Source organism: Mus musculus, chromosome 10, assembly GCF_000001635.26.
Source record: "Mus musculus strain C57BL/6J chromosome 10, GRCm38.p6 C57BL/6J".
NCBI lineage: Eukaryota > Metazoa > Chordata > Mammalia > Rodentia > Muridae > Mus > Mus musculus.
This window is the reverse complement of record NC_000076.6, coordinates 113,026,250-113,098,338: the sequence shown is the minus strand read 5'-3', so window position 1 is coordinate 113,098,338 and position 72,089 is coordinate 113,026,250.

Here is a 72,089-nt window from a genome sequence, read left to right as displayed (position 1 = left end):
GAAATTCAAGTACTATGTTGAATAAATAAAGAGAGAGTGGGCAGCCTTGTCTAGTCTCTGATTTTAGTGGGATTGCTTCAAGTTACTTTCCATTCAGTTTGATGTTGGCTACTGGTTTGCTGCATATTGCCTTTACTATGTTTAGGCATGGGCCTTGAATTCCTGATCTGTCCAAGACTTTTAACATAAAGGGATGCTGAATTTTGTCAAATGCTTTTTCAGCATCTAATGAAATGATAATGTAGTTTTTGTCTTTGAGTTTGTTTATGTAATTGATTATGTTACTGGATTTCCATATATTGAATCATCCCTGCATCCCTGGCATGAAGCCTACTTGATCAAGGTGAATGATGGTTTTGATGTGTTCTTGGATTCAGCTGGCAAGAATTTTATTGAGTGTTTTTGCATAAGTGTTCATAAGGGAGATTGGTCTGAAGTTCTCTTTCTTTGTTTAGTCTTTGTGTGGTTTAGGTATAAGTGTAACTGTGGCTTCCTAGAATGAATTGGGTAGTGTGCCTTCTGTTTTTTATTAGATATTGTCTTTATTTATATTTTAAATGTTATCCTCTTTCCTAGTTTCCCCTCTGAAAATCCCCTATCCTCCTTCCCCTTCCCACTGCTCCCCAACCCACCCATTCCCATTCCTGGCCCTGGCATTTCTCTATTGTTTAAATTTTGTGGAATAGTTTAAAGAGTATTTGGTATTAGGTCTTCTTTACAGTCTGATAGAATTCTCCACTAAACCCATCTGGGCCCGGGCCTTTTCTGGCTGGGAGACTATTAATGACTGCTTCTATGATGGGTTATGGGATGGTTTATATGATCCTGTTATAACTTTGGCACCTTGTATGTGTTTAGAAAATTGTCCATATCATCCATATTTTCCAGTGTAGTTACATATAAACATTTTGGCTTATTCTGTAAGATCAAGAAGAGACAAATGGGACCTCATAAAATTGCAAAGCTTCTGTAAGGCAAAGGACACTGAAATAAGACAAAAAAATGCAACCCACAGATTGGGAAAGGATCTTTACCAATCCTACATCCAATTGAGGGTTAATATCCAATATATGCAAAGAACTCAAGAAGTTAGACTCCAGAGAACCAAATAACCCTATCCCGCAATACCTCTTCTGGGCATATATCCAGAAGATGTTCCAACTGGTAAGAAGGGCACATGCTCCACTATGTTCATAGCAGCCTTATTTATAATAGTCAGAAGCTGGAAAGAACCCAGATGCCCCTCAACAGAGGAATGGATACAAAAAATGTGGTACATTTACACAATGGAGTGCTACTCAGCTATTAAAGGGAATTAATTTATGAAATTCCTAGGAAAATGGTTGGACCTGGAGGGCATCATCCTGAGTGAGGTAACACAATCACAAAAGAACTCAAATGATATGTACTCACTGATAAGTGGATATTAGCCCAGAAACTTAGTATACCCGAGATATAAGATACAATTAGCAAAACATATGAAACTGAAGAAGAACGAAGACCAAAGTGTGGACACTTTGCCCCTTCTTAGAATTGGGAACAATCACCCATGGAAGGAGTTACACAGACAAAGTTTGGAGCTGAGACAAAAGGATGGACCATCTAGAGACTGCCATATCCAGGATCCATCCCATAATCAGCCTCCAAATGATGGCACCATTGCCTATACTAGCAAGACTTTGCTGAAAGGACCCTGATATAGCTGTCTCTTGTGAGACTAGGCCGGGGCCTAGCAAACACAGAAGTGGATGCTCACAGTCATCTATTGGATGGATCACAGGGCCCCCAATGGAGGAGCTAGAGAAAGTATCCAAAGAGCTAAAGAGATCTGCAACCCTGTAGGTGCAACAACATTATGAACTAACCAGTACCCCGGAGCTCTTGACTCTAGCTGCATATGTATCAAAAGATGGCCTAGTCGGCCATCACTGGAAAGAGAGGCCCATTGGACATGCAAACTTTATATGACCCAGTACAGTGGAACGCCAGTGCCAAAAAGTGGGAATGGGTGGGAAGGGTAGTGGGGATGGGGAGGGTATGGGGGACTTTTGGGATAGCATTGGAAATGTAATTGAGGAAAAAACGTAATAAAAAATATTTAAAATTAAAAAAACTGCCAAAGGCAGTTTTTTCTCAAAAAAAAAAAAAATGGCATACAGAGCTTAACAAGGAATTCTCAACTGAGGGACATAGAATGGACAAAAAGCACCTAATGAAATGTTCAACATCCTTAGTCACTTACAAGATAATGCAAATCAAAACAACCCTGAGATTCCACCTCACACCAGTCAGAATGGATAAAAACAAAAACTCAGGTGACAGGAGTTTCTGTCGAGAATGTGGAGAAAGAGGAGCACTCCTCCATTGTTGGTGTAATTGCAAGCTGGTACAACCACTCTGGAAATCAGTTTGGCACTTCCTCAGAAAATTGGACATAGTACCATCTGAGGACCCAGCAATACCACTCCTCGGCATATACCCAGAAGATGCTCCAACATGTAATAAGGACACATGCTCCAGTATGTTCATAGCATCCTTATTTATAATAGCCAGGAGGTGGGAAGAACCCAGATGTCCTTCAACAGAGGAATGGATACAGAAAATGTGGTACATTTACACAATGGAGTACTATACAGCTATTAACAACAATGAATTTATGAAATTCTTAGGCAAATGGATGGATCTAGAGGAAATGATCCTGAGTGAGGTAACCCAATCACAAAAGAATGCGCATGATATGAACTGTCTGATAAGAAGATATTAGCCCAGAGACTCAGAATATCCAAGATATAATTCACAAACCACATGAAACTCAAGAACAGGGAAGACCAAATTTGGATACTTCAAACCTTCTTAGAAAAGGGAACAAAACACCCATGGAAGGGGTTACAGAGACAAAGTGTGAAGCAGAGATTTAAGGAATGACCATCCAGAGACTGCCCCACCTGGGGATCCATTCCATCACTCAGACACTGACACTCACTGTTGTGGATTCCACCAAGTGCTTTCTAACAGGATCCTAATATAGCTGTCTGCTGAGAGGCTCTGCCAGAGCCTGACAAATACAGAAGTGGATGTTCACAGCCATCCATTGGACTGATCCTAGGTTCCCCAATGAAGGAGCTAAAGAAAGTACCCAAGGAGCAGACAGGGTTTGCAGCCCATAGGAAGAACAACAATATGAACTAACCAGTAACCCTAGGGCTCCCAGGGACTAAACCACCAACCAAAGAGTACACATAGTAGGACTCATGGCTCCAGCTGCATATGTAGCAGAGGATGGCCTGTTCTATCATCAGTGGGAGGAGAGGCCCTTGATCCTGTGAAGCCTCTATGCCCCAGTGTAGGGGAACCCCAGGGCCAGGAAGCAGGAGTGGTGAATTGGATGAGCAGGGGGAGGGGGAAGAAATAGGGGGTCTTCAGAGGGGAAACCAGGAAAAGGGATAACATTTGAAATGTAAATCTAGAAAATATCTAATAAAAAAACTTAGGTGACAACAGATGCTGGCGAGGATATGGAGAAAGACAAATACTCCTCCATTGTTGGTGGGATTGCAAGCTGGTACAACCGCTCTGGAATTCAGTCTGCGGTTCCTCAGAATATTGGGCATAGAGCTACCTGAGGACCCAGCCAAACCACTCCTGGGCATATACCCAAAAATGTTCCAACATGTAAGAAGGACACATGCTCTATTATCTTCACAGCAGCCTTATTTATTAGCACCAGAAGCTGTAAAGACCACAGATGTCCATCAATAGAGGAATGGATGCAGAAAATGTGGTACATTTACACAACGGAGTACTACGCAGCTATTAAAAAGAATGAATTTATGAAATTCTTAGGCAAATTGTTGGAATTAGAAAATATCATCCTGAGTGAGGTAACCCAGACACAAAAGAACACACATAGTGTGCACTAACTGATAAGGGGATATTAGCCCAAAAGCTCAGAATACCCAAGATACAATTCATAAACCACATGAAACTCAGGATGATGGAAGATCAAAGTGTGTATACTTTAGTCTTTCTTAGAAGGGGGAACAAAATACTCAAGGGAGGAAATAGAGAGACAAATTGTGGAGCTGAGACTGAAGGAAAGACCATCCAGAGACTTCCCCTCACCCCAGGGCATCCCACATACAGACACCAAACCCAGACAACATTGTGGATGCCAACAAGTGCTTGCTGACAGGATCCTGATATAGCTGTCTCCTGAGAGACTCAGCCAGAGCATTACAAATACAGAAGTGGATGCTCACAGACATCTATTGGACTCAGCACAGGGTCCCCAATGGAGGAGTTAGAAAAAATGAAGGACCTGAAGGGGTGTGCAATCCCACAGGAAGAACAACAGCATAAACAACCAGACCCCCCAACCAAAGAGTACACATGGAGGGACCCATGGTTCCAGCTGCTTATGTAGCAGAGGATGGCCTTGTCAGGCATCAATGAGAAGAGAGGCCTTTGGTCCTGTAAAGGCTTGATGTCCCAGTGTAGGGGAATACCAGGGCCCAGAAGTGGGAGTGTGTGGGTGGGTTGGGGAGCACCCTCATAGATGCAGGGGGAGGGGATACGGGGGTTCCAGAGGGGAAACCAGGAAAGGGTAAAAAATTTGAAATGTAAATAAATAAATAAACAGTAAAAGAAAGAAAGAAAATCGGTGACTGTGGGGCAAAGAAAAAACTGAAAGAAAGAAAGAAAGACACAAAGAAAGATAAAGAAGGAAGTAAGTAGAGAGGGGTCAGAAGGAAAGGAAGCAGGAGGAAGGAAAAAGACAGAGAGAACTGAAACAAAGAGGGAGAGACACCTGGGTAAAGGTTGCTGAATTCAGTGAGTGGGAAGATATCCAAGTAGAATATTAAGAAGACAAATTCTTCAAGGTGTTATATATGTCCTGCTATTTTGGGGTTTAAACAATAGGAAATTCTCAAGTTATTGTTACATCAAATATTTATTTTTTAAGGTTTTACTGACTATAAATAGATGTGGATTCCAAGTCAAAAGTCAGAGAAATAACAGAAGAGGTGGATAGATTATAACAGTATAACTGAACCATAGAGATGTCTGTGGACATAGTAAGAAATCAATAAGTGCTTAAAATCAGAAATGATAAGACAAGCTGCTTTAGAAGTTAATGAGGTGCATAAGAAAGAGATGGGGGAAATAAGAGGATGCAAATGATCTGTGGCAAAGCACATTTCTTTTGCACAGGATTGTGTTATAGAACTAGTTCTTACAACAGGAAAGACCATGGAATTGACATATCTGGGGATCAAGGACTGGGCCTTTAAATCAATATCTTCTATAAGTTTTGAAAAGATACATTAATAAGAATAACAGACAATTTCATATATCCATGAACCCAAGAAGTTGTTATTTTGTACACATCTAAAAACATGAAAAATAATAAAAACAAACAGAATTTCTTTGAACACAAGAGGATCTTTTGTGGGTGCATTTGGAATGTGATATTACTAACTGAGGAAATCCAGAAACATTAGAAAGAAGTCATATACAAGGCAGAAGTGCAGGCAGTGGTGGCACATGCCTTTAATCCCAGCACTTGGCAGGCAGAGGCAGGCAGATTTCTGAGTTCGAGGCCAGCCTGGTCTACAGAGTGAGTTCCAGGACAGCCAGGGCTATGCAGAGAAACCCTGTCTTGGAAAAAAAAAAAAAGGACAGGGTGGGTGGGGCAGATGTGGAGGAGGATGAGAAGAAGTATAGAAGAAAATGAAGAAATTACAAATTAGAATAGTTAGGTGTTTAGAAATCCAATAACCAGGTTTCAGTTTTGTTTTGTTTTGTTTTGTTTTGTTTTGTTTGTTGGTAAATAAAAAGGCTCAATTTGCTGAATGCTGATGAAGATCTCTGAATTGCATAGGATGATATATGCCAATGACATTAACAGCACAATATTGCTGTGCAAGGGAGAAGAGAAAAATCCATAATACATGGTATACTTTTTTCCTGTGATTTTTCTATACCAGTCTGCAAGATGAGAATGAAATAACAAATAAGGTCTTCTGGCCAAAATTCCAGATTGTGACCAGTAGAGAGAAGCAATACAATGTTACAGCAAAATAGGTGTGGTGTGTGATTACTGTGAAAAAACAGAACATTTAACTGAATGTCCTGAGACGTTAACTTTCCAATGGTGTAACTTTAATACTGGGATATATACATAGGTCTTCCTTGTAGGGCTACGGATTCTCTATCACACATACAGGGGAATAGAGTGAACATTATTATCTGCAAGAGAAACTCCTTTCTTACACATGTTCTAAGTCATCTATTTCCTGGAATGATGGTCCTACAAGGACATTGCCACGTAAATTAATAGCATCACTCTTTTTGCAGTTCAAAATATAAAATATGGGCATCATTCAAGGGTTAGGTTGCTTATTGCTTCTTCAGATACCCAAGTTCAGTTTCAATACACACAACAGGTACTCACAAACACCTCATAACTTCAGCTCCAATGGATCCCAAGCTCTCTTCTTGCCTATGAGTGTACCTACACACATGCAGCATTCACTCACATAGACGCACATATGTGCACATAAATACAACTAAATCTTTAAAAATAGTCTAAAGTGCCCTTCCTTCTGTAAGTAATTTAGCAAAGAATAGCTATACAGAGAAAAGTAATCTTGGTCCAGCATGCTCTCATTGGACTTTAGCAGTTGATTAAGCACCTGTGCAGGGTAAAGATAGAGTGAGAACAAGCATTCCAAGTGTGGTATTAAGAAGTACAAAATTTCATAAATTCATTCCTTTTAATAGCTGAGTAGTACTCCGTTGTGTAAATGTACCACATTTTTTGTATCCATTCTTCTGTTGAGGGGCATCTGGGTTCTTTCCAGCTTCTGGCTATTATAAATAAGGCTGCTATGAACATAGTGGAGCCTGTGTCCTTCTTACTGGTTGGGACATCTTCTGGATATATGCCCAGGAGAGGTATTGTGGGATCCTCCAGTAGTACTATGTCCAATTTTCTGAGGAACTGCCAGACTGATTTCCAGAGTGGTTGTACAAGCTTGTAATTCCACCAACAATGGAGGATTGTTCCTCTTTCTCCACATCCTAGCCAGCATCTGCTGTCACCTGAATTTTTTATCTTAGCCATTATGACTGGTGTGAGATGGAATCTCAGGGTTGTTTTGATTTGCATTTCTCTGATGATTAAGGATGCTGAACATGTGGTACATTTATACAATGGAGTACTACTCAGCTATTAAAAGGAATGAATTTATGAAATTCCTAGGCAAATGGTTGGATCTGGAGGGCATCATCCTGAGTGAGGTAACACAATCACAAAAGAACTCAAATGATATGTATTCACTGATAAGTGGATATTAACCCAAAAACTTAGTATACCTGAGATATAAGATACAATTTGCAAAACACATGAAACTGAAGAAGAATGAAGACCAAAGTGTGGACACTTTGCCCCTTCTTAGAATTGGGAACAATCACCCATGGAAGGAATTACAGAGACAAAGTTTGGGCTGAGACAAAAGGATGGACCATCTAGAGACTGCCATATCCAGGGATCCATCCCATAATTAGCCTCCAAACGATGACACCATTGCATACACTAGCAAGTGTTGGCTGAAAGGACGCTAATATAGCTGTCTCTTGTGAGACTAGGCCGGGGCCTAGCAAACACAGAAGTGGATGCTCACAGTCAGTATTGGATGGATCACAGGGCCTCCAATGGAGGAGCTAGAGAAAGTATCCAAGGAGCTAAAGAGATCTGCAACCCTGTAGATGCAACAACATTATGAACTAACCAGTACCCCGGAGCTCTTGACTCTAGCTGCATATGTATCAAAAGATGGCCTAGTCGGCCATCACTGGAAAGAGAGGCCCATTGGACACACAAACTGTATATGCCCCAGTACAGGGGAACGCCAGGGCCAAAAAGTGGGAATGGGTGGGTAGGGGAGTGTGGTAGGGAGGGTATGGGGGACTTTTGGGATAGCATTGGAAATGTAATTGAGGAAAATACGTAATAAAAAAATATTTAAATAAATAAAAAAAGAACCCATATTGAAGCAGAAAAAAAAAAAAACAGTGTGGAGATGTCCACTGTTTAAGTTATCAACCTAATGAATAGTCTCTAGTCCTCTTTGGACACTGAACTGTTATGCTCAGCCCTCTCCCCCTCTCTCCTTGACTCTCTCTCTCTCTCTCTCTCTCTCTCTCTCTCTCTCTCTCGTTAGTCTAAATAAACCCTATGTCTCTTGTAATGCTTAAAGTGTTACCTTGTGTTTCTTGACAACTTACACAAATGCTCAAGTTCAAGTGGGATAAGGACAAGGCATATAGTGGTTTTTTGGAAACAAAAGAAAAGAAAAGAAAAGAAAAGAAAAGAAAAGAAAAGAAAAGAAAAGAAAAGAAAAGAAACAGGCTAGAGAATGTATAAGTGCTGAGATTGACAACTATGCCAGGTAGAAGGTCCTGTACGTTTGTAGATATGAGATATCAAATATCTGATCTTCCTGTCTATGAGATTCCCCGTATACATGCTTGAGACTCACTGACTTGATCTGCTTTGCATTTAAGTGATGTCCTTGGTTTTCAGTGTTTCAGCTGCTGCTTTGAGCTCACGAGTCTGCAGTCTGCATAGAATCTAATTGGCTTTTCTTTTGTTTTCATTTTGAACAGCTTGGATATGGCCAAAGTTGTAGTTTTATCATCAAAGTAAAATACTTAGAGACAGAGGGATTTTTTTTTTAATGTGGAGATAGTATGGTTTATTTAGCTTTGCCTAATAATCCTCACATGTCCTTTCTCCTAGAAATGGCATAATGCTATGTTATTAATGGATAAGCAATCTGTGTTTTGTACAATTCATGATTTCTTTATCCATTAATTGGTTTGTTGGGTTATTTCATTTCTTATCTACTGGAAATTTCAGCATCAACATATAAATGCAAACATTTTGGAGTAGTGAATAAGAGTCCTTCAGATATATATTAACCCAGGTGTGGCATAGCTGGGTCATAAATACTTCAATTTTAATTTTTCAAATCTAATTGTTGAGGAATTTTGTCTATGATTTTAGGAAACAGCATTTCAACTTTTTTTTTCATTTTGTATTATGCAGCTTTAGACTCTGCTGAATGTTTTATTGTGGAGGGAGATATTTTTTTATCCCTAATTTCTTCAGAGATTTTATTAGAAAAGAAAAATAAATTTGTCAATGTTTTTATTCTGTATCTATTAAGAAAATTAATCAATTATTTTCTCTCTAAGTATGTTTATATGTTTTATTGCCCTGATAGCTTTCATATATTAAAAAAATATATCCTGTGGATAAAACAACTTGATCTTGGAGTATTAGATTTTTATTATGTTCATGGATATAATTTGAAACAATTGTTATCAGAATTTTTAGTTCAACGTTCATCAGAGAAATTGGCCTCAGCCAGCACATTATTTAACATTTAAACTTGCCAAATTAGACATTGTTCAACTAAGAGTTGAAAAACAAAAAGAATTGAGAACACAGGAAAAATAAAAGCAATGACATAATATAAGACATGTTCCCAACTATATTCGAATATAATGATTAAACATTCAAAAGAGACAAACAAAAAATCTTAACATATCAATATGTTATGTTAAAGGAGTTGAAACTCCAAAATAAGGGCGTAGTGTTGAACATGGAGATATTTTATAACAGCCAACATTAAACTGCAATTATTAAGACAAAGGTATACACCACAAAAATCAACAGACCAGGATTTCACAAAGAATTCTCTAATAAATGCATGTTAACCCTTATGACAAACCATATGGCTAAACATCAAGAAGAGAATAGATTTCCATTAACAACTTATGGATCGTACATACATGTATATGAATAATCAAATAATAAATTCTATCAACTAAAGGACCTATATTACAAAGACAAACCTCCAAAGACTCCTCGTTTCTCATTTCCTTTCTATGTTATTCAACTCTTCTTTTATAGCTGCATATAAGAAAATGAAACTCAGTTCTTATTTTGCATCCAAAGCAGGATCCACATGTCCTCAGGAGGATTTGATTAGACTGCAATTGATAAATAATTGTCAACCTCTTTAGTTCAACAGTCTTTGACAAAGGGCAGCATGCTGTGTTCTTTCTGGCTGCTGCTATTAGTTCTTAAAAACCTAATTTTAGTACAGATTAAAAAGAAAAACAAGAAAATTACTTTCCCCTACATTTTGTCCAAGCTTCTAAGTGTATTCTTTAACTTCTGATTTGGAGGACATGCTAAGTTTACCTGAGAAATTCCTGAGGGTGGGATAGATATTGCCAAAGGCACAGAAATGTACCATCTCTGCTTAGAGAAATCGTGTTTAAAATAATAATAAAAAAATTGTTCTTCATGTTATTTGCTCTCTCAACACATAATGAGAAAAATATAGTAATAGGTATCCTCAGAGGAAGCTTTTGTCAAAGTAACTTGTTTGATTGAAGGTGTGTGACAGTTCAAGGTGACACAGTCTGTCAGATTACACTGGTTGGCTTGTTCCTGTGTCACTATATGACTAACTCGTATCCCAGGTCTTTCTCCTGGGGAAGACCAAGAAATATTTTTTCCAAGAAGAGCTCCAATAAATCAGCTCTTACTGTGAAGTTGTCATGTTGGTGTCCTTTTGGATTAACCCATGCTTGGCCTTAAGCTTTGGTGACTGGCTTCTACTCCATTCTCATTTCCTCTCTGTATTTCTGTAAACAGTATGATTTGGTCAGATTAACAGTGAATACTTGTGGCAGTCTTCAATTATGACCTCAACTTTTCTGCCATTTATCTCATCCAAAGGCTATATATACAATCTATCTAACAAAACATTCATCCTTAGGTGAGCGTGTGTGTGTGTGTGTGTGTGTGTGTGTGTGTGTGTGTGTGTGTGTTTAGTTCTGTGAACACTTGAACGTTTGAGCAGTGGCATTTAGTAAAGTTATTTTATGCCAGTTTCTAGAACTTTAAAAATAGATACTTATTTTGAATTCCTTTAATATTCTCATATCAGTTGCTTTTACTTTAAGTAATGTGCAAAAAATACAATTTTGTCTTTTAAAGGGTAGCTCCAGCAGCTTTCATGGAACTCTGTCCTCTAATCAAATAATAACCTCTAATTTTATATCTGTTGGTGGAATCACAGCCAGCTTTACCCTACAAAGATGGAAAAACCAAAGTATTCCATGACAAAAACAGTATCTTTCCAGTAGTCCAGCCCTTCAAGCGATAATAAAGGGAAAACTCCAACACAAGGAGGGAAACTATGCCCTAGAAAAAGCAAGAAAGTAATCTTTCAACAAACCTAAAAAAAAAGATAGCCGCATGAACAGAATCCCAACTCTAACTACAAAAATAAAAGGAAGCAACAGTTACTTTTCCTTACTATCTCTTAATATCAATGGACTCAATTCCCCAATAAAAAGACATAGACTAACAGACTGGCTATGTAAATAGGAAGCAACATTTTGCTGCATACAGGAAACCCACCTCAGGGACAAAGAAATATATCTTTGGACTGCTTGTGAGCATAGAATGTCCATCCTGACACTCATCTAAATAAATTTATCTGAGTAGTAAGAGGGGCAATTTTTGGTGAAGACTTTTAAGTCTGGTTGTTGCTGTTGTTATTAAATCTGCTGGTACTACACTGAATTATAAGCTTTTAAATTCTACTTGAAGGTCTTTCAATTTATATACAGGATCCTACTTACAAATGTAAATATTAGAGTATAATTATATTTCTATAACTACATTTACCTGGTTAAATACTAAGTATAAGTTGGAGCCTAAATGTCATTTCAGTATTAGTGATAGCTTGTTTAAATGAAAAGTTTTCTGACTTGTTAGTATTTTGATAAAACTGGGCGTGCACACCTTTAATCCCAGTACTTGGGAGGCAGAGGCAGGTGGATTTCTGAGTTCAAGGCCAGCCTGATCTACAAAGTGAGTTCCAAGACACCCAGGGCTACACAGAGAAACCCTGTCTTGAAAAACAAACAAAACAACAAAACAAAACAAAACAAAACAAAACAAAACTTATGTGAATACAATGTCTTTGAAAGAAGTAAAAATTCTAGAATGTAATGAAGCAGCTGTGGTAGTGCACAAACTGCCTCTAATCCCTTTCAGATACTCCTTTGCTCTCATTTTTACATTAATCATATTAATCATAATCAAAATATATAGTTATATATATAATTCCAAATATATTTTAAGTACATAATTACAACCTTCTGAGTCTGTATAATGTGACTCTTCTCAGTCTACATAGTGTGATTCATATGTACATATTTTAGATTCACCACTTGGTATTTGATAGCCAACTTATATTTTATATTAGGATATATAGTAAACATGCAAGCAATTTTATTAAAAATTGGGTAAGTCGATGGATGCAGTATTGGATTACATACCTTAACACTACAAAACAGAATTGCAAGACCTACCTATTAGAAAAACCACGCATAGAGCTGAGAACCTAGTTAACTTCAAAGGGCTGGTGAAGTCTTGGATCTAGAAGAACCTACATCTGTTGCATAAGTAAACCAGCATAATCTCTAAGCACATTCTAATATCTGACCTTATCAAGTCTCAACAACCCACAGATAACCATAGTCCTCACCCCTCATCAAAGAGACTTCTTGTCACTCCAGGCAGAGGTGACCATTACAACCAGTCAAAGTGAAGAGTTGTGAATCCGAGTCCCAGTGGATACATCTACAAATCAACCCCTGCATCTAAGACTCAAGTAACATGGTTGAAGAGAGGGTGGAAAATTATAAGAGCCAGAGAGTCAGGGAGATTGCTGTGAGGTTGTGTCCCTAGTGATATCAGAAGTCTCCATAAAGCCTCACAAACGTGACTACCCAAACATGAGTTGAACAAGCAAAACAACAATATACATGCTAAAATGGATAGGGAAATACCAGGAGGATCCAACCCTACGGGAAGAACTATAGGCAAATAATGAGTTGAAAAAAACCATCTTCTTTAGGGAAGGGCACATTGATTGGTTATTAAATACCAAATAGTCTTGAAAGCACCTACAGAAGTAATATCATGTACACTGAGCAGGTTATATTGGGAAATATATGTATATATGCACACATATATGTATTTAACAACAGCTAATGTCAAAAAGAGGTGATAAATTCAAAAGAGCAATAAAGATTACATGTGAGGGCTTGGAGGGAGGAAATGAAGTGATTACCTCCAAATCTCAGAAATGAGAGAAACGATTAAAAATTGAAAAACTGGGTAAACATGTTTATAATGAGGACTTTATTTTATTGATGTCCAACTCAACACCTTATTGTTTTTAAGTGGTTGTGGTTTAGACAATCCACCATAGTATCTATCTTCAACTTGCTTGATAAAATGATGGGTGTGCCTCTTTCTATTCCTATAGTCAGCTTTCCCTCTTCCTTTATAAACATACTTGAATCTTCACAATAAATACATGTAGCACCAATGAATAGTTGGAGAGTCTATCAACATTAATATAGTGATTAATTCACTATAAGCAATATCGTTAGTGAGAAATGCATTGACCTCTCTGGCATCCAGCTTCAATAGTTTTTTTTTTTTTTTTTTTTTTTTTTGTATGTTCATCTGGTTATTTGCTTTTGGTTTGTTTGTTTTGTTTTGTTTTGTTTTGTTTTTGGTTGTTCTGTTTTCTTTTACTATATGATAACTGGTAAATATGTAGAAGAGTTAGCCAGCCGTTAGCAACTGGGAAGTGACCATACATCTCTTTCTAGCAATAAAAGTTGCTGATGGGTCAGTCTTTGAGCTCCTAAAAATGAACTCAACTTAGGAGACTCTCCCATTGCTGAATTGCTGTTGCTCAGGTCAGGTGTTACCACCACATGTTCTTCTCAATTGTGCTCCTTCTGAAACGGTCCACTAAATTTATGTTCCTCTCTTTAGATAAACAGACAGAAAAAGAAAGTATGCCTCCACACTGTGTTCTCCTCTTATTTCCTTTCCATTTTGAAACAGTCTCTGTATTCGTGCCCTTCAGCACAAGTGAACAGTTGTACCATGGGGACATCTGGAGCACAAGCCACTTGAAACAGAGGACATTTTTTTTTATTTAATAGTGAAATGAAATTGAGAGGCCAAATCATTTGTGCGTTGCTGTGGAATTCCCACGCTCATTTTCTTTTTAGAATGAAAAGCTGTCCTGGGTAACAAGAATTGGACGGAATGCCATTTCATTGCTAAATCTACTGCTTGTAGGACGAGCTCAAGAGAGACTGTGAAAAGCCGGTGTCTGGCTTTGATGCTGATTGACTCTTTTCTTGCTTCTCTGTCTTTACCCTTCACTGCTTTACACTGGCTGCTCCTTCTTTAAATGCTCATTATGAAAATTATAAAAATGTGCTTTAATTTTCTCCTTTTTTAATCATTTGTATTTCCAGTAGACACAAATGGAATTGAGCACCGTATGAGAGAATTTCTATCTTCTCTCTGAATACTTCGGCTCAGTTTATCCCTCTTTGTGGAGGATATTTAATAAAATTCCAGTCTTGCCTTACCTGATACAGATGAGCCAATGTGTTTATTGGATTAGAATAACTATTTTAAAGATAAGCACTCTGGGGTTGTTTTTCCATTTTATTTTTATTGAGTTTAATGAGGCAGGCTGTAAAATATGTATTATTATTGTTAATTGATTTTATGGATTTGAAAATCTATCATTTATTATTTTTATTTCGATATTTGAAACGTGTCAGTTCATCATCTTTTCTATAAATGTTCCTTTCTTAGCTATCTTCTGGTTTGGGGTATTAATTTTAAACCATCATTTTGAGGTATGATTGATACCCCAAAACTATGAATGAAATTAAATAGTTTTTAATTTTACCAATAAGGTACACTTTAATGGTACTCTAGCAGCTGATAGTTTGTTGTTGTTGTTGTTTCTGAATATCAGAAAATTACCTTTAATCTCAAATTAAAATTAACCCAAAATCTCAATTCTTTTCAAAGTAGTCTTTCATTTACTACCTGTCAGAATTAGAAAGTGCAGGCGTCTGAACACGTTACAAGATGACAGTCAGTGCTTTTAGCCAGTGAGACATCTGTCAAGTCCCTTAATTTTATTCATACTTCACTAAGAAATCAAATATTACCACCTTAACTTTCTAGACTTTAAAGCACTTTGCTTACATTTAGTTTATCTAAAACCACATCAGGATTTGCTCACATGTACTCTCTTATAGAATATCACTCTTAGCTTTAGCAGCCTAATAATAATTGTTTTGTGTTCCTCTCTTTTTGTTGTGTAGGCCAGCTAATGTCACCGTGTTTTCAAAGCAGATTTTGCATTCATGGTCACGATGCTGAGGAGTTCATCTTGCTTACACTCATGATCACATGGTTGGCCGTAATTAGGGCTCATGTCATCACCTGACACTTCTGAAGAATATACTACTTACAGGAAGGTCAACATTCTAAATTAAAATTTCTATTGAGAGTGGATTGCTTTGGAGCTATCATAAAGCTCTCAAATCCAATGTCTAACCATGATAAATCTAGAAAAATCTATCTTAGGCTTCTAATACTTTTTGTTTTTCTATTTCTTAAAGACAATTTACACAAAGGATTCACAATGTAGAACATGAAAAAAGGCTCAGTGGATAAATGACATGGAAAACACACAGGGGAATCTTGAGTTTGATTCCCCAACATTCACGTAAACCAGGGCATGACAGTTCACATCTCTAACACCAACAGCTGGCGGGTGGAGATGGACAGATTCTGGGAGCTCCTGACTGGCCAATTAGTTAAATGGTTGGATTCTAGGTGTGCTGAGAGATTATGCCAGAAAGCAAAGTGGAAACATCACCAAAAAAGACATCTCAGTGACATACTGTAACCTACAGATACCTACCTATGGATGAGAACACTCGCATATACACAAGTGTACACACGCACACACACGCAGAAGCATGATCTCTTCACTTTACCTAGATATTTCTTAAAATGTTGAATTGGGAAAAGAAGTTGCTTGGTATATAAAATTAATTACCAATTTTATTTCTAAACAAAATTTAACATAAAAAGTATCAAATTGTGTTCGAAAAGTATATAAAATCACTGTGCATAATTGAATCACTTTGTGTAATGTTTATGTATTTGCCTTTTTTTTTATATTTTACTTAATAGCTAGTTTTTTGTTTGATTGTTTGTTTGTTTGTTTGGATTTTAGTTAGACAAACTGAGCGGCCTAATAATGGGGCTCAATGTGGCCTCTTTTAAAGGAGATTTTCTGAGCTCTTTGTTTTTCTCGAAAGCATAGCCATTTGTCGTTAATTTTATCTATGGTTATTGACAAAAATCATTGGAAATTGAGTAAGTGGGATTCAAACATATGAGTGCAAATGTGAGACAAGGTGGGGTCAGAAGGGACCAGACAGACACGAAGTCCACAAGTCACAGGAGGATAAGAGGATGCTCCTACTTATCACCTTACTAATTATGCTTATTGATCAAATGAGACCCACATATTTTGAAGACCCAAGACAACAATGCCATTTAGTTTCATTTTGGAAATGAGTCTGTTAGTTCAGACCCAGGCATAGGACTATGGGTGTATCATAACTTAATATAAATTTAGATTATAGGGTTTTATAAAGAGCAATGCTAAGCTTGAGATGATTTTCGGATATCTGTGTCTGTAATACAAAGTCAGTCACCAAACTGAACATGGGATTGTTGTTACATCCTGACAAGGATGGGGTAGGTTTTGTTTAGATTCCTCTCTTGTATTGAAACAAGCTCCTTATTAAAAAGACCTGGAAATCAATCAGTAGAGGAGCACTGGTCTCACCTGACAGCAGGTGTCCTCTGAGTGGTAGTACTTAGTATGAAGAAGACAGCTGTCAGAAGTATTTATGCTTGGTTCTTTCTTCTCTCAGCCTCAGTGTGAGATCATTACTTAGTCTTTTCTCATCCTTCTGCTTTTGCTCAGTTATGAACAATCTCAAAGTTTCTTCTAGAAAAAAATATATAACATCAAATCCTTATAATAAGATCTCTTATTTTCCATAACCAAAATAAGGAATAAAATCATCTTTGAAATGACAAGGAGATAATAATATTAGATGAAGCAATAACTACCCATAGTACACAGCAGGTACATTTAAATCTAAGAAAATTAAAATCTCAGAGCCATTGTGCCAAGAAAATTAGCTTTTTATTATTGTAACATACATGACTTTTTCAGTTATGAAGTTCTCAATATTATATTTGTTTTAAACATCTTTAAGAAAACTTTTTTTTTATGGAGATGAGAATGATCAGAGGCTATGGACTTTTTGTTGCTTTCAAAAATGTAATAATTTATATAACCAGAAGGAAATAATTATGTTTAAAGTAGAGGTCGATTTACTTTACCATCTAGGTAGCACTCAACTGGAAAATGAGCATGGGAGGCACACTGTCCAGAACCTGTGAAAAGTTTACCTGAGTGGAACATTAGTGGCCTAAGAATACAAAGGGAAGTGGAATCCAGGAAGAAGACGTGGAAACAGGAAGTCCTTCCAATTTAAAACCTGCTTTACTGTTGTCAAGCCTGAATTATTTGCCAGACTATAAAGCATCATATGATTTTGGAAGAAATTGCATTTTATGGTGATTTTGTTTATGCTTTAATGAAACTGTACGAATGTGAGATTTCACCTTTCCAGTCGCTAAAGGACTAGCATTACGATACATTCTAAAGATAATTTATGTGCTTCTAGCCCATAGAGAAATGTAGAGAAAGATTGTCTTCCACATGATATGTTCTAGCGCAGTTTTATCATACATTTCAGAGTAAATTAAATGGTTTGTTCTATATCACTTATGCATTAAAATATGAAATTTGAATTTATTACCATATTTTCTTTTCCTTTCTCTAATTAGTGCCAGCAATAAGTTATGTCATTGGAGGGACACTTTCAGAACAGTTACTTAGGGTGCAATCAGTCTGTGGAACCTGACAGAAGGTTATTTTGAAAACTGATATAATTAATATACCTGGAGAATAAAAATGAAATGAAATAGGCTAAGATGATGAAGACAAGATAGAAGACAAGCGCTGAAAAGATGTTACAGTGCAGGGAGAGAATGGTGCGCCTTGTCTATAGTAGCTAACTCCCTTATCATCCAGATACACGGAAATGATGCATGCCAAGCCTCTCAGACTCCACATCTCACTTGGTGAATTTCTGCTATAAGGAAATATTTCAAGTAGGACAAAAGTAGAAAACATGCTTTTCACCACATCAGATATACTTCCTGAAATTTTAAACTCATTCATTTGTAAGATTAGCTTGATTTCATGATTGAACTACAGCCACACACATATGTGAATGCATGCGTACCATATAAAATACTTTGGCCAGATGTGAAGTTGTACAATTTAGGTCCTGCATTTTGTTTTCATATAATCCAAACTCCGTGAATGCAAGCAACACTTTTGGTAATAATGTCATTGAGCTATTCAGCTCAGGGTTCCGAATTTCCAGAAAAGGAGAATTACCAAAATTAATTAACTAATTAATTAATTAATTATATTTAAATGTGATAATAATTTTTCCAAAGACATTATACATTACATATTATTTTGGTTTTATTTTTATTTTTATTTTTATTTTATAATGAGTATCTGAGGTACATTTACAGAGCTTTTAATAAATTTTAGATAAAAAATAATTGTATCTGTATATGGTAGAATTACCTTAAATTGTACTTAAATATAATAAAGTACATGAATTCATATAGTGGGGGAAACCAATTTCAGCCAGTGTTGTGGAGTGTTTTCTTTGTTTCCATATGATTTCTTGACAAACCAAGGCATGTGTTTGTTTGTTTTTTTGGTTTTTTTTTTTTTTTTTTTTTTTTTGGGTTTTGGTTTTTAATCTCTGTGCAACATTGCCAACTAAATTCTCTGAGGTCTGTTCTCAGGAAAGGGGCTACTTGCAGCCACTGGGGGAGAAGCATCAGCTGTCAGAAGCAACAGGAAAGGCTAAGTCAACTCCCTTTAAAACCCAGTGCAGATTCAGAGTTGTATGCCCATGACCAAAACTTGGTAAAACTATCTCATCTCCAAACTGAACACTGGAAATTCTAAATTGAAATTAGTGATATATTTCAGTAAAATATTTTGACAAATATTTAAATTTTCAAGTTTATATTTTTGAAGCTATAATTACCCACGCCACCCCTCTCCCTGTTCTGGCCCCTCATACATCTGCCTAGCTCTCTCTCAGATTCATGCTATCTTTTTCTTTCATTGATGTTATACTCGCACATACAAACAATGAAGTTATGTCAAATGACTTCATTTGGACTTAAACTGCTGCTTAGTTATCCACATATGAGTCTCATATTCCTGACAACAGCTATATCCAGATCTTGCTAACCTCCCAAGCGCTCTGATTTAAGCCCCCTTTGTTTCATCAAATGCTGTAGTTAATATTAAACACTCAAAAGGCAGTTAAAACATGTGAGTTTAGTATCTTCGGAATGACTATCATTCATTGCTCCTGACTAATAAATAAAGGAGAATTAATTTTAGTCACAGCTCACAGATGTATTACACGGAAAATGAAGTGGGTTTATTTAATTTAAAATAACTAATTTAATTCCTGTTTTCTGCATCAATTTTTTCTTACATATTTAACATTTGTATTTTCAGCTTTGATGCGTGAATGGCTACTTATCAAAATGTATATAACAGATAACATTCCCATGGTGTTTATCATGCAGGCATCTATTTCCACACTTACAGGGGTTAAATGTGTTGATAGCTATAACTCATCAATAGCTATGATTGGTTTTCCTGTTTACAAAGAAGGAAACTGTGGTACGTTGCTATACATCGATTAGAGAATGTAAGATTTAACTTATAAATGTAGGGCTCAGAGGTTTTGTGATATTTTGTATTGCCTACAATATACAACTCTCTTTGGGCTGTATATCCACTCCTCTGAGCAGGTCATTAGCAGTTGTCCTGTGGCCTTGTCATCTCCAGTGTCTTAAGATCTTCACAGAACTCCAGGTTTCTCTTTCATATCTTCACACAGTGTCCTCTCGGGGCTTTTATGTACAGAAATATCTGCCAATCATTGTCATCTCTCAAAACGCTAGAGGAATCATTCACAGACCCCTTATTCTGTCCTTAATTTCTCTAAAGCCAGCATCGTGTGGGTGACACTGTCCATTTCTCTTGCTATTCTGTCACTCTTGAATCACATTAACTGAACTTGGGAAAGTTATCTTTCCCCAGATGGAAGCTTAACTGGATGGCATAAATCCCTATGGACTCTGTTTCCTTTACTCCAGCTCAGATTAGGAGGCTTTCCATAACTGTGGTAACATGTGCAGCCTCTTTTAGCACAAGGCTTGGCTTCAACATTAAACTTCTTGGTCATCTTTTAATCTCCAAGCTACATTTGTATTTTTCTCTGCCCCACTTGATCTTTTCTTTTCCTTTCATTTTTATGGCTGTATAAGCACTATCAGCAACTACCATTCCAAAAGTTCAATGTTGCATAGTCTTAAAATTAGCCCATTACTTTTACATTTAACCTCAGACAAATTCTTAGCATAAGAAATAAATGCAGCCAGATTCTATACCAAAATATCCTAAAAATGAGTGCTAGTCTAGTTGATGTTAGTCTTAGATTTCCCTTAACATCTTGAATGAAAAATGTATAGTCTTCTCTCTCAGCAATATCTTCCAGCCTTCAATTAAAACAATGTAATAATCTGGGTATGCAGCATTAAATCCGTTTTGATTTTCTAACCAAATTCTGTAATTCTGAAATATTCATAAAACAAACAAACCAAAAAAACATGATCAGATACTTCACATCACAAGCCACTTCTGGTACCAATTACTTTAGTCTTGTGATAAAACAACACAAGAAAGAAAACTTATAGAAAAAATAAGAGAGTTTATTTTGATTTATAGCTCCAAGGGGTTAGTCTCCATAATAGAGGAAACATTCATGCAGGTAGCAAACCTAGCAGCCAGAGCAGGAAGCTGATGCCTCACATCATTTACTGGTAGCACAAAGGGGATGGGAAGGAAGAGAGAGAGATAGAGACAGAGAGAGACAGAGAGATCAATGGAAATAAGGTGAATATGGGAGTAGCTGGATTTCGCTACTTTGTGGGTTGTTTTTTCTATCACCCTTCTCCACCCTAATACTACATAATAGAGAAAAAAGCGAGAAAAGAAAGAAAAGAGATCCCTAAATAGAGTCAGGGGTCAGAAAGGGACAGCAGTATCATTAGGTTAACATTAGACTACTTCTTGCTGATTAGGGACACTGAGTTCCTTGGGACAAGTTTGATCTTTGCAGTCAGGATATCTAATTTCTTCTTATTATTAGTTTTTTTTCCTTTGTGCATAACTTTAACAAACCACAACCAACAGCAATCAACAACCCACCACTTAACCAACCAACAATCGAGCAACCAATCAACTCTGCCTCTTGGGACCCTAGCATTTATATACCTCCTAAAAAGTCCCCAGAATTCTAAATGACATGCAATCACAGAAATTATCAGCTGCTGGCAAAATCATGCCCCTGCTAACATATAAGACAAATCACAGTCAGCTGCTATGGACAATCTGAAGCAGCCCTATATCCCACACCTGGGATTAAAACAAAAACATATTCTTATATATCTGTGTATTTTAAAGAAACCAAAATTCCAAAATACTCACTACATATGGGGCTGTGTAATCACAAGTCCTGGCTCAAGTGATGACCTTTCTACAAGAAGGCTGTGCTTCCATAGCCTCCTAAAATAGTATCAACACCAAAGAATAAGGATTCAAACACCTGAGCCTATCAGAGACATTTTCATTCAAAACATTTGTTTGCTTGCTTGTTTTCTTGTTTGCTTGAATGCTTGAAACAGGGTGTCATGTTGTCCAATTTGGCCTTGAACTTGGTATAAAGCCGAGATTAGCCTTGAAGTCATGATCATTTTGTCTCTACTATCCTAGTACCTATATAACAAAACATAGAACTTAAGGCTTTTGTGGTGTTTCTGACACCTACCTTGTCCTGTCTCTTCAAAAGAGCAGGTTTCAAACAAGCCATGCAGTTACAATTCCTAGGAAGTTGTATAATCACCATATGATAAGGGTTTTTAAATCATTTTGCACATTTGTGGAGGCAGAACTTAAATACCACAACATTCACCAAGTATAATTTGTAATTCAACGACATTTTGAAATTTCTATAAATGTGACATCATTGCTTTAATCCAGTTTCAGAACCTCATCATTCAAAAATTTTCTTCATAATTCCCTGCTTTTAACCCTCTTTAGCAATTCAGGAATATAAAAAGACCTTGTAAAAGTGGTACATGCCTGTGCCCTAGTACTTTGGAGCCATAGGCAGTAGTGCCATGATTTCAAAGGCAGCCTGTGTTACAAAGTGAATTACAGCAGATCCCAGATGGTATAGAAAGACCCTGTTTCAGATATCTATTCTCTCTGCCCCAAACAAACAAACAAACATGAAAATTAAGATATTAATTTGTACAGAACTATTTTCTATCCTATAATTCTTCTCAGAATATAATCTGTTAACTCTGTCATTTCCTTGGGATTCTTTCAAAATATCCAAAAGTGAGACCTCTGTGCACACAGTGTTGAGATCCAGTATAGCAAGTACAGTGAAGAGCAGCCTGACATTGGAAGTGGTTAAGGCAGTCTTACACATGGGAAATCCTTAATTTCAATTGAGAGAGTAAAGAAATGTACACACAAACACACACAATACCACTCATTTTGAAAAGCGTTATTTTTAATAAAAATTATGCATAGTACTCTGTGATTGGCTCACATTTGATATTTTAAGTGGATTCTTTTGTTATTTGTGTTTTAATTTATAATGAAGGAAGCATTGACATGAAAACTGAACTTGTGAACTCATAGAAAACATTCTGAAAAACAGCTGCTATGCTCCATGTTCCATGTATCACCCATCCTTTTTAAGAAAGAAGAAACCAGAGAGATGTTAACTCCTACTACCAGTTCTTAAAAACCAGACCTTTCCTGGGATCACTCAGATTTAAGTGTGTGTTTGTAGTTTTCAGACCTCAAGTGATGGCATTTGTTTTATACTTGAAATAAGTTCTGTGTTGGCAGAGGACTTGATGGAGCCAATGATTCATAAGAGTTTTCTATAAAGCAGATAATATACTGGGAATAAGAAGCCCATTCAAGTGTCATGTTGTATTCTATCACAGAGCCATGCCAGAAGGACTGACGAGGCTGGACCTTCCACCATTCTGAGAGATGGCTGGATTAGGGAGGGGACTTCAGAAGAAAAAGATGTGTTGCTTTTAGCCAAGAGGACCAAAATCAGAGGAGCCCAAGAAATGTTCATAGCATCCTGTTGAACCATCTACTGACAGGATGGAGAGACCAACAGAAGAAACAACAACAACAACAACAAACCAGAACTTTCTTCAGCAAAACTAGGAACACAGATTATGTAAGAATCACAAATGCAACTGATCTGTTTAAAGGCATATGAAATTTACTTAAATCCACAGAAGTAACAGAATTGGTATAAGAAACAGAAAAACAAAATATAGAAAAGTATATGCTGTAGGAAGCTTTTTTTTTCCTCAGCTAGTTTTATAATTCCAATGTCAAAGTCTGGCAAACATAAGTTTTTCCCTGAGAAAGAGCCGCTCTGAGACTAAATTAGAAATATAAGAAGTCTTGAACATATGCTACGCTGAAAAGCTTATCAGGGTACGAAAATTCCAAGGATGGGATACACAAAAACAGAGATTGATCCCCAAGAAGAGCAATGACTGAAGAAGTGTTCAGAGAAAAATGAAGCAAATTCCTCACTTTCACAGATGAAGAGCCAAGGGCATTCTTTGATCAAGAGACAAGTCAAAATCCAAGCCTTATCAAAACTAATCAAAATCCAAGCCTTATCAAGTGTGTACTCAAGCCTCGTCTGCTTTATAAAGAAAGCTCTCCTACTTTGTACTTTTGACAAAGGAAAACATAGACATTTTTATAGCTATTACTCCGACTCATACTTTTCATGTGTTTTGACTGACATTCAACAATCTGATAGAACATAACTTTTAAAATGGGAGAGGAGGCAAACAAACAATGAAAATAGATCCATGGGTATGAGTCATATTAGATCATTAGCAAAACATTCTTCTATTAACATATGGGGAAATAACTAAGAAAGGCGATAAAATTCACCAAGACATTGGACTTATCAAATTAAATTCATGACAAATGAAGTAATCAGTGTTAAAATTCACAGCAAGATCAAAGGGAGAGACTGTTGAAAACAGAATGGAACTGTCAAAAGGAATGGGCACAGGGAGGGAGTAGGCAAAGAGTTAATTAAAAGAAAATGCAATGTGTATATTTTACATGTATATTAAAATATCATAATGAAGACCATTTCTTTGTTTCCAACTTAAAATGAGTCCGAAAATAATCAAGATAGTAAAATGGCTAAATATAAAGTAAAAACATATTATGTGCTATTGGGAAAGAAAGAATTGATCAGAAAGTAAGTTATTAATGTTAGATACCTGGTACTAATTGATCCAAAATTACAGAATTAATAATAGAGACATTTCAAATTTTTGTTGTATTCTAAGAAGAATTTTTGTTTTATTTTATTTATGTGTGTGTATGTATATATTATTATATATTATATATAACATATATTTCTTTTATCAATCCCATGTGTATATGTCATATAATAGATTATTCATCTTTGTCTGTCTTAGTTCCAACACTATTGAGTTCATTACTACCTTATATCAGTAGTTTCCCTTTTGTTTTTTTCTTCTACTATGTATATTTTCAAATTTACTATTTATATTTTCACCATTTTTATGAATAGTAGACTGTTTTCTTTGTTTTTATTTGGTCATGCCTCTTCCAAAGGAAAAAGAACCCAAGTAATTGATTATAAGATATCAATACTTTTGAATTACCTCTTTACCTCGGAGACTCAAATCTTATATACATATTAATAGAATCAAATTGAATGAATATCCCTATATGAATTAATGAGACACAAAATTTAGAGAGTACCAAATAATAACTGTGAGGAAAACACAGGGTATACATGGATCTCCACCAGGTCCTCTGTGTATGTTATGGCTGTTAGGTCAGGATTTTTGTGGGATTCCTAACCAGGGAGCAGCTGTGTTTCTGACTCTTTTGCCTACTCTTGGAACTCTTTTGGTCCAATTAGGTTCTCTTTTAGAACCTCAATATGAGTGCTTTTGCATCTTATTGTACCTTCTTTTGTCCTGTTTGGAGGAAGCCTGCTCTTGTTTGAAGAGGAAATGGAGGGGAGTGGATCTGGGGGAGAGAGGAAGTGGAGAGGAGTTAGGAGGAATGGAGGAAGAGGAAACTGTCCTGTCTGTGTTGTATGAAAGTGGAATCCATTTTCAATAAAAATGTTAAGAAAGTAATGTAAGAAAAAGACACATTATTTTATCTTACTTTATTAGATATTTTCTTTATTTACATTTCAAATGCTATCCCAAAAGTTCCCTACCCACTGCTCCCCTACCCACCCACTCCCACTTCTTGGCCCTGGCATTCCCCTGTACTGGGGCATATAAAGTTTGCAAGACCAAGGGGCCTCGCTTCCCAATGATGGTGAAAGGGCCTGCAACCCTATAGGTAGAACAACAATATGAACTAACCAGTACCCCCAGAACTCATGTCCCTAGCTGCCTATGTAGCAGAAGACACATATTTTTATTAACTTAATATTAAAAAGAAAATATCACCAAACGACTTATGGGACGCTTAAATATAGGACACTTTTCGTTAGTTAAAATGATTTTATGTATCCTAGACTGTCACAAGTCACTGTCAATACACTGCCTTCGTAACGACAGAGGTGATTCATTGAGAAGATTGTGCTTTTCTTCTGGCTCCTTATGTTGACAATGGCAGGTTCGTAATAAGGCTGAAGTGCTCTTTCCTCACTACAAAGATCCGATGAAACGGAAGAGTCTCGAGTGCCAGCACCTACAGGCACGTCCTGGAGACCTCCTGGCCACAGAATTCAGAATGGTCAGAATTCACTCCCTATCGTGCCCTCTAATTCCAATCTCTAAATCTTATCCCCAGCTTTGCATTACACACCTGCTTTGGCCTCTCTTACTCTGTTCCCATTTGAAGATATAGACTTGAATCCTGTTGGCACATTCAGCTTCCGTCATCATGGAGCCTCTCATATGCCCCTTGTAGCCCATCCACTTTCCTTAGTATCAGCCTCCAAAACCTAGAAACACCAGAGACCCCCCAGTGAGCACCCCTGGCAGGATCTCCGAAAAAGCATTCTCTATTTGGCAACCTTTATCCACCACAAACTTTTAAGGAACAGAGAAGAGAAAGCAAGGAATATAACAACATAGATATATACTGGGAAAAAATACAGCATCTCTAACAAATTGTCCTGGTTTAACTGGATGGTTGCATATAGAAGAGTTATAGTAGATCCACACTTATCTTCCTGCACAAAACTCGACTCCAGAACCTTACATAAACTCAGATACACTGACTTCGATGGAAGGTACAATGAGGATGATATTTAGTTACCTAAGACACTAGTGCAAAATGAAAGTGTTTGCCATATAAGTGTCTTTTGGAAGCTCAGAGAAAGGAACTCTTCCAAATTCCACTGAATCCCAGAATCGCTACATTCCTGAGTCTTGGGCAGCGTAACTCCAGATTCCCTTCTCTCAAGAGCTGCTCTCTCTTTCTGTTCAAATTTTCTTTTATAGCAATTCAAAATTTATTAAATTAACGTCTCCTCTAATCTAGCATGCCCTCATCTCAACTTAATACACAACAATATCATATTTCCATGTACAGAAGACTAATATTTTAGGATTCAGTAAAAAAATATACAGAAGTTGAACCAAAAAAAAACCTACATGATCTATTTCAAATATAAAGAACTCCTAACATTAAAATGAATTTATGGAAAATACACATCTTTAAAAACAAGCTGTAATTATTATTTCTGTAATGCTAACAAGAAATTTACTGACTAATCTAAGACTCCATTCACCTGTTTTCGTGCTTATACTGACTGGTTTTGTGTAAACTTTTCATAAGCTAGAATCATCAAAGAAGCCTCAGTTGAGGAAATGTCACCATGAGACTCACTAGAAGGCCTTTTTTTAATTGGTGATCAATGAAGAATGGCCCAGTCCATAGTGGGTGAGGCCATCTCTGAACTGGTGGCCGTGGGTTTTCCAAGAAACACAGGCTGAGCAAACCATGGGAAATTAGCCAGTCAGCAGCATCTCTTCACGACCTCTGCATCAACTCCTGCCTCCAGCTTCCTGCCTTGTTTGAATTCCTGTCCTGATTTCCTTCAAGATGAACAGCAATGTGGAACTGTAATCTAAATAAAGTAACCCCTCCCCCAACTTGCTTCTGATCATGGTATTTCATCACAGAAACCCTAAGACAATGCCCAACTTATATCAAAATGATGTCCGTGGATTAAAATAGAGAAACTGACCATTACTTAAACATTCCAACTTAAAGCCCGCCTTCTTAATTTCCATCCATGGTGCCTATGTGAGCAAAGACAGCTGAGGGAGCAAATGACTTGACTCCCTGTGCTCTATTTGGAAAAGTAAATTTGGAAATCAGGTTTCGCCATTTGAGGGATCACATCTTAAATTTGAGACTACTACCTGTCGATGTATTCCATGCTCCAAGTTAGGATATCAACTGTTGTGCTTATAAATAATACTCCATGCATTCTTAACACTTCGTTCAAATAAAAAAAAAAAGGCCCCAAAGAATCATTTGGCTCAGGACTAAACAAGGAAAACATGTAACAAGGACAGAGCCTCCATCTAAATTTACAAATAAATACAAACTGCAAAGACGTGCAACTGATGGTAAAGTCTAAAATCAGGAATGATCCATAAAACAACAAAGAGGCTCATGAGGAGTCAGAGAAAAAGGAAAATGGTAATAAGTTAGAAAATAAGTTTTATTACCTCTGCAGGGGTTTGTATAGAACAGAAAGTAGCCCTGGGGATTGAGAGGAGAAATTATTCCCTTTGCCTTTAGAAAAGAATAGACATAATTTTCTAGTTACACATCAGGTATGTAGGAATGACAGTTATGAATTGATTTTAAGCAAACCCTCTGCATTGCCAAAACTGTCTCATTTTCAAAAGTGTCATCGTAAAACATATAAAACTAAAATTAAGTACACTTGTTTACCCAAACTTGTAGCTCGACTGAGTGAAAGGGCAAGAAACACCTTGTCAATGGCTGTGTCACTACTTTCAAATAACAACACTGTAATTTACCCATTGTCCTGATAACAGCATATGTCACTTGATGGTAAGATGTGATCAAGCTCCCTTGGGCTGTGATTCAGTGGCCAGCATGCCCACTTATAGATCAATGTGCTGCAATCAATCCCTCCACGCTATTCAATTAAGGCACAGAACTCTGTCAGCATTTATATTTCCAAATTAAAACACCTCGCAGACTAACAAGAGCTACGCAGATCTGAGTAGCTAGGCAAGACATGGCTGAGCACATAATGACCCAGGCAATTGCTTGCTTGCAATCCTCTCACCCCAAGTGAGCAATCTGCCACCACAAAAACAACTTCAATACTGTTTAGAGAGACTCAGACGCTAAGGCCCAAATGAGCCTAACTGTGTGGAAGTTGGTTTCGTCACGTATGATATAAATCAACTATGGTTGCAAGTAATGACTTAATGAGATTCTGAAAAGCAACTCCAGCTACTCTAAAATGAAAAAAAAAGAAAAAAGAAAAAGTCCTCTTTCATTATATCAGCAAGTAAGGTATTAGCACCAAACACAGGGAATTTGTCATAAAAGGAATGAAAATAATGACAATAACAACTCTATTTTCACTGCAATCAACTAATGTCTCTTTCAGTTATAAAAGGATGCCACTTAGTATATATAAAATGAATGATAGCTACTCAAAAGGTTTCATTGCCTTCTCCCCTCCAACCTCCCAGTATGGATATCTTATTTTTCAAGATGGAAATTATTTCAAGTTGCACCTTGTTGACAGTGCATTTGATGGTAGAATTACTCCCTGGCATGATACAGTACTAGGCCATCTCACGGTGCGATGAAATATACTTTTAGAAATATTTCTATTTCTTCTATCAACATTTCTATTGCAAAGGCCTAATTTATCTTTCTGTGATGGCAAATAAAATTTAACCATACAGTGCAGATAATTCATAATTCAATTGAATTATTAGCATGTTAGATAATTTTGGAAATTTTAAACAAAATAAATGCTGATGTTGCAGCTTTAAAACAATTGAAAAACAATCCTGGAATTGTCATTACGGTCTAGATATGGTGATCCTTTTGTGAATGCATTTAATGATATATGTTGAGGCAAATTAAAACTTAGACCTGGTGTTTACAATAAACATAACAGTGCATGTTTGCCTAGTTACTCTCTCCAAAGCTGCAGTTACCTGAAGTATGCCATGGTTAAAAACATACGGCAAAAAATCTGGACTTGGAATAACATAAGAATAATAAAGTAACTCTCCATATGTTATAATTATTCAGCATTTTATATTAGTCATTACTGTTGTCTCTCGCTGTGCCTAGCTTTTGAATGCATCTTATAGTAATAAGCACATAGGGAAACCACGGACTGTGGGCTCTGTATTTTCTGATAATTTCCAGAACTCCCTGGGGTATTGGAATGTGTCCCCAACAGAGCAAGGGATTATTCTGTAAGGTTTTCAGGAAAACTTAGTGAAATTCACAGTTTCCCTCATAAACTGAATCTACTTTATGTGGATACACTTTGTCTTTTTTTCTTTTACACCCTATGGTGCCTAAATCTTGTCTTTATTTCCTCGTTTATAATTGGAATCACATGAGAGAAGTCATTTTGCCCATTCCATGTGAAATCTTAACAAGCTAAAACTATATTTACGCTAATCTTAGTTTAGTATCCGAATGATTCTACTGAACGACATGGTAGCGTGCCGATGTTATTCATTTCACGTGGTTGCTAAAATACCACAAGGCTGAATCTTTATCTGCAGGATCTCGATTTTACTGTAATGTTAACATTCATCTCATAGTATCGTGCAGCATATACTCATAGTACAAGGCACATATCACATGCATAGATTGGAATTCTAAGTTATTTTATTATGAAGAAGGCATGTGTCAGACAGATTAGATGGACATACCTGGATACATAGTAGAGTGGATAATCACAGTGACCACTGACATAATTGCTACCTAGCTCAGTGAGAGAATGTCCTGTCCACTCAGCTCCTTTCACACATCATCCTCAAGCCGCCTTATGATAATAGCATCTTGGCTTTCATGATGATCCCCTTCACGATTGTCTTTATGCTTCTATTTCTTATAAGTACATAAAAATTGATCAGAAGTCTGTCTCCTTCACATCATATCCACACAGACCAATAAAATCTATCCGATCATACTAGTTCATTGCCTTCCATTATGCAATATTGTGTTATTAAGATGCAGTTATGCTATCCAGGTTAGCTTTAGTTTGGTTTCTTGCTGTGCATCCTTTTATTTAATAAATATGACAAAATTTGTCTGCTCTAATGTAGATAAGTATTGAGTCATTTCCTTATTAGGACAGTTCTGAACAAACAAATCTCTACACATGTTCTTACTTCAGTTCATCCATGTGAGGAGTGATTTGTTCATAACCCCGTGAACACACTCAGGCATATGTCAGCTTCAGAAAATAATTCCCAAGAGCATCCAAACTGCCTATAAAATATGCATACACACTAGTTATGTAGGTTGGTTTTCATTGCTTGACAAATTCTCTAACATACAGAATTGCCAGGTTTTCAAATGATTATTGAAGATATTATCAGCTATTCACACTGTGCTGTTGTTCAGATTTATTTTTCTGTTTTAAGCTCCTACTGGAGATTTTTTAAGCTTAAAATGAGTCTTTTTGCTTACTGATAAGTTCGGTACATTTCCTAGATCCGGATTTCTCTTTGATTGGATGCAATGTAATCGTTCTTCTCGCTCTGTGGTTAGTCTTTTCACACACGTGACAGTTTCCTGGAGTAAAAACAAGCCCTAAAATTTGATACAGATTAATTTATCAGTTTCTTTTGGTACAAATAACGTGTTATTTGAAAAAGGTCTCTACTGTGATTACTGACGAAAGCAATGCTTTTCTGTCTCCTTACAAAGTTTAGCACTTCCTAAGCCAAGTTTGCATTTAAAGAAATACAGCATACAGTTTATATTGAACATGTATTTAGCAACAATTAAAACATTTTACAATGACTCCCAAGTTCATAAGATATGCACAAAGAGTGGCAACAATCATTTTCCTTTCCAAGTTAGACTCCCTGATTATATATTATAGACACTACAATTTTGGCTTAGCATGCTGCAAAGTATACATAAATTAAATCATGTAGGTTATAAGTCTGTGCCTGTCCTCTTACATATTTTATTGGAGGATCTATACATAATACTCTATTTAATATATTTTTCTTCACAATTAGACAGAAATATTGAAATAAAATATTGAGAGGGTTTTGTCCAGCTACTGATAGTGCTAGTAGTGTGATTCTGAGCATTTCGAGACACATTTTTGATGCACGTTTGCATTCACTTTGGTGGAATGATCCTAGAATAAAATCACTAAGCCTGAGGATATGATTGTGTTCCATGGGAGAAAATACTACAGAAGTGCTTTCCTGGCTATATTCTACCTTATTTGTCATGCTAAACATTCGCTGAGCTCCTTAACCTGGCCTACTGTTGACTTAATTAGTTCTGGAAAATATGCTGCCATTTTTATCTTCAAATATTGCTTTTGAACTATTTCTCCTATCCATTTCTTTGGAGACACCAATGATACGGTCTTTTAAGGTCTCTATTTGCAATATTTCTTGCTCTCATCTCTGGTTGGAGCGTGCCTGTCTGTCAATACCGCATTTTCGATGCTTCTTCAGATCTATTTTCCAGTTGGCTGGTTCTTTTCCAGGAATGTCTAGCTGCTCACTGGTATAAAATCTGCTTTCAGAGCACTTTGGTGGTGTCTTCTCTTTGTCCCTCCTAAGGGTTCAATTACACATACACTGTTAACTAATGTTATGTTGGGTCTTAAATGTATTTGATCATATTTTTTTTCTACTGAAAACCTTTTATATACTTCAAAACTCTCTCCACAAGTATACTGATACTACTTGGTGTGAGTTATTAATTTGTAGCTGAAAATATAATGTTGAAGTCGTCCCCCATGATATTACTGAGAAAATTACATTATCAGGGATATAAAATTTGACTGGCCGTTTTGAAAAGATGTTGAAATAGTTTAACTTTCTATATATTATTCTGGTTTTAAATAATATAATTTTCTATATCATGCACCTTATTCCTAAACCACAACTTTTGACAAAAAAAATTGTGCTAGTAACAGGTATAGATTATGCTATTTAGTAAGAATTTAATATCTATAGACCTGTAATGTATCAACCGTTTGTAACATTAAATATAACAACAAAACCAGCATAATATTACTTCTTTAGATATAAATATTAATAAAACATGTTTAATTAACAAGATTATCCCCAAGTGAGAAGATTAAAATTAAATTTTCAAATAAAAACTCTTCTGAAGGCCTGGATAATATTTTTTGTCTTACTGTGCATTTCTCCATTTCACATCATATTTAAGTTTCTCAATTTCATAAATATTGTGTTTTCCCCCTTCATGCCTTTTAATCCTTATGCTGTTATAAGTTTCTCATTTGCTATAACATTCAATTATTACTACTATATACCTTCGTGGAATTCTATTATTTATAAGTTATTCAGTTCACACTCAGTATTTATAAATTAATACTTCCTCTGAGAGTGCTCATCTAGTAGATTAAATCTACTGAGGGTATAGAAAAATGTACACTCAATGGCAAATATTTTATATTCTTTATTGTCAAAAAGATATTTTTCTATTGCATTGACTGGATTAACAATTTTATTTTGATCCTTAAATCCTTGAAGGGATTCAAGCATATATGATCAGTAAATCAACCCTTATGTTATATGCAACATGGAAAGTATAAGACTGAACTCATAAAACTAAGATAGAAGAAAGAATCACATTTAATTGGGAGAAATGCTAAAATTTACAGATTGTAGGTACATTCAAGATGTTACTTTGTTTCATTTTCATACTGTGAATTATATCTAATAATTATTTTTATCTTTAATCCATGCTAATTACCCAGCTAACAAAAATATTTGTAAGCAGTTGATTGCTGAGATAAAGCATTTCAGGTTACTGACTTGAAACATTAAGGGAAAAATTTAAAACATAATACACTTCGTTTAAAAGTTGGCTGATTAACAATGAAAGTGCAGGGCTGGAGAGGTGATTCAGCAGCTAAGAGCACTGACTGCTCCTCCAGACATCCTGAGTTCAGTTCCCAGCAACTGAATGGTGGATCTCTGTAATGGGATCTGATACCTTCTTCTAGTTTGTCTGAAGACAGCTACAGCATACTCATATACATTAAATGAATGAATAAATAAGTAAATAATCCTTAAAGAAATGGAACTACAGCCTCAATTCAACTTTATCTTCTCTTTAATGTGGTCTAACAAAACATAACTAATCTTCCTAATCTATTATTGAAAAATTATTAATACTTTTGAAAATATTAGAAAATGGCATAAACACATGCTATAATATATACTTAGCATAATTAATTAAATTTATAAGATATCATAGATATAATCATTCTGGGATTGAGGAGGGGGAAAAAGTGGGATAGGGTTGGAAGGGGTGTGGAGGAAAAAGCCAGAAGGAGGATATCATTTAAAATATAAACAAATAAAATGATTAATAAAAATAATTCTGGTATCTTGTTCATTGATACACACACCTGCTACAATTCTCCCTTCTATAACCAGCATGTAAAGAATAATATTTCATTTGGTTCAACATATAAATGATGCTTTTAAATGAAACTGGACCAAACAGATTTAGAGCCTTTATGGTGGAAACAGGACCATTAAAAAAAGCAACCTATCAACCAATAGTAAGGCTTTTTCTCATAGAATCTAGAAGTATACTTAGAAGGTAATCAGATATGAGAGGTATAAAACAGAAAACCTTACTTTGATTTTTCTCCTACATAGATACAGGGAAAATTAGATTTTTTTTTTAACCAAAATACTTCTGGAAATAGTTTTGAAGAAATGATTAAAATTTCACAGAAATTTATAGGACCATTATGAGTAAACAATTTCAAGAATTATTTAAATCTAAACAAATGAAACCATAGAAAATATTAATGATATTCTGTTAAGCCTGCATACAAGAGCCTAGCATAACTGCCATCTGAGAGACTTCATCCAGCAGCTGACAGAAACAATCGCCCACAGTACAATATTAGATGGAACTCAACAAGTCTTGTTAAACAGGGGGAGGAAGGATTAACAGAACCAGAAAGGTTAAGAACACCACAAGAAAACAGACAGAATCAACTAACCTGAACCCATTGGCGCTCACAGAGACTGAACCACCAACTAGAGAGCATTAACAGGAGGGGCCAAGGCCCTCTGCACATATGTAACAGATGTTCAGCTTGGTCTTCATGTACCACACCGAACAACTGGAACTGGGGCTGTCTCTGACAATGCTGCCTGACTTTGGATCCCTTTCCCCTAACAGGGTTGCCTTGTCTAGCCTTAACTGGAGATGCACCTAGTCCCATTGCAATGTGAAATGCCGACATAGGATAGCCACAGAAGACCTCCTCTTCTCTGAGGATTACAAGAGGGATAAATGGCAAGAGGGAAGAATGAGGAACTGGGAGGAGAGGAGACGGGAAAGGCTTTGATGGCTATGTGAAGTAAATAATCAATTATTTATGTTATTTAATGAAAGCCACTGCAAAAATACTGAAACAGGAAATAAAGGGGGGAAAGACAGCTTGTGAAGATGGGTAAATCTTATTTCTAATTCATCCATAAATAACTGATGAATAAATAAAACTCTATTGCTTTTGTTGCTAAAATGGAGTTAAGGTCATAAAACCTCTACAAAAGGGTAAGACCAAGGACAGATTCCAGGATGCTCAACAGAACTAAAATTTAGTGATACATAGTATGTGAGTACAGTTTTTTGACTCATTTTTCTGGGACAGATTCTGGAAAGAAGTTGATAAGTACTTGTAGTAACACATGATAAGTTGAAAGCTCTTTTAACTAAGCTTATAATCATGAATCCTGAGGATACTTGCTTGTCCATCATTACCATTTCATATGACTCCCCTGATGACATCACATTCTTTGGTTGTGAGACATAAAGACGTTGAATCTAAGAAATTTTTTGACTGCTGTCTAGTTTTCATAGTGCTAGAAGATGCTAAGAAAACCTTTGGCATGTGTTGGGGGCTGGTGATGAAGATATGTCAATGGCCAGGTGGTGGTGGCACACACCTTTAATCCCAGCACTCGGGAGGCAGAGGCAGGCGGATTTCTGAGTTCGAGGCCAGCCTGGTCTACAGAGTGAGTTCCAGGACAGCCAGGGCTACACAGATAAACCCTGTCTCAAAAAACCAAAAAAAAAAAAAAAAAAAAAGGAAAAAGAAAAAAGATATATCAATGGTCTTACCCAGTGTGAACACAGTAGGCTACAAAACTGACCTGCCATGGAAGATTTGCCACTGGACCAATAATCACACAATTATTAAGAGGTAACCAAATATTTTGTGATTGGGTTTCAGGCCTGCTCCATAGAAAAGAATTCTTGGCTGCTATTGTAAGTCTTATCAAAAACCCATGGCTGTGGAGTTCATAGGATCTGGAATAGGGTAATTACTATTACTATTTTCTTAAATGCCCATGTTGTTAAACTATATTCTAAATGCAGTACATTTTAAGCTAGCATATTTTATTTTATTTTTTAATGAATCAGGCTTTTTACCATGTTGAAGGATGGACTTGAACACATGATTTTCCTGTTATAATCTTCTGAGTACTGCGATATGTCACCATGCCTTTTTGTTGTTGTTGTTGTTTGCATCTGTTATTAAAAGTCAACACATATTACCCTTTATACATGATTCCCTTCCATGTATTATAATTTTATTTAAATCTCTAGGCTTACAAATATGTGTTTTATTTGCCAAATGTGTGTGTATGTCTGCATACCAATATGGCTATCTGAACACATCTTGTTTTTGAGAACTTTAAGATAAAGTACTTGAAACACACTGAAGTAAGTAACGACTTCTTAGGTTCTTAATGGTCATTTATATATTTCTTTCTTAGAAGAGAAGAGCATGATTAAACGACTTTGCATAATTATCACAGGCTGAGGATCATCTCCATAAAATGAATATAGGAAAACCATTACATGGACATCTCACCCCCTTGCATTTGTAGATGGATGGCTGTATAAGCCTGTCATTGGCTATTAAACTGTATGACTATTCAAGTCTCTTAGATGAAATGACATAGAATCAGAACATGATATGAACGGCCTGCTGTACTACTTTTTTAAAATTTATGTCCCAGATGCTGCTCTCCTTCCCAGACCCCCCCTCACAGAGTTCCCCAGTTCCCTTCCCCTTCTCCTCTGAGAGTTTGCCCCTCCCCCCACCCAGGTATCCCTCCACCCTGGTGCATAAAGTCTCTGCCAGATTAGGCTCAACCTCTCTCACTGAGGCTAACCAACGCAGCCATGGAGACTAAGCTGCAAGTCTACTTCATAGTGCCAGGGGGACCTTGGTCTAACCCATGTATGTTTTTGGTTGGTAGCTTAGTCTCAGAGAGCTGAGGTCCAGGTTAGTTGACTCTGTTGGTTGTTCTGTGGGGTTACCTCCCCCTCTACATGCCTCAATCCTTTTCTCAACTCTTACATAAGAGTTTCCAATCTCTGTGCAATGTCTGGCTGTGGGTATCTACACACACGCACACACATACACACACACATGGAGAGAGAGAGAGAGAGAGAGAGAGAGAGAGAGAGAGAGAGAGAGAGAGAGAAGATTCAAGTGAATATTTTCTCTTGCTATATTAAATTAAATATAGTAAACAACATATTTAAAAAAACACCAACTTCAATCCCTTAATTGGCCTCTTCTTTCATCATTATTTTATTTTATGTGCACAGTTAAATTGCCTGAATCTATATCTGATCTGTGCACTACCTGCAGGTACTACCTGAAGAAGTCAGAAGAGGATATTGTATTTCCTGGAACTGGAGCCAAAGATTGATTGTCCGACCTCATTTGGAAGCTGGGAATTGAATCTGGGTCTTCTGGAAGAACAATCCATTCTCTGAAAAAAGCAGTCAGTGACCTTAACTGCTGAGCCATCTCTCTAGCCGAGATTGGCCGTTTTGGGGGTTATTTATCACCATGAATGAATAATATTTCTCAAGCACATAAGCACAGAATTCTAACTTATAGTCACAAGTTTCCCTTTCAACTTCTAATGAAATGTTCTTTAACATTTTTACCATTGTTTTTGACCTGCTTCTGTACAGTCCTGTAGGGCTCCATTTTCATCAAGCAGGGATCCTGCTTAGACTCACCAAGGACATTCCCTCACTGCTTTCTTCAATTAACTCCAATGAACCATTTCAAAGAAAAATCATGCCTGTTAACCTTGCAAAAATGGAATGTTATGTTTAACAAAAACCCCTTATGGCAAAATGCTAGCCTTCTTTGTTTCAATAAACAAACAAACAAAGGCACCAACAACTACAGAGTGATCCTTTCACTTCCTGGTCCTTTCTCTCTCAGTCCACTCCCTCTCCCTCTTCTTTCTCTTCCCCCTCCCTTTCTTTCTCCCTCTTTGCTTTTCTCCTTCCCTTCTTCTCTCCCTTATTCACTCCAATAAATCATAATCGTTTTTGAAAGAGCTATCCCATATAAAATAATAAATTGAGAAGTTTATAGAAATGGTTTTAAAGATTCAGACCCATGGGAAATATGTAAGATATGTGTTTTTGTAATTATTAGGTCAATTGTTATAACTAAATGATTTGATTTTCCATTCATAGTGAGTTATAGCCATGGTAGGTAAATCCTTTTTTTTTTTAATTTTTTATTAGGTATTTAGCTCATTTACATTTCCAATGCTATACCATAAGTCCCCCATACCAACCCACCCCCACTCCCCTACCCACCCACTCCCCCTTTTTGGCCCTGGCGTTCCCCTGTACTGGGGCATATAAAATTTGCGTGTCCAATGGGCCTCTCTTTCCAGTGATGGCCGACTAGGCCATCTTTTGATACATATGCAGCTAGAGTCAAGAGCTCCGGGGTACTGGTTAGTTCATAATGTTGTTCCACCTATAGGGTTGCAGATCCCTTTAGCTCCATGGGTACTTTCTCTAGCTCCTCCATTGGGAGCCTTGTGATCCATCCATTAGCTGACTGTGAGCATCCACTTCTGTGTTTGCTAGGCCCCGGCATAGTCTCACAAGAGACAGCTACATCTGGGTCCTTTCGATAAAATCTTGCTAGTGTGTGCAATGGTGCCAGCGTTTGGATGCTGATTATGGGGTGGATCCCTGGATATGGCAGTCTCTACATGGTCCATCCTTTCATCTCAGCTCCAAACTTTGTCTCTGTAACTCCTTCCAAGGGTGTTTTGTTCCCACATCTAAGGAGGGGCATAGTGTCCACACTTCAGTCTTCATTTTTCTTGAGTTTCATGTGTTTAGGAAATTGTATCTTATATCTTGGGTATACTAGGTTTTGGGCTAATATCCACTTATCAGTGAGTACATATTGTGTGAGTTCCTTTGTGAATGTGTTACCTCACTCAGGATGATGCCCTCCAGGCTAGGAATTTCATAAATTCATTCTTTTTAATAGCTGAGTAGTACTCCATTGTGTAGATGTACCACATTTTCTGTATCCATTCCTCTGTTGAGGGTCATCTGGGTTCTTTCCAGCTTCTGGCTATTATAAATAGGGCTGCTATGAACATAGTGGAGCATGTGTCCTTCTTACCAGTTGGGGCATCTTCTGGATATATGCCCAGGAGAGGTATTGCTGGCTCCTCCGGTAGTACTATGTCCAATTTTCTGAGGAACCGCCAGACTGATTTCCAGAGTGGTTGTACAAGCCTGCAATCCCACCAACAATGGAGGAGTGTTCCTCTTTCTCCACATCCTCGCCAGCATCTGCTGTCACCTGAATTTTTAATCTTAGCCATTCTGACTGGTGTGAGGTGGAATCTCAGGGTTGTTTTGATTTGCATTTCCCTGATGATTAAGGATGTTGAACATTTTTTCAGGTGCTTCTCTGCCATTCGGTATTCCTCAGGTGAGAATTCTTTGTTCAGTTCTGAGCCCCATTTTTTAATGGGATTATTTGATTTTCTGAAGTCCACCTTCTTGAGTTCTTTATATATGTTGGATATTAGTCCCCTATCTGATTTAGGATAGGTAAAGATCCTTTCCCAATCTGTTGGTGGTCTTTTTGTCTTATTGACGGTGTCTTTTGCCTTGCAGAAACTTTGGAGTTTCATTAGTTCCCATTTGTCAATTCTCGATCTTACAGCACAAGCCATTGCTGTTCTGTTCAGGAATTTTTCCCCTGTGCCCATATCTTCAAGGCTTTTCCCCACTTTCTCCTCTATAAGTTTCAGTGTCTCTGATTTTAAGTGAAGTTCCTTGATCCACTTAGATTTGACCTTAGTACAAGGAGATAAGTATGGTAAATCCTATATGAAGAGAAAATAAATCAGGCACCAAACATTTAAATCTATGAGATTAAATTATTCATTCTGCAGAGTAGAAATACTTTGAAAATTCAAGTTTATCATATTGTTTAAAGCCATGTTATTATGTATAAAGTGCACTCTCTTTCTCCACATTTGTATTAAACTATCTTGTAGGTTTTTTTTTTCAAAACCTACTTTAATAAGTGTACTGAAATGTTTTAGCCTCCCTTCCAGCCCACTGCTCACCCGCGATAGCAGAAAGGAAAGGTTAATAGGGCAAAGGAGGATGTACGCCTCTTTAGAAATAGTTCGCTGGGGGAGAATTCAATATACATTGTCAGATTGTCAGCAGTCCAGTTTACACAAATCAGCAACAGTAGGTCAATCCACTTGTAAACACCATTCATGAATCAGCAACAGCAGTTCAACCCAGAAGAAACTATGAGGCTCTGCCAATTGGCCCAAGCCGGAACACCGCCAAAAGTTCTTTGGTGCATTTCTCATATGAAGTCATGGAAACTGATGATCAGCAAAGATTGCAAGGAGAAACGATACACAGCACCATCAGTGAAGACCAACATCAGCCAAGTCCCAAAAGACAAGCAAACAATGGCAACGTGAACTAATACCACACAGCGTCATCCACTATCTGTTGGGTTACATTTATAAACATCATGCATTTGCTCAAACATTCACTCTAGCCAAACATCACTTGCTCTTTGTCCAAGCAGCATCCAGAAAAACACCAAATGCCTCTTCTCAGCAAACCATCCTCCTAGTTGTCAGCTTCAGCAAAAGCATCCTTTTGTAAGACAGTTTTCAGAAAAAAAACATCACAAGACACAAAACTGAGCCTCCAAAGAAACCAGAAATGTCCACTTCAGGAAAATAACCAAATAACTTCTAATGACACAATGCTATTAATGCCTTGCTCAGTCATCATTAAAGAGGCGTCTTCCTGCACAGTATTTAAGAACAAACACAGAGATACACAGTGAAATAAGGTGCAGAGAATGAGAGATCTTAGAACACTTGGTTCTAAATGGAATGTCTCCCTAGACACTACATAAACTGTTTTCTCTGCTACAGCATGCTGCTCCATTATATCCAACATGGTCTTCAGGGTATCCATGCAGTGAGTCAACCTATCCCAGTCTGAGTTTCCAAAACTTGGAGCCCAAATAAGGCTTTGTGTTACAAATTAAATCTCCCATGTATTTTGTCATAGTGAAAGTTAAGGCAAGAATCATAGATCCTAAGGTAAACATGCTCAGAGAAATGGTTCACCAATGTTTACAGAAAACAAAAGCTAGGAAGGCACAAATCTTCTTTAAAGTTCAGCAAGAGTGACCTATGGTTACAGAGAGACTGGAAGTCAAAGCCTACAAAGAGATTATGGAACACTAGCAAACAATTCTGAACAGAAGTCGGCACCTGACAAAAGCTCAGGGGTGGAAACATAAAATAAAAATAAAACCAAAGTTGAAAACAAACCAGTTGGAAAGAAAAAAATAAGAAGATATTAAAACTAATGTTTAATAGGCTTGAGAGAATTGACCTTTATTATACTTCCTCTAAAAGAATATTTAATCCCCTGTGAGGAAGACAATATGTTCCAAAGCTTCTCTGAATTTTTGTACAATGTCTGAAATTAATACAAAAATCATAATGAAGGTTTTAGTAAACACATATGACAAAAAATTTAAAAAGTTAAACAAATTAAGTATAATGATTATGAAACATAGCCGTAAAAAATTATTGATGCAATGGAGAAAAGAGAGTAAACAGAATATCATTTTAAAAGTCAAGTCCTTAAAATGCCCTAGACATTAAAATGCAGCAACTGGTTACCCTGAATTTTAGCTTCAGCATGTAAGGAAGAGTTTAGGAGATGTCACTCCCATCTTTACAACAAGAAAAAGCAGGACAAAAGAAAATCAATGACTTTTATTGAACTCATCAGAGATGTGAGATTACAGGGCAAATTGCTAGCCTGAAACCTGGCAAGAAAAGCAGATCACAGGTCCCAGCCAAGAACTGCTAACTTGGAGTAGGAGCCTCGGGAATCAGAAACGTGCGGGGTACCTGAACCACAATTCTGAGGAATTGAATTATTGTGACTGTAAGAAATTTCTGGAAACACAGTCTTAAGGGGAGCCAAACAATTTCCAAGCCCACTACTTCTAGCATAAATACTGTGAGGAAATCTCTTTGTAAGTCTAACAAAGGCAGGGGGATAGTGATGGCTAGATAGTTTCTAAAAGTTTTATGTGAACAATTCCTGTTCCCTAAGGGAAGAAACTTCCATAGTTTCATCCAGGTAGAGAGAAAAAGAAAACAAAAGATGCATACATGGGTCCATACCAACATACATCACATACATATACATATACATATACATATACATATACATATACATATACATATACATCATATACATATACATATACATGAAGTGTGTGTGTGTGTGTGTTTATGTGCATGCACACATGCACGTACCTGGTTACCTCAGGCTTACTGTTGTTGAATGACTATGTGAAGCTTTCAAAAATAGCAAATGTCAACTTCATGTAGACTACTCAGATGATGAGTCTCTGGGCATATTTGTGAGGTATTAGTTTGATTAGGTTATTTGATATGGAAAGACCTGCCCACTACAGGTGGTATTATTCCCTAGGTGGGAATATTGACTATATCACGGGGACAACAGGAGCAGAGCCTTTGATTCATCTTCCTCTCTTTCAGAAATACAGATGCAACTTGATTACTTGCTTCAAGTTCCCACAGCCATGACTTCTTCACAATAATGGCCTCTACTCAGGGACTGTGGACCTTGTTAAATCCCTCCTTTCTTAAGTTACATTCTCCATGGCATTTATTTTATTATAGCCAAAGAAAAAGTAGCTAAGAAAATGAATTAAAAAATAATTAAGTGATACACAAAATGATACACTTCATAACTAAGTTTTATTGCAGCTACCGAGAAGGGATAGATTCAAAACACAAATCTACCATCTAAATCATAAAATTTAGAAAGAAAGAAATAGAGAGAGCGGAAGAAAGAGAGAAAGCTGATAGATTCAATGCACCACACAAAATATAGAGAAAAAAATGATGTAATTATCTTCACTGATGAGGAAAATCTATTGACTATCTTCATTCACATTTAAAAACAAACGAAAACCCCATCTCTTTGGATTCTAAGTATAGAAACTTCCATATGTCATTAAGAATATGTATTTAAAAGAGAACTGAAGCTGAAGAAGAGATAAGAAAGAGATAAGTAATAAACACTAAGGCTGTTTAGGAAAAATCTATATGGAAGGTTATTATTCTCTAACCCATACACACACAGTTTATGAAAAGCCCAGTGTCAGGTCTGGGTTATCTCATCTCAAGGTTTTGTCAGTATAAACTGTAAGACACGCCCTCCCAAAACACTACAAGCTATTGCTATTGCTATTGCTTTAGTTTGTCCATCATTGTCTGAAAAGACCCTATTACTGAAGAAACTTGATCACAGGATGTGGAGAGATGAAGATGATACTGACTGGGAAATTTTATCCCTGTTGGCTAGCACTCATAATTCAAAAGATGCTACATGGGCTACTGGGAAAGAAACAACCATTCATATTATTACCCAGATGCTAATACAACTAGTTATGATAGCATCTGTTGGCCTGGCAAGATATGTCCATGCTTATAACAGTGGGACAAATATATCAGAATAATGGACATCTTTTTGACTAGATTTAAAGTCCATTCTACAGGAAGAGACACACATCTGCCATTGTAAATCTGATCAACAACTTTTGAGTGTGGAACTCCAAGAGCCCAGATGTAAATCTACTACTGTTATTTTGTTATATGAACACAGTGTCAAATAAATATATTCATATGTATCTATTAATACAGTTCTTATCTCTTATCAAAGAAGGATTATTTCAGTAGTTGATATAGGACCTATACTCCCAAGACTTGCAGCTATAATGAAGCCTGTCAATCCACAAATGAACACAAGATATAGATATAAAGAAGAATATGATTCCATCATGAAACTGAATTGAATTTTGTCATTGAGACAACATTCAAGAGATATAAGACAAATTATTGTAATTGAAATAAAATAGACACAGAAAGACATATATCACATAGCTGGAATCCTAGTTAATCTCACAGAAGATGAGTGTATAATGGTAATGACTAGAGACTAAAGAGGACCTCAGTCATGGGGAGGGTGTGAGAATAGGGGGATCTACATACAAAACTAATCCTTAAGAGGATCAAGGGCTAATAATTTGCACAAGGAGAGATGACTTAGCGGTTAATATCAAGTACTGCTCCGACAGAAGACCTGAGTAGTTTTCTAGCCCCTGCAACTGGTGCCTTACATGTGGATCCAGATTCAAGACACTTAACATCTTTTCTTACCTCCAGAGACACACATGCATACACACACACAACACACACAGAAAGAACACATTCACACAGGTAAAATATTTATAAAATAAGTAATCGTTGAGAAAAAGAAAAGAGACTATGCTTCGCTTTATGCAGGATAACCATAGTCATGAATGCAGTTAGAAAGGTATTAGCAAAACAGCCAAAGAACAGTGAGTAAGAATTTTTTTTTAAAAAGTATAAGGCTTGTGTTTGGTAGAAAACACTTGATTTTCAGAATATCTAGAAGAGAGATTTTAATGTTCAGACCACATAGGAACAATAAAATGATAAATGTGTGAGGTAATGAATAAACTCACCATGCACACTTTGTGTGATGCTTATAAAATAATACAATGTATATGTGTCAAAATATCAAAACATATCCCATTAATGTGTATGATAATTCACAGATTATTAATGGAAGGAGAAGGAAGGAAAGGAGGGAGGAACGGAAAAGAAGAGAAAAGGAATAAAGATGGGAAATATGAAAAAAGAAGAGAAGAAGGGGTAGGGAATGGAGGAATTATGATAATCATCACAGAACTTACGGGTGTGAAAAATACTGGGACACTGTCTATGAGAGTAAAAATTAAGGTAGGACTCAACTCTGAGAGGTATATATGATGACTCTTATCTCTGTTTCTATCATTTTGTAATAGCTCCTCTAAGATTCCTCCTATAAGACTAAAGACAACTCCAAATATTTCTATATTTACTTCTTGGTATCATGCCATTTGGAAAATAAGTTTGATCTCTTCAGCTAAGGACATGATCCTACACAAGAAGTAATTCTAATAGGTACTTAATAGGTCTTTGCTCCTCCTAATTGAGCCATCCGGTCAATCCTTTATTAATGAGGAAAGGTACTATGATCTGATTGATGCCAGCCACCACTAGATACTGTAATACATAAGACAGCATCTGGAGCAAAATGGTGGAGACAAGAATCTGGACTACAGAGAGTCATGCTAATGCTAGCCTATTGTGATGTTTATTTTCACTAGTGTTCCATTCTGGTAAATGAGAACCAAGTTGATGGTACTTCAAGCATCGTTTTACCCACCAGGAACTTAACAGGAATCTTTAAGATGCCAGCTCCTTCTTGTCACCCCTCTGCCAGATTTTGATCTTATGTGTGCTCTTCCTAAGTTTCCACATGTTTTTTGTCAAGTCATATGATGTAGCCCTGGGATACGTATTTGAAATTAAATGGAAAGATTATATTTTTCATAAACATCTCTTGAAATTTCTACCATGGGTATGCTGTTTCTACAATGTGGCCACCGTGCAAAATGCTGCCTGTTCTTGGATGCAGGTTCCCTTGATGCAAAGCAATCTCCTTGCCAAACAGATTTGAATATGATCTGCAGAGGGACATTTTATACTCCCCTAGGCTACAAGAAACACTTGCAGCTTGGAATTAGATCAAGACCGATGAGATGTCTGCCTTTCCAGCACCAGGAATTTCCTTTATAGACTATTTCATATGCTCATGGAAGCAATAGCTCATGGGCATGCCAGCTTAATCACTTTATCTCGAAATTTGTGTGGACAACATCAGCTTACCATGAGGATTCTGAAGCCAGGAAAAATAAACATGTGGGAGTAAGGCAAATCCTTTCTCCAACTCTCTGGGAATAAACTACAGAAGGCTGGATTTCAAAGTATTTCAAAGCCTCCCTTCACAGCAAATGAAGGTTTGGGTCTGGGCCATTACAAGTTTCAGGGATGGACCTGGAGCCACAGGGCTCTGTCAGTACAAATCACAACAGTATGATGAGAATTCTACCCAGAGCCAAAGTTAGCTCCTGGCTTTTTCAATTAAAAGATGTAAAGCACTTAATGTTTAAGCCAATATGGGTATCTCAATGTATCAATCTGAAGGCCTTCAGGGAGGATGCACATTTAGGAATGCAATATATAATCTTTTCCATCATTGAAGAACCTTTTCTCAAAAGTTACCCCCAAAATTCTCCTTAGAAGCAGAAGAGTCTGCTGTCAATTGAAAACTTTTACAAGAGTGCCTGCCTCCATTACTTTGTAGGAAAATCCTTATAGACAAAGAATAGTAAAACTAGGACAATACTTCATAACACTAATATTGACGGCTATGATATAGCTAATGTGCAACGTTGATCAGTTTCAACATGAAACAATGCAGAGAAATCAGAGAAGGTGATTTCTAGTGTCTAGGGCTAGATAAAGAATTCTCACACTTGGCATTAAATATGTACACATAAAGGGAAAATGTGATTAGCCAGACCTCTGCAAAATTCAAAGCTACTGTTCTACACATGTGCAGTTCATAGCTGCACATAAACAAATATACACATATAGTTCAGGCACATACATATGTACAGACAGAGTGACACAGTTCACACACACATAGGAATACACTCTTCATAAACAGAGACACATGGAGAGGAACACTCATACCACTTACATTCACATTCATAGGTACACAATGCACACACATGCACACACATGCACACACACACACACACATAGGAATACACTTTTCACAAACAGAGACACATGGAGAGGAACACTCATACCACTTACATTCACATTCAGAGGTACACAGTTCACACACGTGCACACACACACACATAGAGGAACAGCTATACACCTATACACATATGTAAACTCACATGCAAAGTGACTCGGTTCACATACATACATACATACATAGGAACACCCAGTTCACGCAGATACACATAGAAATACACAATTTATACATACACACACAGACATACAGACATACACACATGCAGGGGAGCATAGAGCACACAGCTGACACACACACACACAAAGGAACATACTGTTCATACACAAACATGCATGCTTTAGTTTACACACACATACACAGAACATCACACTGCTCAACAAACAGGCACATACACATACAAATTACATTGCTCCAACCAAGTTCCCTCATCTGAAGCTTCCAGAGCTTACACTGGAAGGGGAGCATCTAACCACTTTTGAAAGACCATATCAAGAAGAACACCAAATCAATAGACGTTTTAGAGGATGATATTTTCTGGCATTCCAAGCAGTTAAATTATATGAAAGTATAATAGTAACAGTTCACAAGTTGTCAGGACAACACATGCCAAAAGTAACAGACAAGCCATGTTCTAGGGGGAAAAAAAAAATCTGCATAAAATTTGCATATAATGATACATTAACAAATGCAGACTGGTGAGAATTTGGATCCAATCTGAAACCAGAAGCAACTTACTGAGTCATCAGAAGGTTTAATCAGCAAATACGATGTAGTAAGAACTATGCAAAAAGATCAGCCCAGTTTGATTGTGCTAAATCTGAGAAGCATTAAAACTGTAATAGGTTTGAAAGTCTATGACCTGACATCCAAGTGATGAACAAAACATGGAAAAAACGGACACTAAATGGAAGCCAAATAGTGACTGAGGTGCCTTGATACAGAACATTAAAATAAGGAACCCACGTGCCTTGAGATTATTATGTATGCTCTATATCAGACGTATGCCAAATTACCAAGATGTAGAATAACTTACAGAGCTAGTTTTCATTTCACATGTGGTAAAATCGAAACCAAGAGAATCACCCTGAGTTTATGTCATGAAGTCATCCCTCAGCCCATCTCTAACAACAAACTGTGTGTTTGAATGAATGAGCCTTCAATGTTGCTGAAATCCATATGTGCTTTTTCTGTGAGATGCAACTCTAAGACGCAGATTTGGAAATTAATCTCTAAGGATGCCTAATAGCACAGCTCCGTGTAGAGATTCACCCTTTCAGAAACATAATGGCTTCTTCCCTGAAGAAACAGTGGGTAAGATAGAGTTGGATTTCGTACTGGAGGCTGTTGAACTTCAAGTCATATAGCAGGTCTGACTCAGCACATGGGTCCAGTATAGAAGTTGAAGGTACAGGAATACAAACAGTGCTTAGAGTGTGGGCTCTGGAAATATCAATCTGAGTTTGGAATCAAGCATGTTGCTTAGAACAACTCCTTGCATCTGAAATATGTAGAACAAGTGCATCCTGACAGAGTTTGGGGTTTTTATTATTATTTATTTATTTATTATTAGTTTAAATTGCATAAATGAAAGATGGAGGGTGAGGGGTGAAGGAGTGATAAACCTGAAGCCATGCATGCAGGAAATGGGGACATTGAACACTTAAAGGCAACACAGACAATTCAACAATACTGGGGGGGGGGGAGTGAAAAACTGAAGTGTGAAGAGAAGAGAATAAAGATGCAACGAGAGAGTGAGAGGTTATGCAAGGAAGCTCTGACACATGAACTTGGTGTAAGTGCATTGGTGACATTTAACTGGAGGATAAGGAGGAGTCAAACAGTAGTGAGAAAAAATAGAGGTTATAAAATAGAAACAAAAGAATTTGGAACATCTATACAGAAACCACACCATCAAAGAAACGGATCTATTAATGAAGCTGGGATCCTCAAGGGATATGTTTTCTGGTATTAGTGTTTTAAATATGCATAACGCAGATAACCAGAAATCTAGCAATTAAAAGAGCTGAAGGGAATCAGAGTGAGATAATCTCAACAAAAATTCAGACTCAGTTCTGAGGGAAATATTGACTCCAGTGCTGTGAAGAAATGAGAAGAAAAGTAGCATGGAAATTTACACTAGCCTAGGGACTTGCGAAGGGAATCTGAAATGATTCTTTTATGATATATTTCTCTCTCTCTCTCGTTCTTTTTTTCTATCTGATGAGGAAATTTTGGCTTCTGCTGAGCATGCAAAGCATGGTGAGAGAAAGAGAAAATCTTACAAAGCTGAAAAATTATTTTAAGTCATTGATTACACAGGTGGTCAAAGGGTCAGCGAGGCTGATGATTATAAATGAATAGCCCTATTGATTTGCCTGATAGTGCAGAGCTTACTCTACAAGGTTCAGCAGTCTGAGTAGAGATATAAAGAAAGCCAATAGTAGAACCTTCCACATTCTGAGCTGACTGGGGAATGTAGGCATACGGATAGAATTGCTAGTGTGTGAAATAGATTGTCATGTACTACATAGTGCCATTTCAGCCATCAAAAAGCTTCACATAAGGAGGGATTCCCAACAATATAATGAAGCTGGAAACAATGTATCTAACTTCACATTGAATGTCAGAGCACAATGCATGTCTCACAAATCTTTGGTATTGCTGGTATAAACAAATCAGAAATCTGCAGGAGTGCATAGCGCATCCAATTACGAAGATTACATAATACTTTACAATAACAATCAGGTAGGTTTCTACATTACTATAATTATTTTATCCTCATCACTTAGAAGCATGAGCTCCTTCCATGTATATTTTATAAAATCTAACAATTATATAAGATCATGAAGTTCTTCTAAGAAATAATCCAGAGGGGGAACCTGTTCTCAGAAGTTGGCATCCCAAACCCTATTGTTGTCACTGATGATCTTAGGTTTTGGTTGTGGTGTGTGTGTGTGTGTGTGTGTGTGTGTGTGTGTGTGTGTGTGTTTTCATACAGGATATCACTCTAATCGAGGCTGGACTGTAATTCTCCACACACCTGTCTCATAATTCCAATTCTAGCATTACAGATATGTGCTACCAAGGCTGTCCTCTAAAGACCTTCTGGTAGGACAATCTCTGGGGGGGTAGGAGATGATCATGGTTCTTTTTCTGTGTAAGCCTGGGACAATGGATTCTGTGGCTGTGATTTGGTCTTAGATAAAAATATTAAAGGGTAAATTAAAAATAGAAACATGGAATTGAGACACGTTTTTGAAAATGTCTTTTGACGTGTATGTGTAGCAGGTGGACTGGGGGGCTAGTGGGGATGAGAACAAAAGAGATCAGGTTTGGGAATATTAAAGGACCTACAAGAATACTAGAAGATAGCCTGGTGTCGTGGCGCACGCCTTTAATCCCAGCACTCGGGAGGCAGAGGCAGGCAGATTTCTGAGTTCGAGGTCAGCCTGGTCTACAAAGTGAGATCCAGGACAGCCAGGGCTACTCAGAGAAACCCTGTCTCGAAAAACAAAACAAACAAAACAAAACAAAACAAAAAAGAATTCTAGAAGAGAGAACTAGAATTGGGGGTCATTTCAGGAGTGAAGTCGAAACTTAGCCCAGTGGAAACTTCAGGCATCTAACAGGGTGACCCTAGAGAAACCTCTTAGCAATGGATATAGACTCTGCATTGCCATTCTCCTGTACCCAGAAAATGTCCTTGTGGAAACACTGGGGACAGAAACTCAATCACAAAACCTTCTACCTACAATTTGTCTTGCCAGCAACATTGCTAGCATAAAGGTGGCACAAAAATTTTGAGAGTGGCCAACTAAAGACCAATCCAGTTTGAGACCCTAGCCACTAGAGGGAGGCCACCCCTGTCACTGCCTGGAGGGCCAGAAACCAGAGGTCAGATAGCCCAGAGACTTAGGACAGAACCAAATATACCAGACAAAAAGCAAACAAATAAATGAGGAAATGAAATGATAATTCCTAATGATAGTCTGCTCTACTCACAGATAGGAGACTAGCATAAAAATCATCTGAGAGGCTCCATCCAGCAACTAATGGAAACAGATGGAAAAAGCCACAGGCAAACATTAAGCAGAACCCAGGAAATCCTGTAGAAGGAGGAAGAAAGGAAGGACTGTAGGAGCCAAAGGGGTCAAGGACAACATAAGAAAACCTCAGATTCAACTAACCTTGGCTCATAGGGCCTCACAGAGACTGAACCAACAACCAGAATGCCTGCATGGGACTGACCTAGGCCCCCTATTATGGTTGTGTATCTCAGTCTTCTTGCCTAAAAGTGAGAGGAGGAGCTATCTCTGATGCTTTTGCTTGCTTGGGACCCTTTTCTCCTACTGGGTTGCCTCATCAAGGCTTAATATAAAGGGAGGTGTCTAGACTTACAGCAACTTGATATGTCCCATTTGATTGATATCCCTGGGAGGCCTGCCTTTTTCTGAAGGAAAACAGAGGGGGAGTGGATAGGGGAGGGGAGGGACTAGGAAAAGAGGAGGGTGGGGAAACTGCAGTCTGATTTAATATATTAGGGAATACATTTTTAAAACTAAATCAAAATTACAAAACACATAATAAATAAAACCATATAATACATTTGTAATTACAAAAGAGGCAAAAAGCCTTACAAATTTTGTAAGGCCAAACGTCATTGCAAACTAGAATAAGTTACTTTCCTGGAGCTTAGCACAGTACTTATAAAGTCTTTGATGTTGTATACTGATACGTCAGCCATGGAATTATCCCGACCACCCACCTAGAAATTCACCTACATCCACTTCCAATACCGTAAACTAGGACAAATTCTCTATATAGATGCACCATATTTTTAATATATTTTTCTGACTTTTGATATTTGGATGGGAATATGATATTGTTCTTCAACCATCCATAATATTCATTACAAGAAGATGGCCTAGTCGGCCATCACTGGAAAGAGAGGTCCCTTGGTATTGCAAACTTTATATGCCCCAGTACAGGGGAATGGCAGGGCCAAGAAGCGGGAGTGGGTGGGCAGGGGAGTAGGGCAGGGGAAGGGTATAGGGAACTTTTGGGATAGCATTTGAAATGTATATAAAGAAAATATCTAATAAAAAATTTAAAAAAAGAGTATAATGCACAGGTTTGAAGTTTAGAAGCAATACGCTATCCCATCAAGCCGGGATGCCTAGTATCCTATAGCATCTATCTTAGATGTCCCATGGTCTATATTATCTTGGTGTGTCTATCATTTTCTGTTATGCTAGCTACTGATGATCTTCTCATGTTTTTCCCTGTTAAGTAGCACATACTTCTCATAGAATAAGAAACACTATTAAAAGAATTACAATCCGACACAAGAAGGAAGATAAAGACTGCAGATGTTAATAGAAAAAAATTAGAATAATTTCTAGATTTGGTAAGCACACTCATATCAAAGACTAGATTATTATTAGTGTGGAAAAAAAAACAGTTGATACACCAGAAAATCAACCAGTCTGAGTAAATTTCTGTAACACCTAAAAGGCCAGCTTGGTGCAATTTAATGATTTACATGTGCCTTGCCGTTACACATGTTATAGCCATGCTTGAGATAGGCTATAGAGGGTGTTCATATGTGGCCTGTACAAATAGTATAACACACAGTGGAAAATCAAGCACGCCTACTGTTAGCATAACCCAGCTCAGTGCTATCACTCTGCCAGAGAATATCTACGTGGCCTAATTGATTCATTTTTCATCTCACCAAAGCAGCTTACATATGATTTATACATAGTTGGATAGAGAAATGAGGTTCTTAGAAATTTAAAACTAAAACCCTTAGGAGCAATCTAATTGACCAAGTCATTTTATAAGGACAAGAAGCTGAAAACTTTTAAATGTTTTTAAATTCAAAAATTGGAACACAACATACAAACTAATTGCTTATTTTGTTTGCCATGTTTTTATTTCAAATAATTTAGCAAGTGCAAAAAGGTAATAGAAACATTTACCAACTTTGTTTCCAAATAAAGAAATGCAGTGCCTATAAAGTGATAAATCTTTGTGAGATGATTAAAAAGTATAAGCATACAGTGAATAAATTGCAGTAACATTGTCAAGCTCTTAAAAATAAGATGAATATCTGAAAATATGGATATAATATAATATAAAAACACTGGTCAGATAGCACAGCTAATACCCCTAAAAATCGATAAGTTAAAAAAGATTATGACCTTAGACATATTACTAAAAATGTTCATACCAAGATTAAAAGCATCACTTAAATATCCATCAGACACTCAAAAATTAATTTGTGATTAATATTTAGCACCTATGATTTATAAGAGATTATAGTAGCCAGAGGTGAGGAGTAATCATATAAGGTCAAGGGCTAAATAAACACTCCCTAATATGTATTTAAAATAAAATAATCTGTTATTTTTCTGATTTTATATAACATTTGTAGATATTTTATTGTCTTACAATAATTCCTTAGCAGTCTATGCTGTTGTTTTCTTTTGGAACTATGTAAAAAAAAAAAATAGGGATTTTTTTTCTTTTAATGTCAAGAAGAGTCTTCCTGTAAAAATGTCCTTAACAACAGAGAAGAACTTTGACTAAACAATGACAAAAATAGTTATGAACTTTTTAATGCTTAGGCATTCGAATTTCTGGTCATGAGACTGGAAAAGAAGAGATAGCAGAGCAGGCTTTGTTTTATGGTAGGGGCAGGCTTATTATAAATTAGCTAAATGCACATTTTATACCCCAAACAAACATTGATCTTCATAATTTCATAGCAGTTTACATGAACACAAAATTTATACTACATTTTAAAAATGTTATTAGGCCTTTATGTAGTCAGAGATTGACTGCAAAAATGAAATCACCCCAGGAGATACTTATTTTAAACAGAATATGCAGAAGTTCTGATTTCATTATGGCAAGGTTTGAGAAAAACATGGCTTTATATTTGTATTTCTCAAGTGTCCACACAGTGAAAAGTATGAAAAAGAGAAGTGGAAATAGCATGATTCTAACTAATTATAGAATTTTAATATGAAGATATGTTAATTTCCCTACACAATAAATCCAACATATTATTATAAGTGCTACAAACTGCCTTATTGATTAAAGTCAAACATTAATTGAAGAGCTTCCATTTGCTATCCAAGGAACTGAGGAGACTGAATGAAGTCACTTTCAGGTAATTATCCTTGTAGCTTTAACATTGTTTCTCTGGCAAAATCAGAAACTCAAAGTAAACAGAGTATTAAATAATGATGAACTACACTTCAGGTGGTTTGTTATTTTGCTACAATACTGGCCAAATTATTAATTATTAACAATAGGCACAATAGCTTTGTTATTGACAACTTAAAAAGAATCCATTAAGCCACAATAGTTCTATCACAACAGAGAGCAAATGCAACACACACAAATATGTAACATGAGAAGCACCAAGAATACAAGGCACATCTGTCATACTTCAGAAGCAGAAAATAATAGATCGTGAGAATGCAGACAAAACCTTTACAGCCATCTTACTAAAGGGATGACTTAAAAATATGGAATAAAGGAACAAGGCAAACCAAATAACTATGTTATGTGACAATCTAGCTGCATGTCATAAGCTAGTAAGTGATGATGACTTTACCAGGGAAAGCTAAATCAAGAGATGAGAAATTGCATGGAATGGACATCAAACAGAAGACAATGTGTTTTTGAACAGGGCAAGGGGCTGATATTAGGTCCTTTTATAAACATTTTCTGTCTGGGCTTAATATGCAACTCAATCATTATTGCATCAGAGCAAAAACTCAGTCTTACATCCATCACACACTTAGTGAAGTGGAAAAAAAAAAGAGTACAAAAAGGTAACACTGTGAAAGGATTAATTTTTCAGTTATACTAGGCCTGAAATGAATCAATAAAAGAAGAACAGAAGTGTCAGTATATGATCACAGGAGTGAAAGTTCTGAATAAAAGCAATAGCTCAGAAAAGAGCCAATATACATTTACACAATGGAGTACTACTCAGCTATTAAAAAGAATGAATTTATGAAATTCCTAGGCAAATGGTTGGACCTGGAGGGCATCATCCTGAGTGAAGTAACACAATCACAAAAGAACTCAAATAATGTAAGTGGATATTAGCCCAGAAACTTAGTATAGTGAGATATAAGGTACAATTTGCAAAACACATGAAACTGAAGAAGAACGAAGACCAAAGTGTGGACACTTGGCCCCTTCTTAGAATTGGAAGCAATCACCCATGGAAGGAGTTACAGAGACAAAGTTTGGAGCTGAGACAAAAGGATGGACCATCTAGAGACTGCCATATCCAGGGATCCATCCCATAATTAGCCTCCAAACAATGACACCATTGCATACACTAGCAAGCCTTTGTTGCAAGGACCGTGATATAGCTGTCCCTTGTGAGACTAGGCCGGGGCCTAGCAAACACAGAAGTGGATGCTCACACTCAACTATTGGATGGATCACAGGGCCTCCAATGGAGGAGCTAGAGAAAGTATCCAAGGAGCTAAAGAGATCTGCAACCCTGTAGGTGCAACATTATGAACTAACCAGTACCCCGGAGCTCTTGCCTCTAGCTGCATATGTATCAAAAGATGGCCTAGCCAGCCATCACTGGAAAGAGAGGCCCACTGGACAGGCAAACTTTATAAGCCCCAGTACAGGGGAACGCCAGGGCCAAAAAATGGGAATGGGTGGGTAGGTGAGTGGGGGGGAGGGTGTGGGAGACTTTTGGGATAGCATTGGAAATGTAATTGAGGAAAATATGTAATAAAAAAAAGAAAATTCAGAAATGAACCCACACACCTGTGGTCACTTGATCTTTGACAAAGGAGATAAAACCATCCAGTGGAAAAAAAGACAACATTTTCAAAAAATGGTGCTGGCACAACTGGCGGTTATCATGTAGAAGAATTCGAATTGACATTCTTATCTCCTTACTCAAAGCTCAAGTCTAAGCAGATCAAGGAAGTCCACATGAAACCAGAGACACTGACACTTATAGAGGAGAAAGTAGGGAAGAGCCTCAAAGATATGGGCATAGGGGGAAATTTCCTGAACAGAACACAAGTGGCTTGTGCTGTAAGATCAAAAATCTACAAATAGGACCTCATAAAATTGCAAAGATTCTATATGGCAAAGGACTCAGTAAATAAAACAACAGATTAGAATAAAGATCTTTATCAATCTTAAATCTGATAGGTGGCTAATAACCAATATATATAAAGAACTCAAGGAGTTAGACTCCAGAAAACCAAATAACCCTATTAAAAATGGGGTACAGAGCTAAACAAAGAATTCTCAACTGAGGAATACTGAATGACCGAGAAACACCTAAAAAATGTTCAACATCCTTAATCATCAGGGAAATGCAAATCAAAACAACCCTGAGATTCCACCTCACACCAGTCAGAATGGCTAAGATCAAAAACTCAGGTGACAGCAGATACTGGCAAGGATGTGGAGAAAGAGGAACACTCCTCCATTGCTGGTGGGATTGCAAGCTGGTACAACCACTCTGGAAATCAGTTTGGCGGTTCCTCAGAAAATTGGACATAGTTTTACCAGAAGGTCCAGCAATACCACTCCTGGGCATATATCCAGAAGATGTTCTAACTGGTAAGAAGGACACATGCTCCACTTTGTTCATAGCAGCCTTATTTATAATAGCCAGAAGCTGGAAAAAACCCAGATGTCCCTCAACAGAAGAATGGATACAGAAAATGTGGTACATTTACACAATGGAGTACTACTCAGCTATTAAAAACAATGAATTCATGAAATTCTTAGATAAATGTCTAGAGGATATCATCCTGAGTGAGGTAACCCAATCACAAAAGAACGCATATGGTATGCACTCTCTGATAAGTAGATATTAGCCCAGAAACTCAGAATATCCAAGATATAATTCACAAACCACATGAAACTCAAGTACCAGGAAGAACAAATTTGGATACCCGGACCTTCTTAGAAGAGAGAACAAAACACCAGTGGAAGGGGTTACAGAGACAAAGTGTGAAGCAGAGACTGAAGGAATGATCATCCAGAGACTGCCCCACCTGGGGATCCATCCTGTATACAGTCACCAAACTCAGACACTGTTGTGGATTCCACCAGGTGCTTGTTGACAGGATCCTGATATAGCTGTCTGCTTAGAGGCTCTGCCAGTGCCTGGCAAATACACATGAAAACACACGGAGAGACTCTTGGGTCTAGCTTCATATATAGTTGAGGATGGCCTAGTCAGTCATCAATGGGAGGAGAGGCCCTAGTCAAGGTTCTATGCCCCAGCATAGGGAACTTCCTGGGCCAGGAAGCAGGAGTGGGTATATACATATATTCATGTATGCATGCATACATACATACATACATGTATATGCATGCACACAATCTAATACAGAGAGAGAGTGTAAAGCACTCATCCCTAGTCTCACAGAGATGAGAGGTTTATCATTTATGTTTGCCACAAATTCCCAAAAACATGTTTCTGAGCAAATTCAACATAACATATCAAATGAACACTAGATTGGCCTTTCTTTGGACACTTGATTCACTCAGGCTCCCTCTCCTGGCAAGATACAGGGGAGATGATACTGATTACAAAGTAATTAAGACCAGACCCAGAGGCTTATCAGTGAAAATATATGACTGTGCAAGCAGAGGAGATGGAATATCTGTAAAATATTTCTAGTTTGGACTTAATAACATAAACAATTCACATCTTTGCTAGTAATAAAAATTTAAATATAACTTGAAAATGGAGACCTTTGAGCAATTGACTTCTTTAAAATATTGAAAATCAAAATGCAGTTTTCTGTGGATAATTGAATAACCTTGAATGTTGTATTCTATTTTAAGGAAAACTGGATACATTAATAAATACAAGGAAAATAACAAATGATAAGTCATTCGACAGCTAGCAATGTTGTTCTGTGTGCCAGATGAAGAAAATCAGATCAAATGTAGAATTCTCCTTGAATTAAACATTTATTTTTAAAGTAAACCTTAATTAAAATAACAAAAACATTACAGAGGAAGGATCTTAAGAGTTTGGGGATCACCCTTAACAAAAGATCCAGAGATTGGATTTCATCGTTGATGACACTGCAGCAAATAGATGTTTCAGGACAGATGTGATAGAAGTATGAAAGAAGTATGTGATAGAGATGATAGATGGATGATAAGTGATGATATATGATATATGATATAGATAGATAGATAGATAGATAGATAGATAGATAGAGAGAGAGATAGATAGATAGATAGATGATAATAGATGGTTGATAAATAGCTAATAGGTAGATGATAAATAGGATGGATAATGATAGATAGATAGATAGATAGATAGATAGATAGATAGATAGATAGATGATAGATAGGATAGATAATAGATATATAGATAGATGATAGGTAGATATAGAATAGAGATAGATATATAGGTGGTAGATAGGAGATAGATATAGATGTAGAGAGATAAATAGATGATAGGCAGATAAATAGATAGATAGATAGATAGATAGATAGATAGATAGATAGATAGATAGATGGATAGAGCCAATTTTAAATTGGATAACATTCTGAAAATTTAAGCAGGAGTTAATACTACCTTCAGTATATATATTTTTTTTCCAGAAAACCTTCATTTAACCCTAGCCCTCTTTAACTTGAGGACCACCTACAGAATCAAAAGTCTTCTTCTTAAAGTTAACTATGAATACAAACCAAACCTACTAGATACTTTCAATGTCATACTTAGATTAGCACTTTATTAAACAACTGGATGTTCAACCTAAATAACTTACCACATAAAATTAACCATCATGGCTACTAATACCTATAAACGTAGACTGAAACTCCACAAGGCTGAGTGACCAGGGACCAATACATATAACGGAATGTACTCTATCAAGCATGTGAATTACAATGGCCCAACAAGTAATAAATCATTATTGAGTACTGGGTGAATTCTATGAACCCCTCACAAGGGGGTGTGAGCTATGAGTTATAACTACTATTAAAACAAATAATTATGCACATAATAAGAGCTTCCTTGGAAAGGAAGAACATTATGAACTGTTGCCTATGTCCTGGACAGCTCTCAGCCCGACCCTACCTGCCCTTAGGGGTTGGAGGGTAGTTGGCTCAGAGTCAAGGACACAGATTCCGGGAGCAAGTGAGAAACGTTGCAGAAAGCTCATCTGAGCACTGCTGCAAGCTCCCTTAGTACCCTCCACCCACATCCCCATTGGTCCAAAGAAAGCTTTATCCTAAACAGAAGTTGCTGGTTGGCTAGCATTATTTGCACCAGCAATCCTTGCTCTCTCAGGCAATCCTCAATTAGGTCCTCCTGAAGGAATGCTGGTGTCACAGGAAGTCCCCAATTAGGTCCTCCTGCAGGAGATGTTTTTGCAGCTGCACGGACCCCAGAGTTTATTTAGAGGCAGCCCTGCCGTTCCCGCTACAATGAGCAAATCTCAAAACGTGACAAGAAGAACCACTGGGAATGACAGTGCTCTGTCCTCAAAAGGTCAAGGTTCATTAAGGAAGAGAACAAAGTTCAGACACAAACAAATCATAATTTACAGTGTGATATTTAAAAGACTGCTACAGATTAACTAAACCACTTTCTGATTGGATTTGGTTTCTGCTCCACAAGAAATTTTATACTTGGAACTATAATTCATGTAAAAGAAGTATGAGAAGAGAGGTGATAAGCCCTAGGGCAGCACCTACTATTGTTATGCTGATGGATGGTCATGCTGTAAAATTACCCTCTAAAAATTTAGTTTTACACACATCGACATGAGCTGCTTGGTCTCACCTTTGCTCAGTGTATAGCAGGCAATCGAGAGAAGTTATGAACTGCTCGCCTCTGAAAATAAGTCTCAATGTTTAGGCCTAAGTCAGACATTTCAAAGAACTGTATTACTTCAAAAAATTCACAAAATATTGAGGAGAAAAAGGAGGAAGAATATGTACCTGGAGGATGCGAAGAAGTGTGGCAAAATGACTTCTGCACATGACATTGCTATGACAACCATGAATTTAGAGCAGTTGTAGTTTTCTGCACAAGACCTACACAAAATCAAGACTGCCAAAATCCAGGTAAAAACAGAGAAGCATTTTTTTGAACCCACTCCATTCTGAGAAACTACTGGTAATTCATAATTGCTCGGATAGGGAGAATTATTCCTTTTGCAGATATAGCTAGAGGTAGGTTTACATTGGACACTCCATATCAGTGTGTATATGGTCAACACTAGCTGGACTTAGGAAAGAAAGAGAGGGAGAGAGAGAGGATATAGTAAAAAAAAAATATATGACAAGGAAAAATGGATTACTACAAAAATTCAAACAAATGAGGGGGAAAAGATTGGCAGACATTCAAATTTAACAATTATTGTCACTATGTGCAAATATTTAAAGGGAAACATGAATACTTCAGTGATCAAGATGTAAAATATAAGAAAGGACACTAGTCAATCGAGGTGAAGTCTCTAAGTAGGGACCAGCTCAACTTAATATTCAAAGGGTTATATAGTTGTTATGTTCAGTAATAGTACTTGCAGTCAATTAGTGGAGAGCAGCCTATAGCCTTTGCAACAGACTGGGCTATAATAGGATTTCCATAATACTCCTTCAAAACCAACAGTTCACATAGATGCAACTCATTCCTGGTACTGATTCTTCCTTTGGTGATAGGCGAGGGCCAGTTGGGGCGCTGTCTCCCTTGTAATTTGATAACTTTACTTATATCGTCTTCATGAATTGTATCCTGTTAATTTTGATTTAATAGCTAATGTCCACACATAAGCAAACACATACCATATATGTATTTCTGGGTGAGGGTTACCCGTCAAGATGACTTTTTTTTTTTGTACTTCCGGAAATGTTCAAATTTCTCAGTCATTTATAAAGGTGTAGCAATAGTTCATTATGTAAATATATCATATTTTTCTTAAGCCATCAACAGACATCTAGGTTGTTTCTAAGTCCTGGCTAATGTGAACAGAGCAGCAATAAATGTGCTTAAGAAAGTGTCAGTGTAGTAGGATGAAGCATCCTTTGAGTCTATGTCCAATAATGGTATAGCTGGATCCTGAGTGATTTCTATAGTGGCTTCATAAGCTTACACTCACAGCCGCAATAGATGTGTGTTTCTCTTACTCCACATGCTCAGCAGTGTGAGTGTTCACTTGTTTTATTGATCATCACCATTCTGATAGGTGTAAGAAGAGATCTCGAAGGCTTTCATTTTCCCAGTAGCTAACGATGTTGAACACTGCTTTAAATGTTTCTCAGCTATTCCCACTATCCAATGTGTGATTCTTAATTTTTTTTTTTTCACGTTCAGTAGGCTACTGTGTTGTCCTAATAATTGGGTCCTTTGTTGTACAGAAACATTTTGGTTTCATGAGGTCCCATTAATTAATTTTTTATCTCAGTGCCTTTGCTAATGGTGTTCTGTTCAGAAAGCTGTGCCAATGAACTCAAGACAATTCTCAAGCTTCTGTTTTATTTGATTTCAGAGTATCTTGTCTTACAATGAAGTTTTGATCCATTTGGGGTTGAGTTTTGTGCAGGGTGCTAAGTATGGATCTATTTGGGTTCTTCTTAAACACGCAGCCAGCCAGTTTAAACAGCACAATTTCTGGAGGGTGCTGTCTTTATTCCAGTGTGTATTTCTGTGTGGAGAGCCGTGCTGCGAGCAATCGCGTGCGTGCCATGAGCAATCGCCATTATAAGATGGCACTGGCTTCCACTGCGCCTAACTACTAAACAAGCCTTATGCGCAAGTGCAAGAGTGAAGTCACGCCTTGTCACTGCCCATCTCGCGGCATAGTAATGGGGTGATGGGCAAGCAATGAATCAGGAGCTGTCATGCCACATCAGGTGCTGAAACGTCACGCTGCTGGCTATATAAGCAGCGCCATTTTCCCTGTTCGGGATCTTCCTCCTGAGAAGTAAGCAATAAAGCCTTTTGCCGCAGAAGATTCCGGTTGTCCTGAGTGTGTTCTTGCCAGCAGGGACAAAAGCTCAGGATATTTCTGGGCACCATTATAGAAATCCAGGTGTTCTCAACATATAATGAATATGTATGTATGTATGTATGTATGTATGTATGTATGTGTGTGTGTGTGTGTGTGTGTGTGTTCCAGTTGACTCCATTATTAATGTATCTGTTTCTGTGCCAAAACCTTACTGATTTTATTACTATGACTCTGTAGTATAATTGTAGGTCTGAAACATTGATACTGCCATAAATTCTTTTAGTATTCAAGAGTATTTTAGCTATCTTAGAGGCTCTCTCTCTCTCTCTCTCTCTCATGTTCATAAATAAAAATGAATTTTTTTCTTTTAAGATCTGTATAGGAATTTTTATTAAGGCTTGCCTGGACTTTTGCCTTTGGTAGGATAATCATTTTTACAATATTTATCATACCAATCCAGGAAAGGCTACATGCCCAGCAGTAAAGTAGCTATTCAGCAGAAAACAAACTCAATAGCATCTTTGAAGGATTGCTGTCCCAAAATTTCATATCAGAGGTTTTGAAAACTTTTACTTTGTTCTTTTATTTTTGCCCTACAGGTCTTGTATATATACTGTCTTTTGGGTTTGTGTCATTATCAGATTCCCACATGTGTGAATGAGTGTGTCTCTGCTTCTGTCACTGTTTTTCATAACTTTTTGGAAACTCTTTTCCTCCTGTTTGCATACATTTTCTTATTAATATTTGTTTATTTTCTTATGTATAATTTTATTATTTATTATTATATCTTTGAAGGTTGTTTGCTTTTCTGAGAAGAGACAGAAAGAGGATGGGGTCAGATTGGAGGGAAGTTAGAGAGAAACTTGGAGGAGGAGAGGGAAGAGAAACTGTAATCAGAATATACTATATGGAATAAAACTATTTTCAATAAAAGAGCAGAAAAATAAATCATGAAAAAGTATTAATTACATTCCCAAGACATGAAAACTTTAATTTCTGAAATAAGAATTATTTTTATATATTTGTCCTGGTATTAGCCATGATATAATATAATCCATGCATACTGATATTAGAAATAATCCATAGTGAAGGAATGCTGAATAAAATATTTTGGACAAAGGTACAGTCACCTCAATAACAATACCAAGTGGTTGAACTCAGACAAATAGCCTAAGATAGATCGATAGATAGATAGATAGATAGATAGATAGATAGATAGATAGATAGATAGAGATAGGTGAAGATAGATGATAGATGCTTTGATAGATGACAGATAATAATGACAGACAGATGTTGTAAATGATAGTGAGATACAGAACTAATCAAGTTCTCTCCTGAGATTTAATTCTCCAAGATGGCATGAGATTCCAATGTGTATATGTCAAATGACATGCATTCATCTTACAGGAATGACAGAATTACTTGTTTTATTCCACATAAAGGAAGCTAAGTTATCTGATATTTTAGGAAGGAGAGAGAGAGCCAACTTTGACCTTCCTGTCTGAGTCCTATGATACACAGTACTAAGAACCTGCCTTCAATGATTCTTCAAATCAGATCAGGAGAATTATAAAGATCTCAAATTATAAAGATGCCAAATGTTTTTTTGTGATTCCTATGTAGTGATAAAATGTATAATATAAGGTATATTGTAAAAAACTGTAGCACTAATTTTATATATAGAAGTGAGACTAAAAATTAAGTGAACGATCTGACTGATGGATTTAAGGCGTTGGTTAGAAACCCAGTGGGTGGCTAAAAGACTTATGCTGCTTCTCTCCTGCCAGGGTGTAAAGTAAATTCTCTATTTAAAGCATTGGAGTGTCGCTTTTCATTATTTTTATCGTAAATGTGCCCAACAAATGACTAAGCAGAAGGTAAAGTCAATAAATACAGTGACATAAATAACTTGGAGTCAGGATCTTAAGGATTTATTCTTGGCTTCTTCAGCAACATGTTTGATGATCATTGGCAAGTCACTTAACCTCCTTGTAGTGCATGGAAAGTGAGGACAAAAGTGAACGCTCAGACATATTGTGAGATTCTGTGACTAATGCTGCTAACTAATTCAGCATGAGTCAGTATCCATGTGCAGCCACCATAATTAATGGCATTATTAAAGAGTCCTCACAGGGCTATAAATGTATGTCTTATACCCAACACTCAAAGTGTCTCCTGTTCTGTTTAAAAACCTAAAAGGTTTTTCTTCTCATACAGTATATCTAGAAATGAGCCTGTTTTCACTTCATTTCCCTGATGATACTTTTTTGCAAATCTGTTAGAGGCTTATCTGCGGTCTGTATCATTACCCTCTTTGTTGTTTCAGTAACGACTATAGGCAGATTTTTTTTTTCCGTCCATTGCTCCATCCAGTCTTACTCTTCTACCAATGGACTCGACAAAGTCCAATGCAAACATGAGTAATGATTCATCTTTTTATGGCATTAGCATTTGACAGATCTAAGGACTGATTTTAGAAAATATATATCCTTCTCTTGTACCCTACTTGTCCTGGGTCATACACACACACATATACACACACAGAATTTGTGAATAGTTTTCACACATGCATATATTATATATTCATACATATATTTACTATACACATATATAAGCACACACACATATATGTATGTATGTATGTATAGTGAATATATATGAATATATACGATGTACACATGTTAAAATAAGAGAAAATAGACTTATCCAATGTGACTACATTAGAAAGAACAAAAAAGAGTTCCATGGCTATACGTTTCTCTTCAAACTACTGATAGGTTGATACATACTTAAGCAGTCCTAAGCAAAGGATAGTTCTTTCCATCATCTAACCATCATTGTCTGGCCTCAGATTTCTCCTTCAAGGTGTCTTTTAAGTTGTCAACAGATTTTTACATCAAATTTGAAGTAATCCAGAGTCCATCCTTCGACCTTCATGAATGTCTAATCCACTCCCCTTCTCTTCACATGGCCTTTCTCCCACTCCAGGCAATTCAATACTATAAGCATCATGATAATCTTACATTATCTTCTGAGACCCAAGTTTCCTTAAATACTTCTGTCACTTGATTTCTCAGCAGTTACTGTATAGTTACATGAATAAACTGAACTATAGTGACCAGTGGACTTTTAGCTATCTCAGTTGTCCAAGACCAACAACCTCACTGTTAGGCTTTTTTAAATTTTTTGTTTGTTTGTTTATTTGTTTGTTTTCCATTTTAGCAAATTCTACCTCTGCAATTCAGCAGCACAGTCTTGAAAACACAGCCCCAAATCTGGACACTTCTTAATTCTTCCAGTGATATACCAATTGCTCTGAGACACTCTATAACATACTGCCACTTTGATTTCTCCCTTTAACATCTACCCTGAATGAAGCCAAAAGAAAGCCTCAATGTGCCATTCTAGCAAAATTATCTCATGTTCAAAATTTCCCAGTGATTCTCCCACAGAAATTCCTGTGGCCAATCTACAACTATTCCATTGCTTAGTGCCAGCTGCTTCTCCGGTCTCATCTCCTGTGGAATGGCTGGTCCAGACACACTGCCCTTTCTACGCAGCAGCAGAGCATACCGTGAGTGCTACCTGGCAGCACTTGAGTTCTCTGTTGGGATGCTCCACGATCTGCCCTTTTAGCACTCAGGGGAGACTTGCTGAGATATCTTAGGTCTCCTTACCTGTGATCACTTCAGGTTTGCAGCACAGACTCCTCCACAATACTGTACAGCAAAGCCTCTCTCCTGAATCACTCTCCAGCGATTTCGTTCTCACATTCACTAAAAGGATAATACGGTGAGGTATCTGAAGCACAGGTCTCCTATTGGACTGAATCATAGGAGGCTTTTGCACAGTTGTACGAGTGCTGATGTGATATTTCTTGACCATTAGGTGTGCCCTAACAGGTACCTATGATGTTACTGAAGAAGATGCACTGCATTATCATCCGAATAAAGGCCTTCATGTCCAAAGAATGACATACATTCTCAGTCACTACATAAACCATACAGACCATCAAAGGGATGGAACCGTCTAGCTATGTAATTTTGATTCAATCCTTGTTTTCAAAATGTCCTAACATAAATCCTGCCCTGCATAAAATTTCAGCCAAGCCATGAAATGATAATTTCTCTATCAACAGTTTTATTAATCAGCACTTTGCTCTAGGAGAAAGGTTGAACCATCTCTTCTAAATTAGGGATAAAAATTGAGCAGCATGTTTTTTTCCTGCTTCTTTACTTGCTATGGTTACCTTGGCTGCCTTCTCTCCTTTCGATTAATTCAGATTTTTATGGTGCTCAGCTAGTTCCATCCTTATTTCAGAGCTTATCTCTTAATCAAGGACATAAAGTTTTCTTATTACATTGGTGAATCTGCTTACTTTCTTTATACAGTGTTTTCCTTCACAGCCTGATCTAAACTCAAAATATATCTCAACAATATGGACAGGAATCCTTAATACTTCTTGAGTCATAATTACTCACAATCTACAACAGAGCCCAAGCATCCTTTATGTTCTTATCATCTAAATATTCACTATATATGATGTGGAAAAAAGGTGAAAGCTTTTGGTTTCATATACAAAAAAGCACTATATGTCTCTGAAATCTGATACTCTTCACAAAGGCATGCAAAGTGGCAACTTTGGTGTATCTCACTGTTCCAGGTTAGGCTTAAGAAAAGGTGAAATGGGTCACAGTATCTGGAAAAAAAAATAGCCCACAGTGTTTCAAAACCTTTGGGAAGAAAATTGTTTTGACATTCATTTTTATTCTTGGCATACACTTTTCTTCTTTAAAAATATGATTAAAAATATGATCTTTCGGGGGCTGGTGAGATGGCTCAGTGGGTAAGAGCACCCGACTGCTCATCCAAAGGTCCAGAGTTCAAATCCCAGCAACCACATCCGTAACAAGATCTGACTCCCTCTTCTGGTGTATCTGAAGACAGCTACAGTGTACTTACATATAATAATAAATAAAAAATCTTTTAAAAAATATGATCTTTCTTCTGTTGTTCAGGACAAGTCATCCCACTAACTGGATCTCTCTCTCTCTCTCTCTCTCTCTCTCTCTCTCTCACACACACACACACACACACACACACACACCAGCTAATTTTTTTTTTTAAATTCTGTCACTTTAACTCTCAGAAACCCAAAGATGTTGGTTGCTACCCCAGATTTGTACATTTCCTCTTCTTTATTTAAATTTACTTAGAAGTTGGCATACTTCCAAATACCACCCTCCCCCCCCCTTTTTTTTCCATTTTTTATTAGGTATTTAGCTCATTTACATTTCCAATGCTATACCAAAAGTCCCCCATATCCACCCACCCCCACTCCCCTGCCCACCCACTCCCCCTTTTTGGCCCTGGTGTTCCCCTGTACTGGGGCATATAAAGTTTGCAAGTCCAATGGGCCTCTCTTTCCAGTGATGGCCGACTAGGCCATCTTTTGATACATATGCAGCTAGAGACAAGAGCTCCGGGGTACTGGTTAGTTCATAATGTTGTTCCACCTATAGGGTTACAGATCCCTTTAGCTCCTTGGCTACTTTCTCTAGCTCCTCCATTGGGAGCCCTATGATCCATCCATTAGCTGACTGTGAGCATCCACTTCTGTGTTTGCTAGGCCCCGGCATAGTCTCACAAGAGACAGCTACATCTGGGTCCTTTCAATAAAATCTTGCTAGTGTATGCAATGGTGTCAGCGTTTGGATGCACACCAGCTAATTTAAGAAGGAATATTGAAATTAACAATAAAACTAAACAGAGTTTCCCCCAAGATAAACCAATCCCGAAGAACTTGATTGTGAAGCTTCCAGATATTACACATCTATAAGAAAAGAAAGAGAAAAAAAAACAAAAAGAAAACAGCAAGGAAATCAGATACTGTAGTGGTTCTATGACATCAAGACATCAACAGTCTTAGGTAGATGCTTCCATTTCCACTTTAGCCAGAATTTCCAACTGTTTTTCAACCTCCTTCCAATACTAATTCCCCCTACTTTCTTTGAATTGTTCCTCATTTGAAATCTACTTTACTAACTGGGATATAACTGTAGCTATTTCAGGCCACCATCCTTTCTTATACCAAATAGAGCTTATTCTACTAATTCTCAAGCATTACCTGTGTACTCTTAATCATGAAAACTATAGACCAAACAAGTTACTGATATGAGAAGGTGAGGAAACGTAGTCTGGATAGAGTCCACAATGAAGAAGTTTCCACTATAAATCTTTACAAGCATATTTCATTTCTCCATTAAAGCAGGTTCTAACATATTTCTATTAAATGTTCAGTTAACAGTCTTAGGTTATTTGGATGTCTGGTGGTCCCGTGTATCTTCTACTAGTTGCTTTGTTCCATTGCTGTCCTTCAGCAAAAATCATCTGTATTTCCCATAAAAGATTTTAAGGCAAACCCTTTGGATATTCCCATACACATATGGAAAGCAGCAGTGTGTTGAAAATCATGACGTAAATAATGAAACCATGGTGACTGAGATGCCCAAATATAATATATATCACTATCATCTGAGATGTACACAGAGTCTTTTGACTTAGTGATGGAAATAAGATTGTCCATTATCTTTGTGAACAGTTTTATTTAGTTAATAAGAATACTGTGCATCAATGTACAGCTTCCTCCAGGTTTTAGGCTCATAAATGAAGTAAATGTTTCTGTCTTAAGTGCTTTTATTTATTTATTTATTTATTTATTTTTGCTTATGATAAAATTAACCTATCTTTAATCCCCAAACTCTTAACCATAAACGTGTCTTTCCTATTTCAAGATCACTGAAGTTCTGTTGCAGAAAACTAAATGTTTAACCAGCCAATTTGGACTGAAAAGAACACAGACTGCATACTTCCTTTGTTAGCACACTGCTATCCATGGTTGATTTTACAGTCTCAAGGGGCAGATAAAATATTTCCTCTAAGCACACACACACTATTATTAAATACTTATTTGGGTGAATACAAACATTGGGGTTCAGCCAAGAATGATGCCAGAAGAGAACTGAGTTTGCTCCTAGCATCTTGCTCCTGTCCTTTATCATATTCCCACCTTCTGCTTGCACTGCAAGAGGTGTCTTTGATTGTGAAGAATCACAGTCGCATTCCTGAGATTCTGAACCTGCAAGCCTGCAGCACATAATATTTATGCTAACTAACAGTGGCATTAATAGTAAGTGAATTTTCTCAAAGTTAGCTGCCAGTATTTATTTAAATGTTCGAATTTGTTTCTTGTTTGGGGAAATTTTTCAAAACAGGAAAGGTTTTATAACCTACAGCACTGGAGGACCTCTCACAAATAGTCCAGCCTCTGATCCAACACAAACCTTCTCATTATGCTACATATTATGTTTCTAGGCACTAATGATTAGTTGGTTCTGATATTTATATGTCAATAATTTTATTCCCAAACATCTATTTTATTTATTTTTAGATATATTTATTCATCTGTATGAGTATTTTGCCTACATATATCCTCTGTTATTAATAAAATAACTGGGAGGTCATATCCCACATGGAAAGTCAATGCTATGTTGAAAGACAATTATCTAATTTGGGACAGTTTAATTTTCTTTTGTTTGCTTGTTTGTTTGTTTGTTTGTTTGAGAAAAGGCATATGGTGAAGCTTTGTTTCTGAACTGTGGACATTTTCATTTGAATGTGCAAAAGATTATTTTCAGGTTGGGTCCTTTAAGTTAGTAAACATTTCCACACTACCTCCACCTGATGCCAGAAGCAGTTTCTCAAGCATACAAAAAAAAAAAAAAAAAAAAAAATCAAAAGCCAATCCAGAATTTGCTAAAACTTCCCTGTGTGACAGACTCACCTTGGGTTGAAAATTTCTATGGATCACTTCACCAATTCATAGTTTAAAACACCCACATTTGTGTAAAAAAAAAAAACCGTCTTCATAATTATACTAATAAGAGTCCATTTCTATAAATGTTAAATGAGAAGAGAGAGAAACAACCAACGGGAAGATAAAGTGATTGCACATGAAAAGGAATTTGTCGATTTCAGAAGGCATTGTTTGAGTAAATATTGAACATACACTTATTACAGCTTTTCCTAGCATGCATCAAACAACTAATTACTCAGAGAAGTCTGCGGTGGATAACTTGATGTAAAAATCTGACATTGGTCATTCCCTACCCTTTCATCTAATTTGCAAACTAGAATTCGAAATTATTTCTTTACAACATGCAATGAAATTCCTTAAATTAGCAACAGAAATTGCTTATAGAAACAGATTGGTGCAATGTTTTCTGGTTCCCCAGTCACTGATTTTTAACACCAAATCCTTCCACAATACAAAACTATGCAAACCAAGCTCAAGAATATTTTATTTTATTTTATTTTCTGCAGGAAATTCACATATGAAGGCCTAAAGAGGGAAAGAGAATTCATGGCCTCTGCTTTTCAAAATACCATTGTCCCTGGTATTTTTCAGGAGCAAAGTTTAAAAATAATTTGGAAGGAGCTAAGGACACAGTAAGGCATAAAGTCTGGGATCAATCCTCAACATTACCAAAACAATAGCAACAGCACAAAAACCTGAGGGTTTTTACCTTGGTCAGTGTGCTTAATCAAGAAATGTTTGTGCTTTATTCTTGGGTATAACCCCAAGGTGCTCTGGGGGATATCTCTGAGAGAATGCAGAGGCAGTTACCACAACTGTCTGGTTTCAAAAGGCATATCTTTCTCAGCCCTGATCACTTCTCTGGAATCCTGGAGGCACCTGGCCCTAAATGATTCCGATATCTCATTTTCATTACTAGACACAAAACCACTGCTATTTTGGCACGATGAAATGAAAATATAGTGACAGAGAATCACAGTGATTAGCACCCATTTCAAAGTCAAGAATTGCACTGAAGATGTTTGGCTCAGTTCCAGGACATTCGGTTTCCTGCTGCTGCCCCCGTATGGATAATTATCATTTTTAATTAGAGTTTACATCAACTTTTAAGTAGTGATTTGGACACTGACATGTCAGGTGTGTGGTAACTCTTCAAAGGAGAAGGACTTGAGCCCTTCTGCATAAACTTCTCCAGGATAAAATACCATAGACTTCTCTTGACTGCCACCTTGTGGTGGATTTTTCAAAGTGAAATTGAAAAACACGTTTTTCATTATGTTAAAACAAGGCATTTTATAAAGGCAGCAATTTATTTGCGAATGCCAGATAATCTTTTCATAATGTCGACTGCTAGTTTTAGAAAAGTCAACCTTAACTTGAAATCACCAAAATAAATACGTTCTATACTCTCCGAATTTCTCCAAGTGCTTTGATCAATGGGGAAGAAATCAGGAAAAATATCATTTCCACTTATTTTAAAGTGTGATATCACCAAGTTAATGTAACACCATTCTCCGTTTCAATTATTACTTTCTAACAAATTTAAAAATCAAAATTCTTAACAAATATTGATTTAACTAGAAATCATATTTGGTCCAGGAAAAGTTTCAACATACTGTCAACTTTTAAAAGTATGTACTTTCAATTAAACATCTGACACAATTTGACAATCAATTTTACTGCAATTACAATCAAAATACGAAGTCAATACATAATATGATGTTATTAAAATATTCGAAAAACATTATATCTCTTCTTTTGTCTTGGAATAGACCTCTGTGTCTTTTAATGTATATTAGTTTGTATTTTTCCCCCTAAGAGCCTGACAAATATATAGGTGGATGCTCGGGACCAACTATTGGACTGAGCATGCGGTCCCCAATGGAGGAGTTAAAGGACGGAAGAAGCTGAAGGGGTTTGCAACCCCATAGGAAGAACAACAGTATCAACCAGCCAGAGCTCCCAGGGACTAAACCACCAACCAATGAACGGACCCATGGCTCCAGCCGCATACATAGATGGCCTTGTAGGGCATCAATGGGAGGAGAGGCCCTTGGTTCTGTGAAGGCTCTATTTCCCAGTGTAGGGGAATGCCAGGGCCAGGAAGCAGGAGTGAGTGAGTGGTTGAGTGGGTGGGTGGGTGGGTGGGGAAGCACCCTCATAGAAGCAGGGGAGGGGTGATGGGAGGGGGTTTCCGGCAGAGATGGGGGCCCAGGAAAGGGGATAACATTTGACATGTAAATAAAGAAAACATCCAATAGAAAAAAAAAAAAAAGGAAAAAGAAAATCCTAATTTGCTCATAGGAATAAAACAATTTCATTGTGGGTTACAACTGAAAAGCTACAATAATCTAACAATAAGGAAGAAAGCAGAACCATGCTTAATTGCAACGCTGGCTTAAATATTGTTACAAAGAGGTCGACCTAGGATGGCTGATGCTGCAAGTT